This window comes from Apodemus sylvaticus, chromosome 1 (assembly GCF_947179515.1).
Source record: "Apodemus sylvaticus chromosome 1, mApoSyl1.1, whole genome shotgun sequence".
NCBI lineage: Eukaryota > Metazoa > Chordata > Mammalia > Rodentia > Muridae > Apodemus > Apodemus sylvaticus.
This window is the reverse complement of record NC_067472.1, coordinates 207998331-208060044: the sequence shown is the minus strand read 5'-3', so window position 1 is coordinate 208060044 and position 61714 is coordinate 207998331. Positions and strand designations below refer to the sequence as shown.

Sequence of the window (61714 nt, the reverse complement as noted above, 5' to 3'; positions counted from 1 at the left end):
CCTCGCCCCACCCACTCTGTCACTTATTCACACACTTACTATTCTCCCCTAAAAGTATAGCTGTACCCAGCTTCCACCACTACTCTGTTTATATATTCCAGGACGGTGTCATGTATGCATTAAGAACAACGACTGACCCGGTATGGTGGCCCACACCTTTAATCCCAGCACTCAGGAGGCAGAGGTAGGCAAGCAGATCTCTATGGGACTGGGGACAGCCTGATCTATATAGGACTACGTGACATCCCTGTCTCAAAAAACAAAACAAAACAAAACAAAACAAAAAAAACAAAAACAAAAACCCAAAGAAACAAAAACAAAACAACAACAACAACAACAACAAAAAAACCCCACAAAACCAGAAAACTTGGGCATGTTGACACATACCTTTTAAGATCCCAGGTGACATAGTGCACATGACCCTCACACTGGGAAGATGGAGACCGGAGAATCAGAAATCCGTGGTCGCCTTCAGTTACACAATGAGATCAAGGTCAGCTTAGACTGACTCAGCAAGTTCCCATCTTGAGACAAAAAACCGAGCGAGCACTGGCGCCCCCCCCCCCCCCCGTGACGCCATCACGCAGAGGTCCGGTAAGGAAGCCAAGCCGAGGGGCTCTATGCGGGTCCCCAGAGAACCCGGCAGGGCCAGGCCACGGGCGCTCCCGGCCACAGAGCCTGCTCCAGCAGACCGAGACACTATGCTTCCTGAAGAGAACTTTAGGTCTAGACTCCGAGACTGTCGCTGTGAAGAAGTGATGTCAAGGGGCAGCCCTTGCCCTCCCAAGTCCAGATCGGAGCCTTCTCAGCAAATGTGCTTCCCAGACCTGCTGGCTGGCACTTGATTATTTAGGAGTGGCCTGGAGTCACCTAACTTAATGACTCGGCAATGGCTGTGGGCACCATGACTTACGAAACTGGAACTATTTGCTAAGAAAAGGAGGGATGGGGTGGTCCCCCTTCCTGAAGCTATATACAGCTAGGACAACCAGGATGGGAGTGCATACCACGTGGTGCCGGTCTTTCTCCCTGCAGTGTGAGGTGGAGCCCAGCCCCCACCACAGCGGAGGGTCACGGACGGACTCCAGTACGCACTGAGTCAGTCACTTTATTACTCTCTCAGATGCTGGTGACCTGCCGTCTGGGACAAGCTCTCGGTACCTCTCCCCACCTCGTTCCTTTGGGCCATGGAGAGAACCAGATCCGGGTCTGGGCCTCCTCTCTCCGTTGGCCCCAACTCTCTTCTGGGGTTCGAAGTCAAGATCACCTTCCTTGGGAGGGGTGGGGGCTCTGCTCCTCCCCTGAGCCCCTTTTCCCATGTGAAGGATGTCCTGGGACAAGTCTCTTCTCCATGAAAAAGAGGACGGAATGAGGGAGGGAGAGAAGGGTATTTCACAGGGGCGGGTGCAAGCTGAGAATTCCAGAGGGGAGGAAGGAGCGGATACGGGGCTAGAAAGGGAAGAAGTTGGGAGGACTCTTAAGGGGATGACGCCCTGCAGCAGGTGATTAGAACCGCAGCTACCCCAGAGCCCAGGGCGGAAAGGCGCCGCCACCCTCTGGCCCCGGTGCAGAAGTCCCTTGCGCTACGGCAGCCGCCCGGCCATGGATGCGCTGGTGGCGGAGCACATGCTCACGCCTCCCAAAGCCCTTGCCACACTCCCAGCAGGCGAAAGGCCGCGCGCCAGAGTGCGTCTTGCGGTGGCGCACCAGGTGCTCGCGCCAGTAGAAGGTCTTGCCACACTCGCAGCACGCATGCGGCTTCTCGCGCGCAGGCAGGGGGCGCAGCGCGGGCCCCGGGCTGCCAGGGTGCGTGCCGCGGTGGCGCCGCAGGTGCTCCTTGCGCCGGAAAGCCTTGCCACACTCCGGGCATGCGTGCGGCTTCTCCGCTGAGTGGCTCTGCCGGTGGCGCAGCAGATGCGCTGGCTTCAGGGGAGACTTGCCGCATTCCGGGCACGACACGGTGCCTGGGGCCACCAGGAAGGCAGGGAGGACGGGTACCAGCGGAGCTGGCGGAGGGCTGCCCGGCTCCTGCTTGTACGGGCGCGTGGCCTCGCCGTTCCCTGTGGCAGGCACCTCTGTCCCGGAGGCGGCATCGGTTCCTGCGGGAGAAGGTACACTGTAGTCAGGGCCAGGCTGAGCTGACAGTAGTTTGGGGCAGGGAGCTGACCTGGAGGGCAGGTTTCCCACCTCTGCGCCTCTAAGCAAGGAGCTTCACAAAGCCTAACGCCAATGCGTAGCTAGCTGGACACGGGGCAGGGAATAATGAGACAAAAAAGTGGGAGTCCGTAGAGGGGCTGGGTACCGGGGATGGATAGACGGACACATGGGTGAGGGCGCATACTGACAGAGCAACAGTGACGGAGGGAGGAACCAGGTGGCGGGGACTGAGGGACATTACAGAGGGACACAATGGGTGGGCCAACTGCACTGTAAGGCTGAGGTGTCCGAGTAGAACGAACTAACGGACTGAGGCAGGGAAACGGGGACAGGCGAACCACAGGACCCCTGTCTAGGTTTCCCATCTGCTCTGTGGAGCCCTGGGAATGCCAACGGCCTTGGGTCAGGTAGTTCTTGCCTGAAATGCCCACTTGTCTCCTGTGGCTGCCCTATTCTTACCCTCAGCGGCTATGTGGTTTCTTTCTGGATGTCTGGCAACTGCCCCTCACCCTAAGGTGATGTAACAGACTCCATGCCCAGATGAGGGCTTGGTACAGACCACAGACCACCACCATAGCTCCTGGGGTAGGAAGAGCCAATTGGGGTGCAGAGGCCCCGAGGCAGACTGCCTGGGCCCAATCCTGATTTAGCAGCATGCACCCTTGGGTGAGTACCACTAGAACCCTGCACCCAAGTACACTACAGCCAGACGGGCACAGCTGTATGCCTCAAGCCTCAGCACTTGGCAGGCTGAGGCAGGAGACTGAATCAGCACGACCTTAGCTCCAAAGATCACATCGCTCTGGGTATGCGATGGAGTTTCCACGGGCTGGCACGGAAGCATCGGGCAGGCAGTAAGCACGTGAGCCCACCTCTCATGGGCTGGCTCCCCGAGGGCAGGGGCATGTGTGAGCCGTCCCTGTACAATTAATTCACTGGGTTAAGACTGCCAGGCCAGGCTGGGTGGTGGTGGCGCACGCCTGTGATCCCAGCACTTGGGAGGCAGAGGCAGGCAGATCTCTGAGTTCGAGGCCAGCCTGGTCTACAGAGTGAGTTCCTGGACAGCCAGGACTACACAGTGAAACCCTGTCTTGAAAAAGCCAAAAAAAAAAAAAAAAAAAAGAGACCGGGAGGCTGCTAGTCCCTGACAGCCTGGGAGACAAGGGCTTCTTTCTTCATCAAGATCGACGTGGAGAAAGGGCCGGCTGCTCACCTAAGGGAATTACCCCACTTTCTTCCTTTCCAACACTGAGCCCCGGGCCTTCTGTCAGATCCCGAGGTGCCCTCATTGCTGACGAGCGCTCTGGGGAGGCTGCCGGGCCCTGAAATGAGACAGCATATCCTGAGTGAGACACCATCATAGCCCGCATTGCCTTCCTCCCTCCACACACTTCCGACATCCTGTGGCCTGTTTTGTTGTTTTGTTTTTTTCACGCCATTGCAAGCATTTCTCTGCGTAGCCCTGGCTGTCCCGGAGCTCTGTAGTCCAGGCTGGCCTCGAACTCGGAGATCTGCCACCCTGTGCCTCCCGCGTGCTGGGAGAGGAGGTGATCGACACCCCGGCCTGTTGTGTTCATTTCTGTGGCTGGGGATTGGCATACATGTGAGGGGCATCGATCCTCTGGAGCTGAACAGGAAGCTGTGAGCTGCTAATGTGGGTGTTAGAGACCAAACTGCAGTCCTCTGCAGGGACAGCAAGAGCTGTTGCTTCTGTCTGTTTGTTTATTTTCTTCTATTTGTTTGCTTATTGTATGTGAGTACTCTGGCTTTCAGAGTTCGGATTTGCCTATTATTATTATTATTAATTATTATTTAATGTATGTAGCTGACTTCGGACACACCAGCAGAGGGCATCAAACCCCATCACAGATGGTTGTGAGTCACCATGTGGGGATTGAACTCAGGACCTCTGGAAGAGCAGGCAGCGCTCTTAACCACTGAGCCATCTCTCCAGCCCAGATGTGGTGCTTCTTTATGAGACTGCATTGCCATCTGGATTTCACTCTGCAAACGTCCTTTCCCTCGAGGTTTCAGACGTGCTTCCAGCTTCAGCAGCTATGGTCTGCTCACTCGCCACACTGCTGCCCTCCTTTGCCTCTGGTGCCTGTAGCTGCTGTTTCTCCTTTCGCTCCCGGGCCGCTCGCTACAGAGGTCTGTGGCGCCTCGGATGCTTTTCGCGGCTGAGAGCTCTCAGGACCAGCTGCCATGGGTTTTACTTCTTTCTTCTTCTTCTTCTTCTTCTTCTTCTTCTTCTTCTTCTTCTTCTTCTTCTTCTTCTTCTTCTTCTTCTTTTTCTTCTTTTTCTTCTTCTTCTTCTTCTTCTTCTTCTTCTTCTTCTTCTTCTTTTTTTTTAAACGAATTTTTCCTCTGCTCACACATCATACCCTCAGTATTTTGTGCTAAGTTTCCATGTTCCCAGCTGCCTCTGGGGCTCTAAGACTTCCCTCAATTCCGAGACAAACCGGTTTGGCATTTCCTGTGCTAACAACCACAAGCACAGGCCAGGGCTGACTCTTCACAGCTCCCCAGGCCGGCCACTGGCATGTCCTGAGGTTTCGTGGGCTGGCAGACATTCTGCTCCTGGGTCTCACACAGTCCCGCGGCTGCTGGTGTACGCGGACCAGAGGCTGGATGTCTATAGGCAGGTCGATCTCTCCTCAGTCGTTCTGTCTCAAGAGAAGTGAGCAAGCAAAATATGCCTTGGCCTTCTGGCGTGAAGCTTCAGGGCAGGTCAGTGCACCTCAGTACTGCCAAACCCACCATTTATGTAGGTAGCGCTCACGAACGCCAGGGACTGTTCCAACCAGGGATACATGAAACCAGGACGAGACTCCTAAGCAAGTGGGGCTGCATCTACAATGCAGCCCAGAGCACACATCACCAAAGAGAGACTGCACGCACTGTGATGGTTGACCCGGCACCTCGGCACGACAGCATCACCTAGGAAAGAGCCCCTGCGCTTCTGTGGGGGACTCACCCTAACTGTGGCCAGTCCACGGGCAGCTTCTCTGACTGATTCTAGCAACAAGCTTGCAACCAGGCAGGATGGTGTACGCCTTCAATCCCAGCACTAGGGAGGCAGAGGCAGGCGGATCTCTGAGTTCGAGGCCAGCTTGGTCTACAGAGTGAGTTCCAGGACAGCCAGGGCTACCCAGAGAAACCCTGTCTCCAAAAAAGAAAAAAAAAAAAAAAGAAAAGAAAAGAAAGAAAAGAAAGCTTCCTTTAGTTACTCTTGATAGGTTACTTTATCATAGCAATGTCAGGTAAGACAGACATCAAGACCATCTCCAGAAGGCGTTCCTGACACCCTCCAAACCCCAAAGACTTGTGGAAATGAGCAGTCATTAGAGCCACAGAGCCCAATGACTTTGCTTTGAGAATCTCTGACTCATGAGGACCCCATCCCCTAGCTGTTAAAATACATTTTTCTTATGGTTGGTATTTTCAGGCATGGTTACTCTGTAGACCAGGCTGGCTCAAATTCAAAGTCCTCCTAACTTAATTCCCAATAATGAGATTATAGGTGGATAATCACCACATACATCTTCAAAGGGACTTGTGGGCCGTGGAGATGGCCTACCAGGGAAAGGTGCTTGTTACCAAGCCTGAGATCCTGAGGGTCACACGGTGGAAGGAGAGCCGACCCCTGCAGTTACCTTCTGACTGCTGATTTCCACACGCGCGCGGTGGTGTATGTACGACCCTCACCACTAACTCCACACAACATCAAAGACAAGAACTTAACTGCCCAACAGAGAGCTGGCTGTCGTCCTGGCTTCTGGGAAGCCGTATCTAAGCCTTCAAATGCCATACTTGGGAAGAGGGGGGCCTCTGCTTAGACCCTGATCTAGACAGAAGCAGCTTGTAACTGGTCTGAGGTGGGAGTCCGAGCCACGCGAGATTACCAGCCTGCCAGGGTGGTCTGCCATGTTGCTGAGCTGCAGAACTAGTAAGAAGTCTGCACAGCAAGGCCTCGACGGTGGAGCCCCGCTTTTGTGTTCTGTTTTAGGGTTGGTTTCTCTATAAAGAAAAGGGTCTCATCTAGTTACAGGCTGCTCTTGCACTCTCCATAACCCTCAGTCTCTTACAGTCTGCACTGCCACACTGGACTAAGGGCTCCCTGCCCGCTGCTCCCCACTTTGTAGCTAAGACCAGTTGGCGCTGTGCTCATCAGCAGCAGAGGACAACCTGTGCTGTCTCCCAGACTTCTTTAGCCAGTGGCCGTTTCACCTAGATCTTCCAGCCAACTGTATATGACTTGAAGGAGGAACTGGGGCCTGCTGACACTGGAAAGGCACCTTTGCATCTTTGGAAGAGCAACTGTCACCCTGGCACCAGTTGTAGACTGCACCTTCATTTCTGGGTGCTTTTGGTTTCAAGTACCAGGGCAGCCAGACTGAGCAGCAGAGTCTAGCGAAGCCCCGCCCACACCACGGCCCAGGCCTCCTGCTCACCCAGAGCTCCTCCAGCGAAGCCCCGCCCACACCACACCCCAGGCCTCGGGCTCACCCAGAGCTCCTCCAGCAGCGCCACAGCCTCTTCTCCGCTCTGGGGCCGGCGGCTGCATACCCACGCCTGGGTGTCTGCAGGGAGGGCGCTCAGGAATTGCTCCAGCACCAGCAACTCCAGCATCTGCTCCTTCGTGTGCACTTCCGGCTGCAGCCAGTCCCGGCACAGGGCACGGAGCAGCCCCAGGGCCTCGCGTGGCCCCGCTGCATCGCCCAGGTGGAAGTGGCGGAAGCGGTGCCACGGGGAGTCAAGCGTCAGAGCCTCCACGGCCAGGTTCTCCTGCTTCACTGGCTGGGGCGCCGGGGCCTCCATGGCACCGCCCAGGTTTGAGTTACCAGCACCTGTGGAGAGGAAGAGTCAGCAACGGGAGAGCCCAACTCAGCGGGCCACAGCCTCCTATGTAGGCCAAGGAACGATCCAAAGCCAATGGCTAGTGACCATTCCTGGCTGGTCCACGTCTTAGCAGTCTTTTGGGCTTTGATTCACTATTCTGCCAAATGAAAGCATGCCCGCTTGCCTCTCTGACCAAAGAGAAGACAAGACAGGCCACTGGCAAGGTTCCTGTGATCAGTGCTTTAGAAAGGGTAATTAGAATTACCTCTTCTGGGGCTGGAGAGATGGCTCAGAAAATTCCAGCAACTACATGGTGGCTCACAACCATCTGTAATGAGATCTGACGCCCTCTTCTGGGGTGTGTGGAGGCCAACTACAGGGTACTTACATATAATAATAAATAAATCTTAAAAAACAAAAAGAGAATTTTGTCTTCTATGTGTCATATGGAAACCTATATAGCAGAAGGGTTTAAATACATGCATGCGCGCGTACGCACGTGTGTGTGTGTGTGTGTGTGTGAGAGAGAGAGAGAGAGAGAGAGATCTAAATTAAATCACCCGAGTAATGGGGGAGTAGAGCCTCAACTGCATCTCTCTCCTGACCAAATGAAGCGTCTAGTCCCAGGAATGGCTTACATCTAACCAAGCTGTGGTCCAGGGGGCCCCACGGGACCCCAGACGATCTAGGTTACTGCCAAGGTTATCTGCTGCTCTCCACAAGCTGCTAAGTCTTAAGCCCTACTGCTGAAGTCTAAGACCTCCACGAGTCACTCAACACCGACCAAGAGGCTGAGCGGTGCCCCACCTCGAGCCTTCACCCTGCCCAGTGCTCGCGCGCTGGGACACCCTGCCCAGTGCTCGCGCGCTGGGACACCCTGCCCAGTGCTCGCGCGCTGGGAGATGGGCCGCACAATGCAGGAGGAGGAAGGTGAACGGCGCAGCTACAAACCCGCCGCCTGCATCGCGTCTGCTTCGGTGACAAGCCAGAAGATGCATGCCTGCAATAGTGAGGCAAGCGTTGTGGGAGGAACCTACCACAATCTGACTGGATTTAAGGTCTACTCCATGAGATGAAATCTATTCCTGACACAGCTCAGGTGACCAAGAAGTTGAGATTAGACCCCAGGGACCTAGGGAAAACCAAATAAATACTACTGTTCTGCTAAAGACCCCAGCAATAAAACGCTCTGTTCCAAGCACACTTCAGTGCTAAGGGCGCTGTTCCAGCCATTCACCAGCGCTATGCTCAGCCACCAGAGAAGCTTCCCACAGTGAACAACAGCATGGTGAGAAGCCCTGCAGCTCCGTCCTGACGAGGGTCCCTATCAAATCCCTCCCCTCAGGGCTCTGGGAATTTCGTAGAAGAGTGGCAGAAAGCCTGTAGGAGGCAGAGAGGACCGAAGCCACCATAGGAGGAAACAGTGCCTCCCATACACAACAGGGCCGACAGACACACTCTGAGACTGGCGGTAAGTGAAAGGGGCATGGGTGTGTGCCAGATGAGGTCCCGGAACTAAGAGTGGTCACACCACGCCTCCATTCCTAGCCCGGACGCTATCTATCTCCAATCGATAACCACTTGGAAATTAAAAATTAGTTTTCTCCAACAGACTCTCTGGGTATACAAACCAATCTTAAAGGCAGGCCCCATGTCCAACAACGGAAAACAAACTCACTGGAACTTTGGAGGTCGTCTCATAATGTTTAATCAGGACATCTTTGGAATTCATTATTCTTTTTTTTTTTTTTTAACCTTTCAGGTCCTTTGCATATATTATGGCTTCCAATTCGGTGTTTCTGAGATTCTTGTGTATCTGTTTCCTGTGCTTTTTCTTTGGTTCTTTCTTTGTCTTGTGCTTGTTTTGTCCTGTTCTGATTTGTTTTGGTTTTATCTTGTTGCTGTTCTTCAGGTGCCTGCTTGTTTTCTGAGACAGAAAGAGCATGGACGGGTGGGAGGCAGTTGGGGAGGCCCCGGGGGTACGCTGGGGAGGTGTAGGGTAAAAAGTCCAAACTCACTTCAGGGTTCTGAAACTCCACCTAATCCCTGAGCCCACCCTAGAAAGCGCTACACACCCCAAAAACTGGATATAAAGTCTGCCTCCCACTGATTTCTTCGCTGTCTCTGGCCTGTCTGAGCAGAGGCAGTGGAAGCCAGCCTGTGTCTGCCCTGATAAATGTCTTGTGTGGGGACAGTTATGTGCTGTGACCCTGTGGTGTTCCCTGCCTGCTGACTTCAAGGCTACCTTTGGCTTGTACTTGGGAAAACCATTTCCCTCAGAGCTGTGACACTTCTGGAAGGGAAACCATAGTCAAAATACATTGCATAGAAAAAAATCTATTTTCAATAAAAGAAAAATAGAAAAAAAAGAAATTTTATTAAAATCCAAATTAAAAACAAAACAAAATTAAAAAAAAAACAAACAAACAAAACAAATTCTCTCTCTGTTCCAGCAGACCAGGCCTAAATTGTGGCTTTTCCCTCCCAGGTGCTAACGCGGTTGGGCGGAGTCGTCTTCTTCCTAGTTTCCTTGTGGCTATTAAAATAAGGAAACACAAAAAGGTGCCTCACTTACATCGAGCCATAAGATACCCCCAGTGGTGCAATAGTGGCCTGACAGTTTCAGGGGGGGACCCCTCAGCAGGGAATTCCCACCCTTTAGTAAAAACCTAATCGAAGCCCGTGGCTGGAAATGTCACAGGCCCTCAGGGGTAAGCCCCAGCTGCTGTGCCCAGGCATGCCGTGCCGTGCCTGTCACACAGCGTGCATAGGGCTCGGCACTGCTGTCAGCTTGGCTCAGAGAAGCTTCTTTTTTGCATGCAGTGAGCCATCACTACAGACACTCCCAGCCGGTTAACATGCTAAGGAAAGTGGTGTTTGAATGGTCAGCCCTAAATGGGACATCTCTATCATTCCCTCCAAACTCAGTGTAGAGGGAATTGGAGGGAAGATTGTGTGTGTGTGTGTGTGTGTGTGTGAGAGAGGGCGCACTGTGGAACACCTGCCAGTCGCACTCTTGACGTCTCAGCAGCTACGATTCCCCTCAAATCTGGGCTATCAACATTCTCTGGGAGGTCAGGTCAATAGACCCCAGCCACTAGGAGTGGCGGGTTAACAGTAGCTACAGGGGAGGGGCTTACAAGGTCCACCCCTCCCTGTGGATCCACAGGCAGCTAATATTTTTTTCAGTCTACACTCCTATAAATAACCCCTCACCCATGCTCAGGTAAAGAACCTCATTAAACTCATAGGGCTGTGGTGTATGTGTGTGTGGGGGAGCACAAGAGAGACAAATCGAGACAGAAAGAGGACCAGGGGAGTGACATGAGGCTGAGAGGGCTATGAAGGTCGCGTAAGTGTGATCGAGATGCGTGCATCCTGGGACCCATGATCAACATAGTTAATGTATGCTAATAAAAACATTTTTAACCGGGGGAGGGGGCTTTGAGAGATGCTTAGCTGTTACAAGCACTCAGTGCACTTCCACAGAAGGACTCTCAGTGGACCCTGGCCTGGAGTAAGGACTCGGATGTGGGGACTATCTGCTCTGCCTACTGATTACTAAGATGGAGGGAGACGGAGCAGGCCAGGCCCCTGAGCTCCTCGGCTCACGGGGGTGGGGGGGGGGTGGGGGGGGGAGAGGCCTCCTCTGGGAGCTGCAGTGCCTCCCTGGGTCTTCCAGCCCCAGGACGCCCTCCCACCCCAGCAGGAACACTTACAATGACTGCAGGATTCCACTCAGTATCTGACTCTTTTCTTGTCTCAAATGGCCCAGGCTGGCCTCTCACTCACCAAGCAGCCTGGGATAACCTTGAACTTCTGACCTTCCTGCTTCAGTCTCTCAAACGCTCACAGTACAGGTAAGCATCACCATGAGAGACCTCCATTTTTTTTTTAAGAGGGCACTAATCCTAAGAGAGAGGGCTGTGCTCCATGACGTCCTAACTTCCTCCTACAGACACTTTGGGGCTAGGGTTGCAGTCAGAGAATTTGGGAGTGGGGGTGGGGTGGGGGAGGGCACAAGCTCTGCAGGAGCAGCTACTGAATTGCTTGGAAGCTGGCAAATGCGGCCAGCCACCAAGGACTCCAGTAACTATCTGCGCGGGTTCTCTCATAAAACCGCCAAGTCGCAAGAAAGCCATGGGCCCTTCCTCTTCCCCAGCCCGAGGACAGATGATGGATGAGGAGAAGGCTCTGAATCTGGACGGTGGCTTGACTCCCAGGCAATGTCTGGGAAGTCCCGGAGACGTTATGATTGCCAGACAGGAGGTAAAATGAACAATGCTGCTTGTGGCTGAAGGGTACAGGCCAGAGACACACCCGAACACTCTGGGACATTCTCCACACAGTGACCAGGCATCACGTGTCAGCTGCACTAAGGATGAGAAATACTGGCCTGGACCCACAGTCCTCAGAGAGCCTGAAGACTGACTCAGGAGGTCCTGTCAAGAACACTAAGTCACAGCAAAGCACCTCCTACAGATGTGGCACTCTGAGCTTGCTAACTAACGCACAGGAAGGCACGCCACCCCACACGACTTCAGTCACCACACATACATAGGAAGGCATGCCACCACACATGACCTCGGTCACCTGTATCTTCACTGTAACTTGGGATCGGGAAACTAAAGTTAGTTTACCATTTCGTCCACTCCATCAACAAATGAGCTTGCTAGCCTGACATGGTCTTAGCTTCTAGCTCTTCCAATCTCGCCTGGGGTCTTTACATTGTAGCTACATTCTACCTCTGGTACTAGAGACCTAGAGGAACTCCCCGGGGCTACTGAGGTCATGGATCTTAGAGGGAAACTCACCACCTCCAGTCTGCCGGACCAGCAAAGCATAATTGGTGTAATAGAGAGATCAATGGACTGTGGGGAGTTCAACCCCCAAAGATACATTTACAACACAACACTTACACACAAGGCTCAGGGAACACTGCAGAAGCGGCACAAAGACTGCAAGATCCAGAGGTCCAGGAAGTGTGTGTAGGGTGAGGTTACATCTCCGAGAAATAACAGGGAACCTACAGCCCACGATACCGCAACCATACAGCTGCCTAAACAAGGCAGAACAGTGACAAAAATCAATAGACTAACCGAGAAGGAATCCCACCCCTCGACAAAACCACTACAGGCAAGTAATGACTGCAGAGGGGAGGGGGAGGAGAAAATATTAGCCTCTCTCAGTGACGAGCCCCTTAATTGGCTTTTCAATACCAAAGAGGCAGCCCTGAGTTCATATACATCCAAGGAACATTAAGTGGACCGAGCATGTTGTACTTATGCATTACGTGTGTATATTTTCTTTTTTCAAAGATAAAGAGCTCATCAAGCTGGGAGGTGGTTGTAATCCCAGCACTCGGGAGGCAGAGGCAGGCAGATTTCTGAGTTTGAGGCCAGCCTGGTCTACAGAGTGAATTCCAGGACAGCCAGGGCTACACAGAGAAACCCTGCTGGGGGGTGGGGGGCAAAAAATAAAAGAGCTCATCAAATTGGGAGGCATGATGGGGGAATGAATATACACGGGATTGGGATGGGGGAATGTTTGGATTAAAATTAAATTATACTTATATATAATTATACATTATATATAAATGTTTATGTTACAGTTACAATTACAGCTCAGTTTGGGGTTGTTTGGAGAGCAGGTTTCTCTGTGTAGCCCTGTCATACAGCTCCATCTGTAGACCAGCACGGCCTTGAACTTAAGACATCTGCCGGCCTCCACGTCCAGGGATTACAGGCATGCGCCACCATCACCTGGCTTTTAATTTTTAATAAAGTTGCTGGGAGCTAAATTAATTGAACACAGCCGAGAGGATCAGTTGACGACACAGTAAAGAAGGAATTAAAGGAAAAAGAAACACTACTCCACGCCCCTGTTGGTGATCTGGCTGCTGAAATCACTCCAGAAGGCAGAGCAGGGACCTGACATCGTAAAGAAGGGACTCCTAGAAAGAACAGAACCACGCCCGGAGGCAGAGGGGTGCTTCAGTGGGCAAAGGCTCTCACCTCCATGCCTGGGGGCCTGAGTCTGGGTTCCAGGACTCCCACTGTAACAGCAAAGAACTGCCTCCTTCAAGCTGTCCTTTCCCTATAAATATGTATATAATGTGTATGACGCACACGCACACGCCGCCATGTTCATGTCAGCTCCTCCTCACCCCACACACAAAATAAATGACAATTACAGAAAAGCAAGTCTTTCTCAACATGCTTATCTTGTTTTGTTTGTTTGTTTTTCCAAGACAGGATTTCTCTGTGTAGCCCTGGCAGTCCTGGAACTCACTCTGTAGACCCGACTAACCTTGAACTCAAAAATCCGCCTGCCTCTGCCTCCCAGTGCTGGGATCAAAGGCGTGCCCCGCCACCTCCCAGGCTTTTGATTTTTAAATTGGAGTTATAGACTGCTTTTTTGCCACTATATGGGTGATGGGATTAGAGCCGTAATCATCAGGGCTGGAGAGATGGGGAAGCCGTTCAGAGCACTGGCTGCTCTTCCACAGGACCTGGATCCAAGTCCCAGAACCCACATGGCGGCTCACACCTACCTGTAACTCCAGAGTTTCTGACACCTTAACAAAGACTGACATGCCAGGAAAACACCAATGCACTTATGATAAATGATATATTTTACATAAAAAAGGTCCCCTGGTCACCTAGAAGAGCAGCAGTGCTCTTCAGAGCTGTGTCATGTCATGTCCCCGGCCCCTCGGCACGCCTGTCTCTAAGGTGGAATTAGTTTTCAATCACAAATGGTCTGAGCAGTCAGTAACTCGCCTACCACCACACCTCAACCCTTGTCAAAGTCCACAGCAGAGGTCTTTCATGTCTGGATTAAGTGAAAGGGGGGTATTCCTTTGAAGCAAGACCAAACTCCTGCAATACAGAGAATTCAGTTTTATGACCTGAAGTGGTCAGCCTAGAGCCAGACAGAAAGAGAAGACACACCCGGAGATGAGGTCAGTGTGGAAGTACCTGCTGAAGCCTCACCCTACCTACAGCGGCCTGCAGACCTCGGCCCTGGGCCTAGCCTGTGAGTGAAGGGTGCAGAGAACTCAGAAGCACGCCTGTCAAAGGGGAAGACAGAAAGCCTCCAAAAAGTTTAGGCTTCGGGGCTAGGTCAAAAAGAACTCAGCGCTGGCCCAGAAACAGGCGACGAAGATCACAAGCTGCCTGGAACCTACAGGGAGGCTGAGGCTGAAGCGGTGGCAGGGGCTTCAAAGTGGCTGGGCAGAGAAGCAACTGTTGGTGAGATAAACAGCTATTTCTTCCCCACGCATTCACAACCTACAAAACTCAGTCAACTACAGCACTGGCTAAAAAGTTCCTAGTTACTTTAGTAACTAGTTACTGACAATAGTTACCAGTCTTTCTATGCTACATATCCCAAGTTCCAAGCCACAGAGAGTAAAGTAACTCTTAGCTGATAAACCAGATAAATTAAATGCTACAAAAGTTAAACCTGTTTCTTCCTTGCTTGGTCCCAAAGGACCGGCAGTTGATTTCTTGCCCAAGGTCCAAGCTACCATGGGAGGAGGAGAGTTCTGTCTGTCTGTCTTAGTCAGGGTTTCTGTTCCTGCACAACATCGTGACCAAGATGCAAGTTGAGGAGGAAAGGGTTTATTGTGCTTATACTTCCACATTGCAGTTCATCACTAAAGGAAGTCAGGACTGGAACTCAGGCAGGTCAGGAAGCAGGAGCTGATGCAGAGGCCATGGAGGGATGTTTCTTACTGGCTTGCTTCCCCTGGCTTGCTCAGCCTGCTCTCTTATAGAACCCAAGACCACCACCCCAGGGATGGTACCACCCACAAGGGGGCCTCCCCCCTTGATCACTAATTGAGAAAAATGCCCCACAGTTCGATCTCATGGAGGCACTTCCCCAACTGAAGCTCCTTTCTCTGTGATAACTCCAGCCTGTGTCAAGTTGACACACGAAACCAGCCAGTACAGTGTCCCACTTCAAAAATCTCTGATCATTTTTTCTGCTTTTCTACTTCTCCCAGCTGTGGATTGTTGGAGAGGATGGGTGGGTACCCCGGCTTGTGGAGGCCTGAGGTTAAGGTTAGGGTGCCTTTACCTCCCCCCACCCTTTTTTTTTTAAAGATTTATTTATTTAAGTATCTAAGTACACTGTAGCTGTTTTCAGAGACACCAGGAGAGGGCATCAGATCCCATCACAGATGGTTGTGAGCCACCGTGTGGTTCCTGGGAACTTCGGAAGAGCAGTCAGTGCTCTTAACCACTGAGCCATCTCTCCAGCCCCTTACCTTCTTTTCTTAAGTCTCTTACTGAGCCAGGCAGTGGTGGCGCACACCTTTAATCCCAGCACTTGGGAGGCAGAGGCAGGTGGATTTCTGAGTTCGAGGCCAGCCTGGTCTACAGAGTGAGTTCCAGGCTGTCCTGGAAAAGGTCTCTTCCGGAACCTGAAGGCTGCCGGTCCAGCTGGGACTGGAAGTCAGAGAACACGCACTGAGGTGCCCTGGCACTCAGCCGTTACCAACGGATGGACAGGTCACCCTCAGCTTGCACGTTACCCCCAGAGCCACCTCCCCAAGCATCTGTTTTTGGTTTGTTTCCTTTTAACTTTTATTCTATTAAATGCGTACTTTTCAGTATCTCCTTCTCCTACCCCTCTCCCCTACCTGATGTTCATTCTAACTCCATGAATGGTCCCTCAAAGGGCCAGGAGTCTGCACTGGGCGCTCTGCGCACTCAGCTCAACAGCTCACCAAACACTGACTCAGAGCACAAGGGCCTCGGAACTGGAGCGTCCCCGCTGCCTACCAGTAATGTGTCCTTGGTCAAAGAACAACTGCTCCTCTCAAACACTGATCTCTGTTTCCTTGGCTGTAAAACGGGAGCAACCATCAAGGCTGGAAAGTTAAGTAAAATTAAAGAGAAAAAAAAATACCCCAGAGAGGACGGGCGGTGGTGGCGCACGCCTGTAATCCCAGCACTCTGGGAGGCAAAGGCAGGCGGATTTCTGAGTTCGAGGCCAGCTTGGGCTACAGAGTGAGTTCCAGGACAGCCAGGGCTACACAGAGAAACCCTGTCTGGGGGGGAGGGGAGACTCAGCAGTTAAGGTTTGCTGCTTTTCCAGAAGCCCTGGGTTCAATTCCTAGCACCCACACGGCAGCTCAAGACCGAAACTCCATAACCAAAGGATTCAACCAACACACATGCAGGCAAAATACGCATACACATTAAAATAAAACTAAATCGTCAAAAGAAAAAAAAGTACCCAGAACAGCACCTGACAATAAACGAACCCCACCTATTGCATTTATTGTCAACACAGGTTTATTCTCAAACTCCTTGTGAGTCGTTTAAAGCCACTGCGAAACAAGCGCCCGAGACTAAGTTATAAATCGGAACAGGTGTCAGAATAGCATATAAAGAGGGGTGAAGACGGGTACCGTGAAAAATTTTTTTAATTCAATTCCTTTCTCGGGTTTAAGGCTTAGCATGGCTCGAGAGTGTGGTGAAGGCCAGCCTGAGCTACAGGAGACCCTATCTAAAACATCATCAACAACAACAAAAACCTGAACAAAAAAAAAAAAAAAAAAACTAGGCCAACGCTTGGAATCTGGGCACGTGAGCGGCTGAGCAGGGAGGATCAGAACCGAGAGATTAAGTCCCTCTTATCCTAAAATCTGTCTCCAAGCCCCTCTGCACAGCAACGAATTTCGCCTCTCGCGACAAGCTAATGAGGCGGATACGCTTTTAATAAAGAAATACTTGTCCTCCAGAATCTCAGCTCCACAGAAGTGCATGTGAACTTGTAACAGCACACAGGGCTAGCCACCTGCCCCCGTCTACGCTGCTATGGCACGGCACGGTGCCACTGAATAGCCCCCTTCCCGCAATCCTCTTCGAAGAGGTTAGAGGTCGCGGCCACCCAGGCATTCTCAACTTCCACTCCACGCTCCGTCTCCAATCGCCCCTGGGCTCCACCTCGAGCATCCCAGTCCCCTCCCGCTGCCCAGCCTGCCCAGGCCTCCGGCTCTCCCGCGTCTGCATCTCGCGTCCCTCCCGCTCCCCGGCTCGCCCCTAGAACCCCGATCCAGCCTCCTCCTCACCCCCCGCCCCCAAGCCGCCCATCCCTCCCTTCCTCTCCCTCCTCCAGACCTGGGTACCCGTCCCCGTGGCCCGCCCGTTCCCCGTACACCGGACTTTCCAGTCCTTCCTTTTCCCTCTAGCTCACCTCACTCTCCTGGGCGAGGCCCCCCAAACACCCTCACCTTCCCGCACATGCGCACAAAGCTCATCAGGACTCCATGCCCCAGCAGGCTTTGCGCCAAATTCACCCGCACCTCCCCGCCCCCACGTCCCCTCACTCGCTACGCTCGGAATCCTTAATGCTGCCCAACACTTTCCGCCTCTCCCAGCTGGAAACTACATCTCCCAAGAAGCATGGCGACAGAGCAGCTTTGCATTAGCCCTACCCCGATGAAACTTGTACTCTCCTGCGTCCCGAGCTTGTCATCTCGTCCAGTCCTAAAACTACGTTTCTTAAAGTGTAAAGCGGAAAAACCCGCTTCCTATTGGTTCACACTGGCGCAAACGGAGCGCTTCTGATTTTGGACTACATTTCCCAGATTGCACGTGGTCTTTCCTCCCCCTTCTGTCCCTCACCAGGTGCCCAGCCGGCGGACCTCTGGCGCGCGCAGACGTGTCGGGGAGGGACAGCAGGAACCTGTGGAAACCGGTGGAGGCAGCACGCTTGGGAGATCGGCCTCCGGGTCGTGGAGGCTATGCCGGAGTCCTCCTCAAATCAGCATTGGGAGATCCGCCTCCCTGACGACAGTTGCAGTGTCGCACTCCCTCGCCAGGACTAGGTCAAAGGAAGGTTGAGGCTGGTCAGCGAGAACCGACCTCTGAGTATTAGTTCTCTCGTCCCGTACCGTCCACTCTCTAGCCTCAGTTTCCCCTCTTGTGAATAGGGAGGGAAATGTTACCTGTCCAACGGCGCTTGAGTAGCCCCTTCGGACACTAGAGCCTCAGTTTCCCTGCCTCAGAAAAGGCATGAAGGTTTTGGGTCTGCGCTTTGTGATGTGCATGGGTGTTTTGTGGATTCGGTGCTCGCAGTACGCACGGAGACCGGGATTCCCTTAGAGCCGTGTTACAGGCGGTGGCGAGCCACATGCAGGTGCTAGAAGTCGAGCCCAGGCCGTCTAGAATAGCTTGCGCTTCGTCTTTAACCTCTTCGCCGCCTCTCCAGCCCCACCCCCACCTCCCACCCCAACGCACCGCACACCCCAAAAAGGTTACGAGGCGTAGCTTCTGTTCACGTGACCGATGGCTCCAACAAGCTAGTGGGCCAGACAGACTCTCCCCTCCTCGCTGGACTTCAAAAAGGTACCATCGCAGACAAAGGGAGCATGGGAGCAGAAGCTGCAGATGTCCCTAAACCAATCCGTGGACGGACAGCGCCGTCGGTAGCCCTAGTTTCTATTCACTAGCTAGTTTACAACTTAGGGACTGAGCGTCTATCCCCACAGCACTTAAACGTAACCCTGTGCCACCTCTCTGCCCGCTTTGTCCCTCATCTTGGAAAGTGTGCTTAACCACACAAGCTGCTTTTATATTTCTAGAGCCGGCAACACCACATTCCTTTCCTAGTGGTGCTTTTCACATTCTGCTTGGGTTCGTTTCATATACTTTGTAAACATTTTTGACTCGTAGTCTCTTGTAGCCCAGGTTAGTCTCAAACTCACTGTGTAACTAAGGATGACCCTCTGCCTCCGCTTCCAGAATGCCAGAATATGAAGTGTGAACTACCATGCCCAGTTTTATTTTCACATTTATATAGTTGTTGTTGTTGCTACATGTATTTACTGTGGTTTCGTGTGTGGGGTGGTGTTTGAGTATCAATCACAGTTTGTTATGTGGAGGACAGAGGACTGCTTTTAGCACTTGGTTCTCTTTCCCCAAGCAGAGACCGGGGATTGAAAACAGGACACCAGGCTTGACCGCAGGTGCCTTTACGCACTGAGCTATCTCAATGACCCAATTTCCTTCCTTTGTAAAACTGAAAATTGTGATCTCAGCGCGTGGGAGGTGGACACAGGAAGATCAGGAGGTTGCGATCTTGCCCTTGACTATACAGGGAGTTTAAAGCCAGCTTGGGCTACATAAGACTCTTTCTCAAAAACCAGAGAAGGCTCAGCTAGTAAAAGTGCTTGCTGCCAAGCCAGACGAGCTTTGATTCTGGCACCCACGTGGTAGAGGGAAGGAACTGACGTACATGCATGTGCGTCATATATATATATATATATATATATATATATATATATATATATATATGTTCAACCGTATCTCCAGCTACCAAACTTAAAACAAAAACCAAAACCAGCAACAAAGTCTGGGACATGGCTCAGTATAAAAGTTTGCCTAACATGTTTAAGGCCCTGAATTCATTCCCAGCACTGCAAAGAACAGAACTAAATAAGATTGTATGAATATGGGCCAGTTTGCTCCTCCATGCATGAGACGGTTCCTTTAGACACAGGAAGGATTTTGTCTCTTGTTTAAAACCTTCCAGTATACACTTTGAGTTTCTCCTGTACAGCCACCCGCATGTCTGACTCTCTCAGATCCAAGTTCCTGTTCCAAATACAGTGTCTTTGTTCACATCAGCAGAAACGAGCAATCCTCAGAAGCCGCAGGCCTGGGCCAGGCATGGGGACAGAGCACACAGATTGGGCAGGGGGCTGGCGAGATGGCTCAGCGGTTAAGAGCACTGACTGCTCTTCCAAGAGGTCCTGAATTCAGTTCCCAGCACACACATGGTGGCTCACAACTGTCTGTAACTCCAGTTCCAGGGGATCTGACACCCCCCCACTAGTGCGCAAATAAAATAAAATTTAAACTTTTAAAAATATATATAGGCTTAAGCATATCAGTTAAGAGAAAAACAAATTCTCAGAAGATGCAAAAACATGAGTACAGGCTTCTCTGAGCGCCACCCGTGTGTTCAAGAGGACAGCAGAGCATCATCTGGAAGTTTATCAGACATGTAAAACTTGGCCCGTTCTCAAACCCACAGACTCACAAACCACTGGTTCATGCAGCAATTTGATTTGAAGGGATTGTTTTTTAAAACAGGCTCACGTGTAGCCCAGGTTGGCCTGACACTCATCAGGTAGCCCAGGTTGACCTGATACTCATCGGGTAGCCCAGGCTGACCTGGCACTCATCGGGTAGCCGAGGTTGGCCTGACACTCATCGGGTAGCCCTGGTTGATCACGAACATTCTTTCCTTCTGCCATGTGAGTCGTGGGGCTGGACCCTAGATAGTCACACCTAGCAGAAAGCACCTAGCTTAGTGAGGGTTCCCACTGCTGTGAAGAGACACCTGACCAAGGCAACCCTAATAAAGGACATTTATGTGTACTTTGGGCTGGCTTACAGGTTCGGAGGTTGAGTTCATTATCCTCAAGGCAGAAGCACGGCAGCATCTAGGCAGGCATAGCACAGGAGGACCCTACGTCTTCCTTGAAAGAAAGCCAGGAGCAGGGCTGGAGAGATGGTTTAGCACTTAAAAGCACTGACTGTTCTTCTAGAGGTCCTGAGTTCAATTCCCAGCAACTACATGGTGGCTCACAACCATCTGTAATGGGATCTGCTGCCCTCTTCTGGAATGCAAGTGTACATGCAGCGTGATGGTTTGGATATGATTGGCCCAGGGAGTGACCCTATTAATAGGTGTGGCCTTGGTGGAGTAGGTGTGTCACTGTGGGAGTGGGCTTAAGGCCCTCACCCTAGTTGCCTGGAAGTCAGTCTTCCGCTAGCAACCTTCAGATGAAGATGTAGGACTCTCAGCTCCTCCTGCATCAGGCCTGCCTGGATGCTGCCATGCTTCTGCCTTGATGACAATGGACTGAACCTCTGAGCCTGTAAGCCAGCACCAATTAAATGTTGTCAAAATAAAACTTGCATTGGTCATGGTGTCTGGTCACAGCAGTGAAACCTTAACTAACTGCAGATAGAGCACTCATACACATAAAATAAATTTTAAAAAGAAAAAAGAAAAGAAAATCATGAGGGTGTTTAAAAAGAAATTTGCCTGAAGTGGTACTGTGAATGAACACCCAGGGATGAGAAAGGTACTCAGCTACAGGTGACCAGCACAAGAATATACACCATGTCTGGCTCCTGACAGAGCCTGCACAGGCCAAGAACCACCACTGAGCTGATGGTTCTTGGCTTCTGAAGCTTAAATAAGGCTTTCCTTGCAGTGGGTAAAACTTCCCTTCAGTCTCCCGGCCGCGTAAGGGACAGGATGGCATGGTTCCTACCCCTGGAACAGAGCCAGGGGGTATGAGCCTCCACCAGTGTTTATGGCTGCTGTGGGCATAAGGCTTGTTTATATAATAGTTCTCACATTCCTCCTTCAAGGAAAGACCCTCTGCTAAGGTTACTAACTAACTCCCTGATAATCAGAGACGCACGAGTCTGGGAGGTCAGGGTGTGTCTGTGTCTCTGCAAAGTCAGAACCTTCAGGACATCCCTTAAGGATGTGGGACCGAATGCCCACGTTCATAAATTATAACTTCTCAACTATGCAAAATAAGAGGATGTCTTAAGAACCACCATATAAGGAGCTTCACCGATCTAAAAGGAGCAAAGGTGGCTGCACCCAATCAACTTGTCACCCGGAGACTAGGGAAGGAGATAAAGAGAGTTGGGACGAGCTGATAGAAAGATCCCACCCAGCCAAGTTTTTTTTTTTTTTTTTTTTGGTATTGTTTTGTTTGTTTGTTTTTTGTTTATGCTTACAAAGGCTGGTAGAGTTCAAGGTCAGCCTGGGAGAGAGGGAGTTTAGGTCCTAACCCAGACATGTAGATATGGTAGGAATGGTAATACTATCTTACTGTTTGTGCTATTGCTTGCTGTCTCTAAGAATCAAGAGGCTGGAGTCCTGATTCTTGGGATAATCAAAGGAAGCCTGGGGTAATGACTGAATTGATATGTAAAATAAAAGCCTGGAGTGGGGGGTGGCAGCATTGGGCAGGGCGGGCGGCAGTGCTCGCCTGTAATCCCAGCTCTCTGGGAGGCAGAGGCAGGGTAAATTCTTGCTTTGAAATCTAGTTTGTCCTTGATGCTGCTGTGTAGCCCAGGTTAGCCTTGAGCTCAGTTCTCTTGCTTTTTCCTCCAGAGCGTTACAGATGTGTGCGCATTACAGATGTGTGCGCGTTACAGATGTGTGAGCGTTACAGATGTGTGCCACCAGCCTGTCTACCTCAGCCACTTTAGCCAAATTATTCTGTTTTGTTTTGTTTTTAAAGATTTATTTATTTATTATATGTAAGTACACTATAGCTGTCTTCAGACACACCAGAAGAGGGCATCGGATCCCATTACAAATGGTTGTGAGCCACCATGTGGTTGCTGGGATTTGAACTCAGGACCTCTGGAAGAGCAGTCAGTGCTCTTAACCACTGAGCCATCTCACCGTCCCTCCCCACCCACCCACCCACACTTTAAGTTACATTTCTTTAACCCCTGAGCCCATCTCTTTAGCACATGAAGGAGAGTTTTCTCCTGTACATGGCTTACTTCCCACAGTGAAACCTCCCTGTGAAGGCTATCCCACTGCAACAGACAGGTTTACACTGTGAGATAAACAATAGCACTGTCTTCAGTACTGTTACCTCAGACTTTGGAGCCCACTTGGAGACAAGCATACGTGGGTCTGAAATGGGGGGGGGGGGCAGCGCCATTTTCCTGGGACAGCCTCTCAGTGAACTCAAACAGCACACAACCATTTACCAATGTAAAGTACGCGCGTCGCTGCCCTGCACAGTCCCGGGCAAGCCGTTCCATCAGGGACACCACTGCTGATGACTTCGGGTCTCCTGATCCTAGCTTTGGGGGTGGGGCTGGCCTTCGAAGGAGTAAAGACTCCTTTCTGACTTCTCTGGGCCCCAGGGTGAGAATTCCTTTGGCAGAAAGTGCGGGGTCATCCCTTCTTAAAACTCCCCAGCTTCTTCATAGCACCACTATAATTACTCCTCAAAATAATAATTACCGTTTTCTCTTTGCATGGTGCTTTGAAGCGGTGAGATCCTTCAGGGCTGGGATGTGGTTTGGTTCATCTCTGGGTCTCTGGCCCCTGGCACCGGGAGGCTCAGATTATGTTTATTGGACAGATGATGATGGATGAACTGAGCAGGTGAGCTTGGGAGGAAAAGGCGTAGGGAGTGTGTGCTATCTTTTGATCTGCATACATTTGAGAAAAGCCAGTTAAATGAGGGGTTGGGTGTAGCTCCGGTGGGCTTGCATAGAATGCTTGCCTAGCATGGGTTCAGTCTGCAGCACCATATGAACTGGGTGTGGTGGTGAAAGCCTGTAACCCCGTGTGTCTGAGCCAGTGGCGGGGGATCTCTGTGAGATCAAGGGCAGCGTGGCTTACATGGTGAGTTCCAGGCCTGCAGGGGCTACTGTAAAAGACAGACAGACAGACAAACTAACAAGCGAGATAGTGGTGGTGGAGGAGGCTCAGTGGTTAAGAGCACTTTCCAGCTTTGCCAGGGACCAGAGTGTGGATCTGAGAATACACATTGGACAGCTCACAAATGCTGTGACTTCAGCCCCAAGAGATCTGACACAACCTCCTGGCCTCTGTGGGCACCTGCACAAAAACAGACTCGTAGACACAAGCAGACATATGCACACACAAATACAATACAATACAAAATAGCTTTAAAAGCCGGGGCAGGGTGCAGCTCAGGGGTTGAAAGTGCCTGTCGATCTTGCAGAGCCCGGACTCCAGTTCCCAGCACCCACATCAGAGGACTCACAACTGCCTGTGACTCCAGATCCGGGGACTCTGACACCTCTTCTGTCTCCTTGGACAACTCTCTTTATGTGCACCCACATGAACACGGATACCTGAGGAACAACAATTGAAATGGACCCCTGGCCTCCATAGATGTGTCCCTATACATGCACACACTCTGTCTCTCTCTGTCTCTCTGTCTCTCTGTCTCTCTCTCTCTCTCTGTCTCTCTCTCTCTGTCTCTCTCTCTCTGTCTCTCTCTCTCTCTCTCACACACACACACACACACACACACACACACACACGAAGATGGTGCTCATGTGTAGGATAGAAGAGGTGTTTTGATCACTCTCACCCATGCATTGCTTCAGGATGCTGTGACCAAAATATCTGATGTGAAGCATGAAAGGGAGGAAAGGTATGTTTTGGGCCATGGTTTCAGTCCCTCATGGCAGAGTGTGTAGTGGAGGATGTTCATATCATGGTAGACCAGAAGCAGAGAGAGACAGAGATGGAGGCAGACAGACAGAGGATGAGAAAGAGTAAAAGAGAGAAACACGCAGAGAGACAGACAGAGAGAGATACCCAGAGAGAAACCAGAGGTGGATTTAATTCTTTTTTTTTCTTAAAGATTTATTTATTTAATTTATATGTATATACTGTAGCTGTCTTCAGACACCCCAGAAGAGGGCATTAGATTCCATTATGGATGCTTGTGAGCCACCATGTGGTTGCTGGGATTTGAACTCAGGACCTCTGGAAGAGCAGTCAGTGAGCCATCTCTCCAGCCCCTGGTGGATGTAATTCTTGAAGGTCCCCACTCTAATTGGCCTATTTCTATAAGATTTAACATGAACTCATGCTTCTGTAGCATGAGCAGTTGGGGAAGAGACATGCAAGACATGAGCTTGTGGGGAACATTTCAAATTACTGGAGCTGGACTTAAAGGCTCCTAGGACTTGCCCAGTGTGCCTGCTTGGGACCTCAAGTCCTCTGGAAGGGCAGTTTACACTCTTGACTGCTCTGCCAGAATCTTTCCAGCCTTAACCTTGACCTTCTAGTCTCTCTCTCTCTCTCTCTCTCTCTCTCTCTCTCTCTCTCTCTCTCTCTCTCTCTCTCTCTCTCTTCCGAATGTAGCACTGTGACTATAGCAGGAGGCATGCAATACCCTGAACCTCCATTATAACATAAACTGGATGTGTAATCCTAGCAGCGAGGAGGCAGAGACAGGAGGATTAACAGCTTAAGGTCATCTTCAACCTGGTCTCCTAAAACCCTCTTTCAAAATACAAAACAAAAACAAAAAAACTGAGGCTGGAGATATGGCTCAGCAGTTGAGAGTCCTGGCTGCTCTTGCAGAGGACCCAGGTTCAGTTCGCAGCAACCACGTGGTTGCTCACAGTCACCTGTCACTCCAGTTCCAAGGGCTCTGACAGCCTCTTCTGGCCTCTCCAGTCAGGCGGTCCTGGAACTCACTCTGTAGACCAGGCTGGCCTTGAACTCAGAAATCTGCCTGCCTCTGCCTCCCAGAATGCTGGGCTTACAGGCGTGTGCCACCACCACCTGGCGCAATTTTAAAAGAATTCTAACCAAACATTAAAGTAATATCTCATGGGCTTATGAAACATGTGTCCTTGGACTCAATACGTAGCCAAGGATGTCCTTGAATTTTTAGTCCTCTCCCTCTACCTGCAGAGCTCTGGGATCACCTGCACACGTGCACTACACCTGGTGCATGAGTGCTGGGTGTCTGACCTCTGTGCACTGTGTGACTCTGTACACACCAGGCCCCTGTGTTCTTTCACCTGAGCAACATGACATTCCTGAGCTCTTCAAGTGGCTTTTCTCTGTGTCAGAGACAGTGCAGTGGCAAGGGCCCCCGGTCTTCCATCCCCCTGAGGAACTCCAAGTGTATATTCCTTGTCTCTGCCCCTCCTCTCCCACCCACCTTCACATCTAGAAGGATCTGAGAGTAAGGACTGGACCGCCTGCCTCACTTTTATAAAGACCTGCACCACCTCACCAGACACAGACAAGCAGGTACCAGGTCAGATTGAAGCCACAACAGGGACAGTTTATGTTGCACGACAAGAATTGTCCAGAACACACACCTTTGAAAAATAACACCTGCCACCACAAGAGCAGAAAGGGATGGATGTATTTTCCAGAACCATTTAGGATCTACTGACGAATTCTTCCTACATTCCGAGAATAGTCTGTTCCCAAAGTGGGAACGTTTACCAACTTCTCCAGTTTGTTTCTTTATATCGCTTTGTCTTTGTCTGGACATTTTATCGTTGCTGAAGCATGTTCTCCTCAGTGGAAATCTAAGGGTTTGCCATTTCCTTACCGAGGGAAAATGAGCTCTCTGGTTAACAAGGCTTGGTCTGAGAAGTGCAAATGAGTCCTCAGGGTTTTGGGGTTCTATATTTGGGCAGCCTGAGGGTGATACTCAGGTTGTCAAGATTGGTAGCAAATGCCTGTATCCACTCAGCGATCTTGCCATTCCCTGGTACGATCTTTTATCTATTTATTTACATTTAAATGTCTACTTTTTAGGCGAAGGTCATGCATGCCACTGGTGTGTATGTCGGAGGACACTGTGGGAGTCAGCTCTCTCCTTTTATCGTGTCGGTCCTGGAGACTGAAAACGGGTCATCCGGCATGATGGTGGGCACCTCTACTCGGTGAGCTATCTTCTGAGTCACCAATGCGAGATTCAGAGACGAGAAAGCCAAGGCTACAGACGATGTAATCTTACCCAGGCTTTCTTGTTATCCATGTTGAGCCTGAATGGGATCTCATACTGTGTTTCAGTATTTGGGGTGGGAGGATCCCTCAGGGTCAGTGTTAAAGTGCGGATTCTGGGGGCTGAAGAGAAGGCTCAGAGGCGTTTGCTGCTTTCCCAGAGGACCCACATTCAGTTTCCAGCACCCGTGTTAGGAGGCTCACAACCACCTGACAGCTCTAGCTAAAGGATCTAATGTCCTTCATGAATCTGTGGGCATGCACACGGTATTCAATCAAAATGCCAGTGGACACTCACACGGACACATAAATAAAAAACAGTGGAATAAATCTTTAAAAAAAGAAATCTGGGATTCCACATTTCTTGTGAATGATGTCAATACTGCATGCCTGAGACACCCCCCACCCCACCCCCGCCTTGAGATAAGGACCCACACTTCCTCATAGGAAGAGAAGGAAAGTTAAAAAAAAAACCCAAAATATCTGCATCTCCTGATGAAAACTCAAAAAAAAAATGTTTGCTAATTTAGTAATGATAGTTTGCAAAGGATAAATGCATGTGTGTGCATGTGTGTGTTTGTGTAACCAGGAGACCCTTTAAGGCAATTCTACTTCAGCAGCTGCAGCCCCACTGCTACTGGAGGCTGCTCCCACCACTCTATGGGAGAGGGCATCCCTGGAGGATGAAGGTTTGTGAAGGGCTCTGTGGTGTGGGCTGCCCCTCAGAAATCTGTACCTGGGAATTCCTGTGAGCATAGTGACTCTAGGGGCTGAGCTAAACTGTCACTTAACACTGAACCAGGTTTGAGATGTTTGCTGATAGAAACTCAGGCAGGCGAAAGTAGCTAAAGGCCAGGATGAAGTTTCATGGGAGTTTGGAGACAAGGCTCTTGGAAGAAGAGTCAAAACAAGTCAACTGGAACACCACAGAGCCTTAGGGGCACCTGAGGCTTTCGTTCCCGGAAGGACAGGGAAGAAACATCTGTTTCTTCTCTGCACAATCTCACGTGTTTCTTCTACAGACAGGCGCATCCCACATGCTGAAAGACAAGGTTATTTCCAGCTACAGAGCTTACCAGCCTCCGCCGCCTCAGGACTCAGACTCTTAGCACAGTTCCAGAGCATGGCAGGGAAGGGCACGATTGGCCAGTCTGGGTCAGATACAGTTTCATGCCCTCCAGTCTGCCATGTTCTGATATAGTCCCATGTCCGCCAGTCTGCCGTTCTGTTTCTACGGAAACTCTTTCCCCTCACCTGCGATCTTACTCACATCTGTCTCATGGCTTTACATTATTTGAAAGATTTGATTTTTAATTATGTGTCTGTGTGTTTGTATGTGTGGGTTCGTGCATGTGAGTGCAGCGGCCTGCAGAGATGAGAGGGGGCAGTTTCATCTCCTGGAGCAGGAGTTATAGGTGGTTGAGAGCTTCACTGTGTGGGTGCTAAGGAACCAAATTTGGGAACTCCGGAAGAGCAGCACGTACTCTTAACCTCTGAGTCATCTCTCCAACACCAAGATGTTTATTTCTTGATCATGTAACAATCTCAGGTTGGGGCTGGAGGCGTGTCTCTACAAACACCGCTTCACAAACCCAGGTTTTCTCTGGCTTTATCTGTTTTCTCTGTCCCATGTTATATCCAGCAAAGGCAAAAGAAGGCCAGGAAGGCATGTTTGTTTCCTAGCTCATTGGCTTGGAAGTAGCCTATGACATTTCTGCTCTATCTTATTGGTCAGAACCAAACACAAGGCCACACTTAGATGCCTAGAGAAAAAATGCAATCCTTGGGTGTGAAGAGACACCAAGGAATAATGTGACATAGCTGCATAGGAGAGCCGGTCTTGGCAGTCCTTGACTGAGCTGTGTGTGGAAAACTGTTATGGCTGAGATCGCTTACCAACCTGGAGCGCTGGCTCAGCAGTTAAGAGTGCTTGGTCCTCTTGCAGGGCCTGAGTTTGGATCCTGACAGCTACGCTGAGCACCTTAAAAGCACCTGTAACTCTAGCTCCAAGGGAATCTAACGTCTCTGGCCTTTTCGGGTAACTGTGTTCATGTGCATATATTGGCATACATGCATACCAGTAAAATAAATTTATTTATTTATTTATTTATTTATTTATTTATTAGTTTTTCAAGACAGGGTTTCTCTGTGTAGCCCTGGCTGTCCTGGAACTCACTCTGTAGACCAGGCTGGCCTCGAACTCAGAAATCTGCCTGCCTCTGCCTCCCAAGTGCTGGGATTACAGGAGTGCGTCACCATGCCCAGCTTTTAAAATAAAATTTTAAAAATGTAAAAAAAAAAAAAAAAAAAAGATCGATGGCCAATCTGAGAAGCTCTAGATGGATGTGGGCGAGCCTCCAAGTGTCCTGTGGGAAGTTATCTAGATTAGGTTAACTGAGATGGAAAGACCCGCATTACCGATGGCTGGCACTGTCCCCTGCGCTGGGGTCTCTGGGGAGCTGAGCACTAGCTTTCACTCCTGTCTGCTTCCTGACTGTGGGTGCAATGCCACGGCGGACAGGGTCTTCAAACTGTGAGGTAAAGCAAACCCTTTCTCCCTTAAGTGGCTCTGGTCAGGTATTCTGCTGCAGCAAAGAGGGAAGTAACTTATTACACAAACAGCCTAGAATTGGCTGGCTGGGTAATGCTGTTTAACCTTGCTTTAAATTGAAATCGGGAATTGTCAGCAAGCTCATAAAAACCCATATGGACCATAGAACTCAGAGAGTTAAAAGATTCAATAGCTATGGCCAGGAAAATAGGGTAGTGGAGTGCCCTAGCTGCCAAGCTTCACAACTGAGGCTAGACTCCCAGGACCCGCAGGATAGCCGAGAACCAACCAACTCCTGACCGCTGTTCTCTGACCTTATATGCATGCGTGCGCGCGCGCGCGCGCACACACACACACACACGCGCGCGCGCGCGCGCACACACACACACACAGACACACACACAGACACAGACACGCATACACACACACACACACACACACACACACAGACACACGCACAGTGCGTGCACACCCCAGAAATGGAAAAAATAATCCCACACAAATCAGATACAAAAAGTGACTTGAGAATAGCTGGCTGGAGTCAGGGGAGGAGCCAGGGGACGGACAAGGACACCTGAGCACCAGGGTGGAGTCATAGCGGAGATGAGGAGATAAGGAGACTGGAGGGCAAAACATAATTGCACATTTACTAGAGTGTTGTTTTGTTTTGTATTTTCTTTTGTTTTTTTGTTTTTTGTTTTTGTTTTTGTTTTTTTTGAGACAGGGTTTCTCTGTGTAGCCCTGGCTGTCCTGGAGCTCACTCTGTAGACCAGGCTGGCCTCGAACTCAGAAATCCACCTGCCTCGGCCTCCCAGAGTGCTGGGATTACTGGCGCGCACCACCACCGCCCAGCTTTGTTTTGGTTTTTTAAAGATAAAGGTTGGAGAGACAAGAGAAAGTGTAGGAGTCCCAGCGCCTTTGTTCCTTGTAGTTGTTACTGAAAGTGGCACAAAGCTGTTCCACTCAGGGTTTCATGGGTGAGTGTGCATCCCCTGACCCTTTGAGGCTCACCATGGAGGAAATATTTAATCTTCAGATTACTCGGTTTAATAGTCTAAGAATTCTGTGTGGCCCAGGACTCGGGATGGGACAGTAACTAACTTAACCGTGTTTACTGCTGCCAGTTTGCGTTTCAGTTTTGTTAGCTTTAAGCCAGGAAGGAATAGTTAATTATTTTTTACTGTCCTCCGTTTACTCTTTAGCTTTGGGGCCATTTTAATGCCCATGCAGTGGGTTCGCCTTTAGCCTTTTGATCAGTTACAAGCAGCCCGTGATCTTTATCACCCGTGGAAAGGTCCTGGCTGGTTTATCTTTAATCTAACCATGAAAGTCCAGCCCTTGAACATGAATTACAGGCAGTTTGGACGTTTTCCATTACAGGGCTTAGCATGGGCCTCTTCTTGAGTTTTCTGCCTGTCTACACATCCTGACAGACCGGCAACCAAGCCTGGGTGGTGTTTCTTGCTATGGACTGGGTTCTGCTTTCCAGTTTCTGACTTTGTCCTCAGGTGTCACCTATCTTTTTGCTTCTGTGCTTGGCTTCTTTAGGCTGCACAGGATTTTCTCTGGTGCAGGAGGTGTTTCTTTAAAAAGTCTATCCCTTACTTAGTCCAAATAATCGCAGCACCTGACGTCTGCTTGCTTGTGTAAAGGTAGTTACATGTGATGCACATTTGTCTCAGAAGCTGACACTGATTTTCAAGTTTCAAATTGGAAGCAGAGAGCTGTAGAGGGTCCTCTCACTCCGTTTCTCCATCAGCACCCTCCGAACTGTGATGGACCTTTCTTCTGGGAGTCAATAATAAGTCTTAGAGACACACTCAATTAGGAGGCCGACTCTGAAAGTTCGAGGTCATTCTTGCTATGTCACTTAATAAGGTAATGTGACCTCTGGTTCTCTGCAAAACTGAGGCTGATCTCAAGATGAGGTCGTCCCAAAATGCAACCCGCACCGGAGGCGCGAACGGAAGCGGCGCAAGGTTGCATTTTGGGGAAAAACCACAGATCTCGGGAACCAAATTCTTGCTGGAGACCGGCGTTGGCCTAGAAGCGCCCCGGGGCGGAAGGGGTTACGATGATAGAGACGACCGGAGGACTGGAGTAGTGGGAGCCTCGCCGCGGGCAGATCGCCGCGCAGGCGCGAGGGGCGAGTCTGGGTTGGGGGCCGCCCCGACACCCGGAAGTGTGCGCCTAACGGGTCGAGCCCAGCCTTCTGTCCTGGGAGGGGGCGGGGCCCGAGCCCCTCGTAGCGAGGCGCCATAGAGCAGAACGGAGGACCTGGGTCCTAGATAATTCCGGAAGTGGCGTCCCGAGGCGCCTCTCCGTACCATAGAGCCGGAGAGGGTGGCGGTCAGGGGGTCCCGGAGCTCCTCTGCCTAGAGCGGCGAGGTAGCGGTGGCGGCCTGGGAGGGGGAGGAGAGGGAGAGGCGCGAGCGGAAGCGGCCGGGAAGGTCACTTCCGGCCTGGGCGCCCGTCCCCCTGACCCCAGGGTCTGAGTCGCCGCTGCTGCCGCTGCCACCATCCGCGAGGCAGGCGAGAGGAAGAGTGCGGTGTGACGGCCCCGGGGCCGAGGAGGTGAGGAAGGCCGCGGGCTCAGGGGAGCGTGCGCCGAGTGGCTGGCATGAGAGCGCGTCGGGAAGCCGCGCTTCGGACGGGGGTGGGTGGGGAGGCGGGAGGGCGAGCGCGGCAGAGCGGACGAGTGCGCGTGCGTGTCGTGTTAGGGGTGGGGGGTGGGTGGGCGTGAGCGGGCGCGCGGCCCGGGAGTTCGCGCACGCGCCGGAGATGTCGGCGCCGCGGCCTGGGGCAATGCGCGTGCGCTCCTCGGGCGCTTGTGCGGGGCCGGCAGGCACCTGAGTTATCCGGCCGGTGGAGCCCTGGCCTTCCGGACTGTACTTGCAGCGGGTCATGGCCGGAAGTGCCGGGGACTTGTTACGGGGGCGAGGCTTGATGGGGGAGGGACCCCGCCGCCTGGATGGGTCTGACCGGAAACGGCGGCCCTTGGTCAGTCTAGGCTCTAGTTCTCCCTTGTCCTCTTCTGCCTCACATCGAGTCGCCTGGCCCGTTGCTGCCTCGAGCGCCATGCGCTGGCCTTTGATCCAGCGGGTAATTACGGGATGCAGGTGGCGGGAGGCCCATTCGCGTGCTGACCGGCGGCAGGAAGCACGTCCTGCGAGGGGAAGCGCCGGGCCAAGGTCAGCACCGACTGGATCGTGATGGGCCGCCTGGACTGTTGCCTTCTCCCCCAGGGCGGACTCAGGACTGGGCCCAGCGCGGAGCCCCGCCCCTCAGCAGCCCTCCCGCCTCCACCCCCTCCCACCCCCCCAGTCTGTACAAGAGTAGGTCATAGGCTGACCCCCAAATCCCGGGCATGGGTGCTCCGGCACTTGCAAAAGGTCAGTCGGAAAGTGAATGGCGAGGGAACCGACGCCTGTGTTAACAGCAGGCTAGGAAAGTGAACAAGTAGGGGTGGATAGCAGACCCTGACCCAGTACAGCCTTGGAGAATCGCTCAGGGCGTTATTAAGAGGGCAGCGACTTGATGGCTTCCCGCAACCCTCCATGTTGGGCATTGTTGAGGATCGAGCTAAGGTCTGGCCTCTGCTCTGGGGGAAGCACAAATGGGCTTTAAGCCTCTTGGGTCAAGCACAGCTAACCTTCTCTTCTGCTTCTCCGGAGTCACTGAGTGCTGTGCTGCCATGGCCCAGCACATATGTTCTCATACATTTCTTCTCTCCTACATTCTCCATCTGACCGGGATGGGATGGGAATGCTGGGCTCGGGGTGAAATTCAAGAATGACTTGCAGCCACTGGGATTATTCCCCACGAGCTCTGAAAGCCCAATTCCTTGCTTCTGCTTCCTAAGTTCTTCAGCCATAGATAAAGAAATTTCATGCCGTTCCCCATGAGGACACAACAAGTGTTAACAGTGATAACCCAGGGCAAGGGTTTTCATACTTTGTGTTCAGGCAAAAGTTCAAAAAGTTTCAGGAGCCAGCGATTCCCAGTCTTGGCTCCTTTACAGTTCTATGACCTTGGATGTGTCACTTCCCCTTTCCCAGGCTGTTTCCATCTGCAGTCTACTTAATTGTCACATTGTCACAGTTCCCCGAATATGCCCAGTCCATCAAGACTACAAACTCAGCTAACCCCAGGACATTGAATTGCACTGGTGGGGATGTGGGTTGGAGGGCTGCTCTCAGGGCCAGCCCTGCACACAGGGTGGGTGACACTGGCCAGCTTGACAGGGATCTTGTAGTTCTTCTTTTTGCAGTAGCTCAGGACAGTAGGGCGATATGCCAGTGTCCATGAGAGTTCTAGGCCCAACAGGGCATGGGTGCTGAGTCTTGGACAGGGGGACCCTGGACTTAGGGGAGATGGCAGGATGCATAGCTCAAGGCTATCAGTGACCATGTAGTCACTGGTGGGCACCCATAGCTCCTGTGCGTGCCCAGACACACTTCACAGGCTTTCCAAAACCATATCGTCATTCTCTGTCTGACTAACCAGGGATGTGCCAGGTGTTGGGCCTCCATATGTAGGAGAGACTGAACATTTGATGCCTTATTTTGAGAGGATGGCAGGCACCTGATGCTGAGTTCTCTTGAGGCCCTGGGACAGAAGTGGCCACCTTAGTTTTGGCAAGATAGGACAGATGCTTACTGGTGCCTCTGTGCCCTAGGCCCTAAAGTAGCTTCAGGATACAGTACATGTTTGTGATTGTAGTGCCACTGTTGGAACGGTTCTTTTTGGGCTTGGCTGGATCTGGGGTTACAGCCCTGTTCTTAAGTGCTGGCCCCTGGGTTGGGTTCCTGGTTCCTTATTGTATGGGTAAGCTGTTAGGAGACTGCATACGGGGCTGCTGGCTGGAAGGCTCTTGAGACTTGGCTGCATTCTAGACCTATGGTAGGATGATTGCAGTAGCATAAGCAGACAGGATAGGTGGACGGGACTAATGCTGGTGGCTGCAGTGGGTAGTGAGAATTGAGATCTGTGCCAGCTGTAGTGGAGGCCTCACTGGCCTGCAGGGCGAGTGGAAGCGGAGCTGTCGTGACCTTGAGGCCTCCGGAGTGCACAGAGCTGTGGAGAGACCTCCGAGCCTTGTCCAGGTGGGCTGGGGGACCTGCCGCCACTGTGCGTCTCCTGTTCTGTCTCTGCCTTGGCCTCTCCCTTTGGGCTCCCAGGACAGTGCCTTCTCTCCTGTGCCTGGTGGAGGGTGCCTGGCTTACGGATAGATAATGCTGCCTCAGAGCTAAGGGCAGGGCTGCTCAGAGCATAGTTTTGGGTTTGTGTGCAGATCAGTTGGTCAGGGCGGAGTATAGTTCCTGCCCACCTTCGAGGACTCCTTGTGAGGTTTGGGGGAGGGAAGCCTACAGGAGCTTAGACCCAGCCAACGGGAGCAGATGTTAATCAGGAGCCATGCTGCTGTCCCAAGCGGGAGTCTGGCCTACACAGGTGTGACTGGGCGTGTGCTCGGTAGCTGTGTGAAGTGTTGGCCACTCAGCTGTCTAGCCCTTGAAACAGGTACAGCAGTGACAGTGTGTAAGAAGTGTTTCCTCCAATGGTGGTTGGTAGAGGTGCCTGCCGGCAGGCTTCTTATTCACTCCTGGGCAGGTGTCACGATGTTCTCCCTGGCACTTGAGGGGCTCAGAATCCAAGCTTATGCACTTATAGCACCCTGTACCCCACAGCTTGGTGTCTAATCTGTGCTTGGTGAATGTGATCTGTTCTGTTGGCTAAGGAAGACAGCTGCAGCCGTGGGAAGGGAGGAGTTGGGAAGGCTTCCCAAGGGAGGAACTTTAGATACTGGGCCCTGGCACATGTGCATGTCACCTCAGCAGATCTAGAGAGGTGTAAGGCCAGGTGATATCTACACACCCAGAAAACAGCCCAGCCCAGAGGGTGGGTCTGAGGTGGCCCTGTACTGCAAATGTAATGTAGTGTTTTTAGAGGGTTTTAGGTTTACAGAAAGTTGAGCAGGAGCACTGTTCCCTTATGCCCGTCCACTAACCCCAGGCTCCGGGCTGGATGTTGTTGGTGTCCATTCCACCTCATCCTGAGGTGGCTTGCTGTTCTCAGTAAATCCTGACGGGCACTGTAGTCATCCAGCAAGCACAGTGGACTCTGGAACAGGGTTTGGCTTGTGGCAGTTTTCAGTTACTTTCCATTGGTTAAGAATTCAGGTGCTCAGGAGTGAGTCTGAAGATCTGCAGACACATTTGAGGCTCAGAGCTAGTGCTCAAATCCAGGTTTGGCTTGGCTTCTGCTTCCTGGCTGTGATTGGCCAGGAAGTGCTCCTCAGGAACTGCTCTAGCTGAGGGCCACGTTTACCACAGCTTTACAGTGGAGTAAGAGTCTAGAAGGCTCTCCTGGGGTGGGCGGGGCCAAGGCTTTTCTCTATCCTGACTATGTTTACTTCATTTCCTTGCCAAACAGGCCTTGCTAGCCTTGGTTGGCAGTGACCATACTTTCCTGAAGGGACTAGAGTCCACAGGAAGTGGGTGTGCTAGATCAGTTAGGAGCCAGAGGATCTCATCCACTGAAACACTGGAGGGGGGACCAGGAGGACCAGGAAGTGACTCCGTGCCATGTCTAAATACAGCCTCAGATATGGATAAGTGACGATGTTCTCAGAGTGTGACTACCAAAGCTGGATGAGATGGAGCAGTCCCTACAAGCTCACCTTGTGGGACAAGTCTGAGCCCAGCGATGGCGGACACTGGGATGCATCTGCTGCATGGTGAGGACTGCCTGAGGACTGAGGAGATGGAGGCTCCGCTTTGGTCTGGTGCTGGATGTAGGCCTTGGTTAAAGAGGGAGCTGAGGGCTGGAGAGATGGCTCAGTGGGTAAGAGCACTGACTGCTCTTCCAAAGGTCCTGAGTTCACATCCCGGCAAACACATGGTGGTTCACAACCATCCATAAGAGATCTGACATCCTCTGCTGGGATGTCTGAAGACAGCAACAGTGTACTTGCATATGATAATAAATCAATCTTAAAAAAAAAGAAAAGAACAATTATTTAAAAAAAAAAAAAGAGGGAGCCTAAGAGCCTGGTGTGAGGGGAAAGGCCTCACACAGACAAGGGAAGGCAGAAGGGATCTGCTGGGAAAGCAGAGTGGTTGCTCTGTGGAGCACCCTAGTGGAGCACGGCAGGACAGTGGGAGGGTGAGGCCAGCCAATGCCATCAATGTTCTGCGTTCTCAAGTGATAAGTACCTTAGTACTCGCCCTCAGATCCCAGAAGGAAACAGAAATGATGCCAGAGAGTGAGTACAAAGCTGCCGTGGGTTGGGAGTGGGTCCTGGACAGGAAGAGGAAGTCAGCCCTTGAGGAGAGGAGGAGCCGGAGTCTCCAGAGGGAGTCGGGGTAGGCAGTGAGATTGGGGGTCTGGAAGGCGGGAGGATGGCAAGCTGAGGCCACACGGGGTCCTTTGAGATCTGGGGGTGAATGTGGCTTTTGTGGCTAGTGGGGTGGGTATGTGATGGGGTTGGTTTAGGCGGGATAGTGTTTCCTGCTCATGGCAGTTTTACTAAATTAGGGAGATCCCTTCCATAATATAAATTCACCCACTAAAAGCACAATCTGATGGCTTTTGCCATGGTCACTGCATTTTGGATTTGACACAAGAGATTTTAGAAAATGTCTACTCGCCTCAGCCCTAGGAGCCATTGTATCTCCTCTATGGCAGTGCTTCCCAGCCTTCTAATGCTGGGACCCTTTAGTGCAGTTCCTCATGTAGTGCTGACCCCCAACCATAACATTAACTGATTTTGCTGCTAATTGTTTAGGTAAATATCTGCTATGCAGGACATCTGATGTGTGACCCCAGCTGGGGTCTCAGTGGACAGGTTGCTCCGTGGGTTTGCGTATTTTAGGTGTCTTACATAGAGTTGAGCAGTCTATGTTGTCCTGAATTTGGCTTGCTTTACAAGCAGAAAGCCTTGGAGGGTCACCTTTGCTCTCTGTGTCTTTGTGGCCATGTGTGTGTGGTGTGTCATGTTGGCTGTTTGTGTGCATGGGCTCGTTTGGGCTTCTGGGTTTACGGCTTCCCTGACCGTTTACATCTAGAGTTCCATGTGACAGGATTTTACTCTAGAGTGTAGACTAGTAAATGGCTGCATTGATGGTGACTGCTTGTGTAACCTGGAAGGCTGGCCTGGTGCTTTCCGAAGCAGGTCAGCACTTTGCCCTCTCCGCACTCAGGCCACAGGCTCTCCAGCCCCTTTACCCTGTTTGTGGGGTCGGGGTCTCAGCTCTCCTCCCCCAGGCCTGGCTGCCCCTCCTGGCCCTGCGGTTGCAGCTCTGCACTGGTCCTCAAGCTCTGCAGCCACTGAGCCGTCTGCCTCAGCTCGTCTGCCCAGGGTTTTATTTCACGCTATTTGAACTGAGTGAAAGATTAAGGTCATGGAGTGGAGAGAGGTCTTGAGAGGTTTAGTCTAGATCCAGAACTCGGGTGCCAGTGAGGGAGGAGAGAGAACAGAGGAGACACTGGCTTGGTTGGGGCCTTTGAGAAAGGGGGAGATGAAGTCCTTGCTGGTGAACCAGGGGGGTGGGTGTGGGTATAGAGAGGGTGCTTGAGACGCAGAAGTGGATGGGGGCACTTGGTGACAGTGAAGTCCGAGAGGGTGTTTGTGAATGAGAACTGGTAGAGAGCAGGCCGCCTGGAGGTGGTAAGGAAGGAGAGGCCCTGGCAGGCAGAGCAGCACTCCTGCCTGCTGGGAGGAGGAGGGGAGGGAGGCATTCCTGCCTGGAAGCCAGTGAGGGAGCTGAGGGCCAGGAGGGGCTTTGCAACCGGGCCCAGCCGATGGGGGCAGGGGGGGGGGCGCGGAAGTAGGATTGGCAGCAGAAGAAAGCAAGGGGATAATTGGTGGGCAGGCATCCAGAGGGGGGGTGGGTGGGACCTAATAACAACAATAATAACAATAATTTGTCTGGGTTAATAGCTCTGTCAGATCCATGTGCTAATTGGATTGCTTAAGGGCCCTGCTGGGAGGGGTGGGGCTGAGGGAGGGTGCCCTTTCTTTTACCTCTGCAAGGTGGAGGTCAGAGCAGGCTGAGCTCTGTAGAGGCTGGAGGTGCTGGCTGAGCTGGGAGAGGAGGAGGACGACGAGGGGGGGATGGACCTCCAGGGTCCTGTTTGTTCGGAAGGTGCCTAGCAGCTTGCTGCCTGGGCTGTTGGATGTCTGCAGAGATTCTAGAGACTGAAGCTAGAGGACAAAGCCTGTCACAGGCAGGCACGAGCTCTGCACCGGGCATCCATGCACATTGTGGAGTTTTCTTGTGCTCAGGGTGGGGCCTTCTCTGTGGGAACTCTTAGAGACTAGGGAGTTGGGTTGTGGCTCCTAAGAGTCCCCTGGTTCCTCTATGCCTCCCTGCAGATATGGCATCCCCACGCTGTGAGATATTGGGTGGGTCCCACACTTCAAGAACTTTGAACAAGAGGGCCAGTAGTTGAAGAATGGGTGGGATTGGAGAGATGGCTCAGCGGTTAAAAGCACTGACTGCTCTTCTGGAGGTCCTGAGTTCAAATCCTAGGAACCACATGGTGGCTCACAACCATCTGTAATGAGATTGAATTCCCTCTTCTGGAGTATCTGAAGACAGTTACAGTGTATTCACATATAATAAATAAATAATCTTAAAAAACACATAAGAATGGGTGGATGAACACATGGGAGGACTGGGTTTTCTTTTTGAACCCTTTTCAAGAATATGAATCCCGATTCATCTCCATAAGCTTGCTTCCACTGGCGGCTTCACACAGCCCTGTGAAACATCTGTCGTGTTCGGATACAGCGGAGGCCTTAAGAGCTTTGCCTTGCTCAGGGTCACGGTGTGCAGCTGTGGTAACACGGCTGAGCTTCCCGGTTGGGGTTGTCCAGGTGAAGAGAGGCGGTGCCTCTGTCTGGTATCTGGCCTGCTCTCCGCTTGTTTGCTCAAGTCAGTCAGGTGTTGTGAGCTCCTGCAGAACACTCTGTCCTGCTCTAGGCAGCCACCTAGATGGCCTTACAGCCCTGCTACCTAGAGGACACACACAAGAGGGCACCTCTGAGGCTTGGTAGAGATCTGCCTCTACCTCACAGGTAAACCCAGGTTCCTGTGTTGTGTGGCCTGCTGCTCCTCTTTGCCAGTTTGCCGGCAGGGGCCTGGAGCAAAGCAAAAGATTATGCAACAAGGCAGGAGGAACAAAGTGCCTGCCCTTTCTGAGGTTAGAATCTGCAGGGCACTTGGCGTGTGTTGTGGAGAACATACATGGATGGCAAGTCTTTCCCAGTTATTCATTTCTAAAACCGTCATTGACTGTGCCTGAGGCTCACCATTTTGCCCCACTGCCTGGTCAGCAGGCCCCAGGGAACCCTGTGTCCCCACTCCCCAGCAGTGGGTGTGGGTATGCTGCCCTAGCCAGCCTTTACAAGGGTGTTGGGGACTGACGTCAGTCTGTCTGCTGCGTCACAGGCCTTTTCAGGCTTGAGTTGTTCATCTCCCCAGCCCCTTCCAGGAAATTTTATATGGTGTACAAGCCATGGGATAGGAATCCACGCTCCTATATCCTGGGCCCAGCAGTGCCTTGGAATTGTGTGCTGCCTTGGTTGAGAGGGACTCACACAGTAGTCAGCAGCAGCAGCAGCAGCAGCAGCATATGGCCTGTAGAGATACACGCTAGGCTGCCCTGTTAACAGGCTGTGCTTCCTACCAGGGCTTTTCCTCATGACTCCCAGGCCTCAGCTTTGAAAGCTGCCCTTAGTTTTGCATTCCATGCTCCTTGACATTAGAAGTCAACTAAACTTTTCTTATAATTGGCCAGATAGTGCAAACCTAAATTGTCATTCATATAGGTGACTTGGAACTTTTGAAATCTGACTATTTGAAGGGAGACATCATGTGTTAGGAAGGGTTTGGCCAGGCTGGCAGACCTTTTCCAGCCAGCACAGGTTAGGCTCCGCATCTGTGCCTGTGACGCCGCCAGTTCTCTGTGGCCAGCGTTGCCTGGGGGTTGCTTCACTGCCTGGTCAGTATAGTGTGGCGTTCTGGTTTTTGGGAAAGAGGCTGTTCTCCTCTGACCACTGAAGACATTCTGCGGGGCTGAGGTGAAGAATTGCAGGCTCCCCCACCCCCACCCTCCTTCCTGCAGGAAGTTGGATGGAGCTGGGAATTCCCAGCAGCTCGAGCTGTTTAAAGTGAGAGCACAGCATCACACTTGGCAACCGCCTTCACAGGCCAGGTCTCTCCAGCTCCGGGAGCTCCTGGCAGTACCTGCCGCTCAAGTCCCGTTCTTCCTTCCCCCTTAGGTACTTGTATACTTTTAAAAAAGGTTACTTTCCATTAAAGGTATTTGTGTGCTGAAAATGTGCTGCTGTTTTATTATTTTTTCTCCTGAGACAGAGTTCTCTGAGTCAATAGCCCGGGCTGTCCTGGAACCCACTCCATAGACTGGCCTCAAACTCAGATTTGCCTGCCTCTGCCTCTCTAATTAAAGGCATGTGCCACTACTGCAACACCTGAACATATGTTGCTTTAAAGCAAGTCCATAGTTGGGTGGTATATTAATATATTCAGAGATTGCATAGCAATCTCTGCTGTCTAGTCCTGAATGTTTCCATTACCTGTCAGGAAGCCCATACCTCTTCATGGTCACTGCCACTTCTGTCCTCGCACGGCAGCCACTCACTAGTCTGCTTCCTGTCTGTGGACTTGTCCGGAGCATCCACACCCATGGACTCCTGCACCCTGTGACCCTGGGCTTAGGGACCTTAAGTAGTTCACTCACCCGATCCTGAGCTTAGGGGTCTTGGGCAGTTCATACCAGAAACCTAGTCCTGGTGACCTCGGGCTCCGTGTTAGGCAGTTTATGCACCTGGAGCCTTATACCACGTGACTTCTGCCTTAGTGACCTTTGTCATTTCATGCAACCATATTGCCCTGGACTTAGTGAGCTTGGGAAGTCCACGCATATGGATTAACGGGCTTAGTTCTCGTTCCTTCTCTAGCATTTGCTGTCTGTTTTTAGCTGCCACACAGCGCTGCATGCCTACCCACTCATGATGTTGCACAGATGGGTGTTTTCTCTGGCGTATGCCAAGAATGGAACTGTAAGGTTTCTCGGTAACTGCTTACCGCTTGAGAAATGTACTGTTTTTCCGAGCGACAGTGCCATCTGACATTTTCCCAGTGTACTTCAAGTTCTCTTTGTGGAGTTCTCTTGTTTGTTTCACTTTTAAGACAAGAGCTCATGTAACCCAGTGCTTTTTCATGCATCATGTAGCAGAGGTGTGCCTCCTGCCTCTGCGTCTCAGGCGCTGGTATTAACAGGTGTGCACCACGACATCGAGCTTCCTTTGGAGTTTGGTGTTCATGGTGTGCCACCTGGGGCCTGGAAGGGTTGGGTCTTGTGTAGGGGAGGCAGACCTTTCTCTTTCCTAGAGTTGAGGGCTGTGTCTGAGAAATGAGCTGACATAAAGCAGATTGACTAGAAGGAAGCTTGGCTACCTCCTTACATGTGAAAGCCAGGCCCTGTGGGTGACTGGGCTGCGGCTGGCGTGGATGGAGGACTGTCCGTGCAGATGTCCCTTCCTTGCCCTTGGCTCTTGTCTCTGACAAGATAGTTTATTCCCCTGGAACAGCGGGGCTGTGTCTCAAGAGGAAGCTGTGCTTTGGCTTTCAGGAATAAAGGGAGTCATTCCTGTCTCCACAGACGTTGAGCTGAAATCATTCCTTGCCTGGTGGTATGTTCTGGTGAGGTTCTGCTGTTTTGTCAGCTTTTGCCCACACAACTGCCCGTTCTGTTTTATAGTCTTTAAGGTTGTCAGATGAGGAAAATGGATAGAATGGAAGAGACTTAGACTCGATGACACCTATTGGTGTCATACCCTGATGGCCCGTGACTGCCTTTTCTGCTGCCCCACTACCACCACCCCCCTACCCCCCTGTCCCCTGTCCCCCCACCCATCCCCGTCCCTGTCCCAACTCCTACACATTCACATGGTGGTTGTGGCATAGGCTCCTGAGGCTTGCTGACATTTGTCACGCCTCCTAGTTTCCCCTTTAACCCTTGCCGGTTTCTCCCCCAGGAGCTTCTGGAGAGGTAATCATGCGGTAGTGCCCGCGCAACACCTGTGCACATTCCCAGAGCTGTTGAGACCTGGCTGCAGCGCCTGGCGACCACTGGGTCTGTCTGATCTTTTTTTGTGGTCCTGCCTTCTGGGGCAGGACCACGTACTGGGATTCATCGAGTTTTGTCTTTTAAGCTTCTGCTTTGCCCAGTACCATTTGCCTGTGTTTTCATTCACACCACTGCTGTCTGGTACGGGCACTTGGGCTGCCTGGCGCTGCTGTGGGTGCTGAAGGTCCCATGGGTAGTGCTGGCCTAGGAAGAGATGTCCGAGGACTGACTAACTTGGTACAACGTGAAGTGGCACTGGAATTGAGGCGCGTAAAGGGTGGGTAGACAGGCCTTTTGAGGAGGTGACTCTCATCTCAAACATAGTCTGGCAGAGACGGTTGTCATCACATGCTTAAAGGCTCTCAGGGGCCGGGAGGAACACAGCTGAGGGGGCCCAGGTGGGCGGGCTGGTGGGGAACCTGTGGTTCAGGGACTTCCCGAGGGCTGGCCTAGAAGACCTGTATGTTAGTTACCGTTGCCTTGTGGCTCAGGCTTGCCCAGCCCTGCTGCCTGCGGTTGGCTTGGGGTATAAATTTAGGAAGCAAGTCAGTCCACATGTCTGCTGCAGGAGGTATAGACTTTCTGTGTCTGAAATTCTTTTTCTGGGGTATAGGGGTAGCAGGTTCGAGACAGGGATTCTCTGTAACAGAGCCCTTGGCTGTCCTGGACTCATTTTGTAAAGCAGGCTGGCCTTGAACTCAGAGATCACCCTGCCTCTGCTTCCCAAGTGCTGGGATTTAAAGGCCACCATGTCTGGCCCTTGAAATTTCCTTGTGTTGCTCATATTTATGTAGAAATGGACAGCCTTCTGACACTGCTGTCCCAGTTGTCCTTGAGCATCCTCGGTTTAAGGAGTCCTTTAGTTGGGTGCTGTATGGCATGCGGGCCTCTGCCAGTATGGATCAGATCTGCATGGTCGGGTCGGAACCCATGCACCTCTGTCCTCCACATCGTCCATGAGGAAACTGAGTCATGGCACTGTCCTGCCTGTTTCCAGCTTTGGGGAGCTGAGCAGGGGTCTGGGAGGGTGACTGTGGCCTGTTTAGCAAATGGGGGCTGAACAGTGTCTGGAGTCAGGGTGCCGTGGCTTGAGCCACCACCGTCTGGTGCAGGCTCCTGCCTGCTGTGCAGTCTTTGTTCCCTTGCGCTGTAACCCCTGTCCCCTGTCTTTTACCTTTTCCACAGGGAGCCAGGCATGGAGCTTCGGGAAGAAGCGTGGTCTCCGGGGCCACTGGACTCCGAGGACCAGCAGATGGCCAGTCACGAGAACCCAGGTGAGGTGGCCTCGGTGGTCCCTCAGCCAACCCCACTACTCTCCCGCCAGGCCAGGGAACCATCCTTGTAACTCTGGTTGCCTGGACTCCTGCCCCTTGCCCTCCACGAGCCCCACACTCCCAGCTTAGAAGGAGAGGCTGTGATCAGGTCCCCAAGGGTCCTCTCAGCAGGACCACCCAGGGCCGTGGAGCCGCCTTTTGTCTCATGTCTGCAGCTAGCTGCTGTTGGGTGCCCCTTTGTGCCCCATATCCTGTTCTGGCTCCAAGAGTACCCTGTCTGCTTTGCGGTTGCCCTCACATGGGTGGGCCCCCAAACCCAGGGTCTGGAAGGCGGAATGAATGCGGGAAGGACCAGGAAGGGGACTCTGAGGTCACATGGGAAGATTTGGGAAGGGTGGGCTGGCCTAAATATGAAATGATTCCCTTTTAAGTGTTGGCAACATGTGTTCTGTTTGTTTAATAAAGCATTATTGGGTTGAGAAACTCTCCTGTGGGTTATGTGGAGCTAGGTTGTCGGGTAAGACCCGTCCTGGCCCACCGCCACGCTCCTCCCTCCCCTGCTGATTCCAGCCTGAGGACAAGAAAGCTCCTGAGAAGGCACTGTGAGTGGGCCCGGGTGTGTCTGACACCTGGAGCACACGGCATTGGTTTCCTCCACGTTAATAAATTGGTGCTTACAACACATTGCTTCAGTGTTCCTTAGACTTTACTGTCATGGCCCAAGGCTGTTGTCACCTCCACCTGTACACTGCCACGCACCCACCTGTGTGGGATTGCAATAAAAGTTTGGCACAATCCTGACAACTCCGTTCACGCCCGCCGACCTGAGGTGCCACTGCTCTGCTTGGGCAGACGGACCCCAGCACCTTCAAGTGCTGGGCTTCACACTCGGGCTGAGAGAGTGCAGCCTAAGGTGGGGCCAGCCCGGATAAGAAACAAAACAGGCGAGACGGGCACCTGGTGGAATCAGAACAAAGTGCTCCCCCTGCCCCAGGCCTGCAAGGACAGCAGGGACTAGGGTGTGGGGGATGGTAACTCTGGCTTAGCCGAGTGTCCAGGAGCCCTGAGGGGCCTTCTGCCAGAGACTGGGACGAAGGTCTCCCCACAGCCCCACCACAGTTCTTGCTGAGAGAGAGAGAGAGAGAGAGAGAGAGAGGGGGGGGGGCAGGCAGACAGACAGACAGACAGACCGACCTTGATTCTAAACTGTTTATTGGTTGTTCATCCTGGAGAACAGGTGCGTACACATTCCCCAGGGTGGGTCAGGAAGGAATGTCCCAGAAGGGAAGCTTATTGGCTAAACCTTGGAGCCCCCCCCCCCAGCTCCCGCATTAGCATGGAGACCTCTGTGTCCTCTGTGTCTGTGTCACCAGAGCCGCGGTCATGTTCTTTATGTGGGGAGTTGTGGTCTCCTGTTCCGGGCCAGGGATGTGGGTGGATCTGGTCGGGAGTAGGTGAGATACCCACTGTCGTCAGGTGGGTGCGGGGTTTCTGACCCCACTCCACCTTGCTCGGTTCCCTGGTGTGGCCCGCTGCCCCGTACTGACTGGCCTAGTTTCCTGTCTGTTGCTATGCTAAAATAACAACAGAACATTACTTAGGGGAGAAGGGCTTTTAATTCCAGGTTCCTCATGTCATGAAGTCACAGTGGCAGGGACTTGAAACAGTGCATCACAGCCGAGAGCACAGGGGATGAATGCGTGTCTGCTAGCTTGGGCCCAGTTGGATTTCTTTCCATTACCTTTATTTTTTTTTTAAATACCTTTCCTTCTCTTATTTATTTATTTATTTATTTATTTATTTATTTATTTATTTATTTATTTATTTATTTATTGTGAGTACACTGTAGCTGTCTTCAGACACACCAGGAAGAGAGCATCAGGTCTCATTGCAGACCGTTGTGAGCCACCACATGGTTGCTGGAATTTGAACTCAGGACATCCGGAAGAGCAGTCAGTGCTCTTAATCGCTGAGCCATCTCTCCAGCACGATTTCTTTCCATTTTTAATAGTTTAATTTTCCCTGATTAGGGGAATGATACCCTCACAATGGGCTGGCTCTTTCCACATCAGTTAACTGATGACAGTTCCCATAGACATACCCACAGGACATCTCGGTGTAGACAGCCAGGTTAATGTAGGTTGTGTGAGGTTGACAGAGCTGTCTAGCACACTGATGTTGCTTTCCCTAGGCTCTGCCTCACTCACGTGCTGGTCTGGTCATCGCATCTGACTGGGCACCAATGATGGCTCTCAGCACGCACTGGCTCTGCACAGTGGGTGCCATGTTGTCAGATTGGCAGAGGGCTGGATTGTGGGGTTCTAGGATTCCGGGGTTCTAGGATTCCTTTCTTCTTTCTCTCCTTCCTTCCTTCCTTCCTTCCTTCCTTCCTTCCTTCCTTCCTTCCTTCCTTCCTTCCTTCCTCTCTCTCTCTCTCTCTCCCTCCCTCCCTCCCTCCTTTCTTTTCTTTTCTTTTCTTTCTTTCTTCCTTCCTTTCTTTCTTTCTTTCTTTCTTTCTTTCTTTCTTTCTTTCTTTCTTTCTTTCTTTCTTTCTTTCTTTCTTTCTTTCTTTCTTTCTTTCTTTCTTTCTCTTTCTCTCTCTCTCTCCCTCCCTCCCTCCCTCCCTCCCTCCCTCCCTCCCTCCCTCCCTCCCTCCCGTCCGTCCGTCTTGAACTTACACATTTCTGGGAAGCCTGTTCAACCAGAGGGGCTGCTGCCGCAGGCGCTGCCCGAACGGCACTTCAGTGTGTCCTCTCAGTGCGCAGACCCTTGGAGGTCAGGCTGCCTGCTGCCCGGCCTTACTGTTGAATGTGGATTTGGGGCCGAGGCTGAGCAGCTGTCGTCGGGATGGGGTGAAAGAAGATCTGGGTCTCCCTAGGCAGCCGTAGTTTCGTAGTTGATCTCTTAGGCTGCTTTTCTCCTGGCTGCTCCAGCTGCCATGTGAAATGGGCAGTGGCCGTGGCCAGGGAGACCCCTCCACACTGGCTTGGTCCTTAGCTCAGGGACAGGATGCTTGGAAAGAAAAACAGAAAAGGGCTTTCAGCTGCTGTTTGGTAGTGTCCTCCTGGGTGATGAGGAGGCTCTGTCCTCCGGGTACAACATTGCACCCACCCTGCTATGCACCTTGGTCACCAGGGAGAGCTTACTTCAAAACTGTAGAACAGGCCTTGAATCTTCCCAGGTCTCTCTGTAGGAATACAGCAGCACATAGCCAAACCCCAAATCCAGAGTCCTTAGAGCACACTGACAGTTGTCAGGCCTTGAGCATCCTTGCTAGCTCTAGCAGACAGCAGATGGGATAATCACCTCAGCCTGGGTATGTTGGGGTGGCTAAGAGGAAGGTGGCAGAAGAGATGACCCTCAGGTATTCATCTGGGAATCTTGGGGACAGGGGTAGGGACACGCTCAGAAAAAGTAGGTGTTTTGTGCAGAACCTTGTGGGACATGAGAGGACAGGGAGGCCAGTGCCTGGAGCAGCCTGGGTTCTTCAGCCAGCTAGGTCCAGCCCTGCAGGACACAGCCCAGCTGGTCCCTGTCGTGAGTGGGGAGGGGGAGGGGGAGAGTGTCTGATAGTAGTAGGGTGGCAGAAGGCCATTGGTGTGACCACAGTAGAAACGACCAAGCCCATCCTATCGCTTTATAGACAGGTAACCAGGGTACGTTCCTCCAGAGCTCTGGATTGCTTAGATGTGCTGAAAGAGACCATGGCATGCAGGAGAACCACGATCAGAGAACTTTTCAATGGAGCAAACTTAGGAAAGATTCAGAGTCAAAACCCAAATCATCTCAGAGTAAAAAGACTAACAGCAAGTCAAGGGAATAGGCACATTGTTCCTCAAATACTAAAGGTGAGCGAGCGTCCAAGAGCACGGACATTGACCTTCCAGAAGAGCCGACTGTGACTGCAGCTCCACAGTCCGACAGCTCTGGGCATCTGTACCCACACCCACAACGCCCTGCACCCCACCCCATAATACATATAAGTCAAATTTATTTTTAAAATGTGAAAGTGGGATAATTGTAAGATGAAAATGATTTTTTGCCTATTTTTGTTAAGTTTTTGCTTTTTGAGACAGGGTTTCTCTGTGTAGCCCTGGCTGTCCTGGAACTCACTCTGTAGACCAGGAGAACAGCACTGCCCAGGAAACATGAAAAATTTAAGAGATGCAAATGGAGTAAAGAGTGGGGTTTAGGCAGAGAAAGTGTGACGTAGGTTAGACTGAGGCCCTGACACATTGGAAGCAAGGAACAGAGTGCTGCTCCTACCCAGGACCCAGGCTCCATTATCAGCACCCGTGTCTCACGGCTGTGTGGAACTCCGGCTCCTGCTCCAGGAATCTAGCGCCTCTCTGGCCTCCAGGTGATCTATACACTTGTGGCATTCATATGCACAGACACGTGCACATGCAAATATAGATACATCCTAAAACCTAATTCATGTGAGGAGCCCTGCCCTGCACTGGGGCTGTTGCGAGAACCAGGCAGCAACAGTGAGAGGGACTGTGAAGAGCAGGGCGCTGGTAGGGCTCAGTCGCAGCACTCTACTGTAAAGAGCAGGGCGCTGGGTAGGGCTCAGTCGCAGCACTCTACTGTAAAGAGCAGGTGCCGGTAGGGCTCAGTCGCAGCACTCTACTATAAAGAGCAGGGTGCCGGTAGGTAGGGCTCAGTCGCAGCACTCTACTGTAAAGAGCAGGGCGCTGGGTAGGGCTCAGTCGCAGCACTCTACTGTAAAGAGCAGGGTGCCGGTAGGTAGGGCTCAGTCGCAGCACTCTACTGTAAAGAGCAGGGCGCCGGTAGGGCTCAGTCGCAGCACTCTACTGTAAAGAGCAGGGCGCTGGGTAGGGCTCAGTCGCAGCACTCTACTGTAAAGAGCAGGGCGCCGGTAGGGCTCAGTCGCAGCACTCTACTGTAAAGAGCAGGGCGCCGGTAGGGCTCAGTCGCAGCACTCTACTGTAAAGAGCAGGGCGCTGGTAGGGCTCAGTCGCAGCACTCTACTGTAAAGAGCAGGGTGCTGGGTAGGGCTCAGTCGCAGCACTCTACTGTAAAGAGCAGGGTGCTGGTAGGGCTCAGTCGCAGCACTCTACTGTAAAGAGCAGGGCGTCGGTAGGTAGGGCTCAGTCGCAGCACACCGTAGCATGTGCCCAGGGCCCTGCGTGTAATCCTGCCTGCTGTAAAACCAAACTCCAGCTTCCCGGCAGAATGACTTAGAAGGAGAGGAAAGGCCGCTGCTACACTTCCTGACAAAAGTCTAAATCTGTGACAGTATGCGGGTGAGAGGTCAGCCAAGAGTTCAAAGGGCGTTGACAAAGAGCAAGAGCCAGTTAAGTCCTCACCTGGGTGCCTTTCCCGGAAAAGCTATGCTGACTGAGCTTTGTACAACCCCAGTGACCAGGAAGAGACAAAATGTGGGCCGCGGGCGTGGGCTTCATTGGGACAAAGAACTAGAGGCCACCCAGATGCCTGCCCACGAAGACGACTGAGGGAAGGACAGAGCCTCCATAGGACAAGGAAGGCAGCAGGGGTCAGTCCTGTAAGCGGCCGCAGTGTTCTGATTCTGTCGTCACCCACAGAGCCGTGGCGAGGTGAGGATAGGCAGTGTCTCTGTGGAGAAAAGGAGGACTGCATAGCTTAAATAAAAACCTTTGCTTTCTGAGGATTCATATGGCAAGCACCAGTGTGGAGTTTTATTTGAAAACAAGACACAAAACAGGCACCTCCTGATTCTGCTCCCTGAAGACTGCGTTGGCAGGCTGACCTGGAGGCTCTAGGGCAAGAAGCAGATAAGCTAAACGGACTTGTTGAGGGCACCAGAGCCCAGGGTAGACCACGGGCCTTGCAGAGGTCCCCACTCAGAGTTGGCAGTTTAGCCAAAGTGAATTTAACATAACATTCGTTTTTGCTGTGGTACTGAGGATCCAACCTGGAGTCTTGGCTAGACGTTCTAGACAAGGGTGCTACGCTACCACAGAGCTACATCCCCAGTCCTGTTTCTATTTTTATTTTGAGACAGAGGCTTGCGAAGTTGGCTTTGAGCTCCTAGCCCAAGCAGGCCTTGAACTTTCAAACCTGCCTCAGCCTCCCGCGTAGCTGGGATTGCAGGTCTGTGTCACCAGAACCAGCCTGTAGCGTGAGTTTCATATGATGCCAGGAAGGGGGGAGATTGATTTGCTGAAGAATAGAGAACCTTGAATACTGGGCACAGATGGTCCGCCTACAGCCTCCTGAAGTGACCAAGTACCAAGACCCTGATGGGGTGTCGTGAAATCAGTATAACTGCTATCTCACAAAACAAAATAGCTGCCCCTTCTGTGTCCAGTTAGTCTGTGATCTGAGCATGGTCCCAAGCGGTACCAGAAACTTGAGAAAGAACCAGGCAGCATCTCAAGGCTGCCTTTGGCAAGGGTGAGCTGCCAGTCTAATGGTCCAGAGGTGAGGTTGCAAGTTCCATCTCGCTGCTGGGGTATGTGAACTCGGCTCAGGCAGACAAAACACAGAATGCTAGGCTGCATTTTACCCTGTGCCAACATCAAGGTGCTGGGTATGCCGGGGTGGGGGGTGGGGCGAAGGGGTGGGGGGGCAGGCACCGCTCTGGTGGGAAAATGCAGCCGAAGATGGGCATCTCAGCCTGCGTGAGAAACGGTGCGGGCTGAGGCCAGAGCTGGGGCTCCTAACTCCTTGGTGTCCTGCTGCCACTGGAGGCTAGGTGGAGTGTGGGATGGAGGGGTCCTGGGGGGCCAGGGCTGCTAAGGAGCGAATGTCCGGGAGCCTAGAGGGGCCTTCTGCAGGAGACTCGGGCGGTGCAGGCTCTGCAGGACGAACCCACAACGCCCCCATGACGGTTCTTGCTGAGACAGAGAGAGAGAGAGAGAGAGAGAGAGAGAGAGAGAGAGAGAGAGAGAGAGAGAGAGAGAGAGGCAGGCAGGCAGACAGACAGACAGACAGACCTTGATTCTAAACTGTTTATTGGTTGTTCATCCTGAGAACAGGTGCGTACACATTCCCCAGGGTGGGTCAGGAAGGAATGTCCCAGAAGGGAAGCTTATTGGCTAAACCTTGGAGCCCCGCCAGCTCCCACATTAGCTTGGAGACCTCTGTGTCCTCTGTGTCTGTGTCACCAGAGCCGCGGTCATGTTCTTTATGTGGGGAGTTGTGGTCTCCTGTTCCGGGCCAGGGATGTGGGTGGATCTGGTCGGGAGTAGGTGAGATACCCACTGTCGTCAGGTGGGTGCGGGGTTTCTGACCCCACTCGACCTTGCTCGGTTCCCTGGTGTAGCCCGCTGCCCCGCAGATGTACTGTGTGGCTGGCAGAGACATAGATGCCTGGTTCTAACGTTTTGAAATTTTATTTTATGTATAAATGTTTTGCCAGTGTGTGTGTGTGTGTGTGTGTGTGTGTATGTAGACCACATATTTCCCTGGTGCCTGGGGAGGTCAGAGAGGGTGTCGGAGCTACATAGGGTTGTGAGTCGCCATATGGGTGCTGGGAATCAAACCTGAGTCCTCTGCAAGGGCAGCAAGGGCCCTTGATCACTGAGCCGTCTCTGAAGACCGCACTGAGGGGAAAAAAAGACGTTGCCAGCCCTGTCTTCCCTGAGACAGTGCGGTCGAGAGCAGCCGCCCTCCTGAGCTGGCCGTCTGTCCCTCGCTACGTGCCCACAGCACCTCTTTCCGACTCCATTGCTCTTTAGAACCTGCTGTTCTGTGGAGCACACGTTCTGGCCCACTTGAATTCCAGGCATCAGCTAAACAGGAACTCCACCTTTTATGTGATTAGCTCCCGGGGACTTAATATCTGCTTATCTACAAAGCAGGCGCACTAAGCAGACCAACCAGACAGTGGAGGAAGGTCAGAGCCTGGGGGAGGAGCCTGCCTGCTCCATCACTGAGCTCCTTACCAGCCTTCCCGGTTCTCGGACGGCCCCTCCCTCCCTAGGTTGTCACCTGAGCCTGTATTCAGCATTCAGAGTCCATGTCTGACTGCAAATGCTGTGTGGAGATGCACACAGCACACTGGCACTCTGAATTTCTGAGCTTTACAATGTTTTCAGTTCTACTCTGTGTGCATGGGAGGTTGTGCGGCAAGCATGTCACCGAGCACGTGGAGGCCAGGGCACAGCCTGAGGTGTGTGTGGCCTTCTGCCATGTGCGTACTGTGACTGCGTTGAGACTGTGGGGCTCAGCACACCCTGACCTGCTCGCTCGCTCAGCTGACTTCCAGGCCCCGCCATGACACTGAACACACGCATCACTGTATTTGTTTTACCCTCATCTCCACCACCCTCCCCATGCACGCACTGGTCCCTTCCCCCCATAGTCCTCCTGCTCTCTCCTCGCCCTGCCGTCAGGCCTGGCCCAGCTCAGCCCCCTTCTACTGTCTACTTCATTCTCCCATATGTGCATTTAAGTGTGTGTGTGTGTCACTGTCACTGAGGCTGCCTTGCCAGGGGGATCCCGGAATCCATTTGTCTCTACCCACCAGGCAGCACTGGAGGTTCAGGTCTGCACGGCCATACACGGGTGTTGGGGATTTGAACTTGGAACCTTTTGCTTTCACAGCAAGTGAACTCCATCTCCCCCCGCCCCCAACCATATACATTATAGTTTCAGCTATTTTTCTTAAGATTTCATTCTTTCATTATTTCTCTGAATAAAATGGTGTTGTATGTAACTATTGTTTTGGGGAAGGGCTTCTAAGCTCGCCTCATTTCTGGGCACTTGTGATTAACAGCAGCAGTGAGCACAGTTGGGCAGGTATCTCTGCTCTGCCCACCTTGGGCCTACATTGTTTCCCACGTGAACCATGCTCATCCGTTTTGCCTTAGACTAGTTAGTAAATCTCAGCCTTGAGTATGTGGAGCCACCCAGGTTGGCTTGTGACAGTCCATCTGACGTTGGGGGTTAAAGCAGGGGGGGGGGGCTGAAGGTCCTAGGGCTTCACGGGGAGCCCCCTCCCCCGACTTTGAGGTTGGAACTGCTGCAGATGTGTGAAGCCAGTGACCTGGTGTGGCTGCTCAGTAGGTCCGGTTGAGCACTGCACATCTTGGCTTCCTGGTTCCATCACCACGCACCGAGCCCTGGAACCTGGATATTTCTTCCGAGGAAAGAAGGGCAACCAGGGCACAGCCCCCCACAAGGACCTTGGTTTTGATCCAGGAATTTACAGATACCAAAGAGGATTTGAAGACAGTTGATCGGACTTAGAGGGAGAGAGAGATTCATAAGGCTCAGGGTATTCAGGAGAAGGGAGACAGAAAGTCACAGTTTTAATAGTTTCTTTTTTTAAAAAAAATTATTTATTATTATAAATAAGTACACTGTAGGCATCTTCAGACACACCAGAAGAGGGCATCAGGTCTCATCACAGATGGTTGTGAGCCACCATGTGGTTGCTGGGATTTGAACTCAGGACCTTCATAAGAACAGCCAGTGCTCTTAACCGCTGAGCCATCTCTCCAGCCATAATAGTTTCTTTTCAATAGAGCTTGACAGAGTAGAGACTGGGCCCCAGGGCCCCAGGCCCAGCAGGGTCTTGTTCACACAGGTTCTGATGGTATGGGAATTAAGTGGGAGCAGCTCTTCACAGTAGGACCAAACAAAGAGGGAATGTTTAATCTTTGCAGTTCTGACCTGCAGTCAGCTAAGAGTTGCTGTGTGGCCCAGAACTCAGGACGTCTAGGATGGGTATAGCAACAGTGGACGCTTGCCTGTCTTCTCCTTGCTTGTGGGGCTGGTCAAGCCCTGTCACTTCAGCCTTAGCCGTCCAGTCAGTTGTCACGGTCTGTATACCCTCTGCTGAACTGATTTTGAAGTAGCCCCTGAAGGCTCCGAGAGTTCCCATCTTAACCTTTGAAGGCAGCCTCCTGTTGAGTTTTCTACAGCTCCTCCACCTCCCAATGAGGCCCAGCTGTGGTGGTCTGCAGGCAGCCTTTCCCAGTGGAGCTGCGGGGCATTGGACCCTGCCTCCTTCCCTCGTCTCCATGCCTGTTGTTATCTGTCTGGCTTCAGGCAGGCCTCCTCAGACTATAAACCTGGACTTCTCCTTCTCAGTGTAGGAGGGACCTTGCCTCGAGCTCACTGTCACCCAGCCCTGACAGGGAGGGAGAAAGATGGCCTTCCAGACCTCTGTGGGCTTGGAGGAGAGCTATGGGCCGTTCACATCCTTTGTCTCAGAAAGCTGACTCTGATGGTCGTGTCTCCATTGCAGAGTTCCCCCTCCCTAGGATCCCATTCTAAGGAAGCAGATGCGGGCTTGGCACAGCCTCGGAGTGAGCTATAGTCACTCATTTGCAAGATTAGCTCTGGGGTAGCACTTGAGCTGTGGAGCTGGTGAGAGAGAGCACCCCAGGGGCCGTGAGAGCCTGACAGAGACGCTGTCTGGGTGGGTTGGCAGGGAACACCTGGTGAGGCCCCGGCCTATGACTGCGGGCCTTGGTTCTGCTGGGAAATGGGGAGGCAGAGGAAGTTTGAGGGGTGGGCAGGCCCCTGGGGAGATAGCAGGCAGGGTGCTCCAGGCCTGGGCAGGACCGGTCAGCCTGGGACGGGAGACGCGTGTAGAAAGGCTGGGCTGCCTTGGGAGGTGGGTGTTGTTTCCAGTTGTCCAGACCAAGGCTCCTCTTCTGTAGTTGTCCATGGTGTGTGTGTGGGGGGGGTGAGGGGTGGGGACAGTCCAACTTAGTTTGTAATAGAGGCTAACTATGTGGTTGGGCCTCGCATGCCCAGGCAGAGGGGTGAGCATACCTCCCAAGCTCAGGTCCCACCTTCTTTGTCTAACTTGTTTCTCCTTTTCTGTTGCCTACCCAGCAGTCGCAAATGTCCAGATGTGACACCATTACTTCCTAGCCTGCAGGCCTGGCCCTCCCATCCTGACTGGGGTTCAGAGGCGACTTGTCTTGTGCTTCCCCTTGCACCCTTCCCTTTGCCCACTGCAGCTTTGGTCAGTAGACCTTTGTGGGGGCCTGGTCGCCTTAGGTCTGCAGGTCCAGAGAAAGACTAGCAGAGAGGCCATGCTTGCAGAAGAAAAACAAGTATTAGGGAGATGGGTTACGAACACAAAAATACTTGAAGTGCCTCAAGTGGTTGGTGTCCTATGGGATAAGGTGTGCTGGATACGCATGGGTACAACACAGCAGTCCTCACGTTGGAGGAACCCGGAAAGCACGAGCTGCCCTGGGCCACTCAGTCAGCTGGAATCCATTGGTAGCCCGCCCATGGGCGTTCCCTGTGGGTCCACCACCTCTGACTTGCCTCCTCCTCCCTCTTGCTTTGCAGTGGGCATCCTCATCATGGATGACGATGACGTCCCCAGCTGGCCCCCGACCAAGCTGTCCCCACCCCAGTCTGCACCTCCTCCTGGGCCCCCGCCCCGGCCCCGGCCGCCAGCACCCTACATCTGCACTGAGTGTGGCAAAAGCTTCAGCCATTGGTCGAAGCTGACGCGGCACCAACGCACGCACACAGGCGAGCGGCCCAACGCCTGTACCGACTGCGGCAAGACCTTCTCACAGAGCTCGCACCTGGTGCAGCACCGGCGCATCCACACGGGCGAGAAGCCCTACGCCTGCTCAGAGTGCGGCAAGCGCTTCAGCTGGAGCTCCAACCTCATGCAGCACCAGCGCATCCACACGGGCGAGAAGCCCTACACTTGCCCCGACTGCGGCCGCAGCTTCACCCAGAGCAAGAGCCTGGCCAAGCACCGGCGCTCCCACAGCGGTCTAAAGCCCTTCGTGTGCCCGCGCTGCGGCCGTGGCTTCAGCCAGCCCAAGAGCCTGGCACGCCACCTGCGGTTGCACCCAGAGTTGTCAGGGCCAGGTGTGGCGGCCAAGGTGCTAGCAGCCAGCGTGCGGCGTGCCAAGGCGCCCGAGGAGGCCACAGCAGCGGACGGCGAACTCGCCATCCCAGTGGGCGACGGCGAGGGCATCATCGTGGTGGGCCCGCCAGGGGATGGCGCTGCTGCAGCCGCGGCTCTGGCCGGGGTGGGGACGCGGGCTACGGGGACACGGTCACGCAGGGCGCCGGCGCCCAAGCCATACGTGTGCATGGAGTGTGGGAAGGGCTTTGGGCACGGGGCTGGGCTGCTGGCCCACCAGCGTGCTCAACACGGGGACGGGCTGGGGGTGGCGGGTGGGGAGGAGCCTGCACACATCTGCGTGGAGTGTGGCGAGGGCTTCGTGCAGGGTGCCGCCCTGCGGAGACACAAGAAGATCCATGCAGTTGGGGCGCCTTCGGTCTGCAGCAGCTGCGGACAGAGTTTCTATCGGGCGGGTGGAGAGGACGATGGCGAGGACCAGTCGGCTGTGGCGCGGTGTGCGGAGTGTCGGGGTGGGGAAGCCCGGTAGGGACGGGACGCCCGGGGGGTGGACAGGGCCCCTCGGGCTCGGTGGGGACGATCAGTGAGCAAGACCACGAAGGAGGCCCAGAGAGAACCAGACCGAAAGGAGCAGCGGCCTTGTCTCTCTTCCCTACTCCGTGCTGTTCTGGGAGTGAGGGGACCCGCAGCTATCCGTTCTCAGGACTGCCCGCAGCCTCTCTGCTGACCCGCCCTGCCTCCTGGCGGACCTGACCTTTGTAGGTTCCCAGTCTGGGAGCCAGTCTTAGAGAACTGCAAGGATCAGTTGGCACTAGACCCCCAAGGGAAAGACCATCCCCTCCACTGCAGGTGAATGGAGGGAATCCTGGTGTATGCATCGAGAGGGTCTTCCTTCTAGAATTTTCTTTTAATCATACCGTTTGACCCCCCCCCCAATCCATTATGTTTTCTGCCCCATGGGTTCTCATCGATTTTCTGCCCCAAGTCGTTCCTCTTTCTCCTGGATTTGCAGGAGCAGAGGTGTGAAGTGGCCTCCTGTTCGTAGCACGGTCTTATTGAGAGAATGGGGTCCTGTGTGTTTCCCGTCCTGGCGGTGGAAGAAGGGATATGGGGGCAATAAATGGCATTATTCAATTGTCCCAGCACTGCCTGTTTCTTGAGTTTGGGATGGAGAAGGGAGAGAGATTAAATGGAGCTGTCCTCACTTTGGTGTGCACAAGTGACAAGCAGATGGAGGGTGACCATGTTGGACCCAGAGTGTCCCAAACCTGTTCTGGAAAAGACACGTGCTTGCCGAGGAGCCCCTTGCTGACCTGGTACAAGGTCACTGTTGAGATGGTGGCCTGTTCCTGTTGGGTAAGGGATGGCTTATGGAGGACATAGAAATAGCACACCCCTCCCTGGTCCAAGTTTTAGTCACTGGTCAGCCATATCTGCATTCTCTACAGAGCGGGTCTGCGTTGTCTGCAGAGCGGGTCTGCGTTGTCTGCAGAGCGGGTCTGCGTTGTCTGCAGAGCGGGTCTGCGTTCTCTACAGAGCGGGTCTGCGTTCTCTACAGAGCGGGTCTGCGTTCTCTGCAGCGCGGGTCTGCGTTCTCTGCAGAGCGGGTCTGCGTTCTCTACAGAGCGGGTCTGCGTTCTCTACAGAGCGGGTCTGCGTTCTCTACAGAGCGGGTCTGCGTTCTCTGCAGAGCGGGTCTGCGTTCTCTGCAGAGCGGGTCTGCGTTCTTTACAGAGCGGGTCTGCATTCTCTACAGAGCGGGTCTGCGTTCTCTGCAGAGCGGGTCTGCGTTCTCTGCAGAGCGGGTCTGCGTTCTCTGCAGAGCAGGCTGTATCTTGATGGCTGCTGCTGTTCAGTGAAGGGGATTAGAGGAGGAGGAGGAACTTGGGGCAGGTTGTTTCTGGACCCAATACCCAAGTGAGGACAGGATGTTGGCAGTTACCCTGGCATGCTTTGCTCCAGATCCTGCTCAGTGCCAGTCCAGTGCATTCCCAGACCTCCTGCAGCTGCAGGATCAGACGGGACCTCATTGTTAGGTGCAGTTTCTTGGGCGCAGTTCCCAGCTCAAGTAATTTGGGAACATGCCAGATGCACGGATCTTTTTTAATATATAGAACAGTGTCTGACATGTTTAATGATGCCAGCTCTCCCCTCCTCCTCCTCGTCCATCTTGGTAGACTTGAAAATGGCACACAGCTTCCCTGCCAAAACCAGTTCCCAGCTAGTCATGCAGCCATATTCTCCATAGAGCAGGCTGAACAGGGTGGGGTGCTGCTGTCCAGCGATGAAGTGGACGATGGGAGGAGGAGACGAGCAGGAGCAGGAACAGCTGACATACACTGAACTTGTTCGGTCATAAAACCTTCCAATCATTCATAAAGCATCTTGGTGCTGGCATGCTAATTTCTGCCACCATATGGTGCCTGTCAGCACCATGGACAGAGAGTGCAGCCGAGGTCTCTTCCAATGGAGCCCCTCTCCCACTCAGTCCACGGGCATCCTAGTTTCTGACCCAAGTATGCCCTACTAGGAGGAACTGTCCCATTTTCCAGCTAAGGAACCAGGTCAACAGAGGTCAAGTGTTGTGCCCAGGTTCTCTCAGTTGAGAAATAGCAGATATTAACCACTAGACTATAAGTCTATAGACTGTGCTTCATTGAAAACAGCCCACATAGTTGACTTTTTTTTTTAAACATCGATTCATTGATTATGTGTGTGAATTTGCATGTGGTAGTCAGAGGACAACCTGTAGGAATTACTTCTCTACTTCCACTCTGTGGATTCTGGGATCAACCTCTGGCCATGAGTCTTGAAGGCAGGCGCCTGTCCCTGCTACGCCACCTCATCAACTCATATAGAATGTATTCTTTGATACGGTGATTTGGGCTGATGGGAGCTGTGCTGGGGGAATTTGGTCAAAGAATTGGTATTTGATCACAGTAGGGGTTTTTTTGTTTTGTTTTGTTTTTCAGGTATGGGGGAAAGCCTACCAACTCTCTCATAGTAGCTTCTACAGTCCTTAAGTCATCATCCTTTGACATACTTAGTACAAAAACAAGGCTTAGTTTTTGTAAAGTTAGCACACAGAATTAAAATATGTATTTTTTTGAGACATGGTATCACATAGTCCTGTGTGGATGAAGATGTCCTTCGTCTGACCCTCCTGCCTCCCTTCTCAGTGCTGTGACTGAATATGTGAACTGCCTCACTCAGAGGAGAACTGTGCTCCTGGGGCCAGAGGGTTCTGTGGTTAAAATCACATCCTACTCTTGCAAAGAACCTGGATTCAGTTCCCAGCACCCACATGAATTGCTTGTAACTCCAACTCCAGTGTGTCCCCTATACGGTCTCTGCAGGAACACACACACACACACACACACACACGCACACGCACACGCACACACACACACACACACGCGTGCGCACACACATGCACACACTCATACACACACATGCACATGCACATACACATGCACGCATGCACACACGCACACACACAGACACATACACGCACGCGCGTGCACACACGCACACACACACGCATACGCATGCATGCATACACACATGCACACACACATGCACGCACACATACACGCACGCACACACCCACACGCACGCACAGACATGCACACGCATGCACGCATACACACACACGCATGCACACACACACACACACACACCCTTTAGAATGTTTCACTATGACAAATACATTTGCTCTTCCGTTCATACTGTCCTTCCCCTTTCCGCTCCACCTCTCCTTAGTCCCTCTGCGTCTACAAATAGTTCCCCCTTCTGCTTTCACACCATACACTCAGAAACAGATCTGCTTTCTGCACAGGGGAAAATGGCACACTAGAGGGTTTAAAGAACTGCCTTCTGGGGCTGGAGAGACGGCTCAGCAGGTAAAGACTGTTCTTCCAAAGGTCATAAGTTCAAATCCCAGCAACCACATGGTGGCTCACAACCATCTGTAAAGAGATCTGACGCCCTCTTCTGGTGTCTGGAAACAGCTACAGTGTACTTACATATAACACATAAATCTTTAAAAAAACTGCCTTCTCTACGCCAGCAAGATGATCCAGTGGGTGAAGGTCCTTGCTAGGAAGCCTGGAAACTCGAGTTTACTCCCTGGGATTCACCTGGTGGACGGAGACAGCTGCCTCCTAATAGGTGTCCTGGGACCTGCACGTGTGTGCACCCCGTGACTGTGCTCACGCCTACACTCTCCTACAGTAGTGATGTTACTCTCTGGATGTGAGCATGCTCTGCAGACCATCCTTTCCATACCTGTCCTTTGCTAGCACCCGCCATCTGTTACCTGCCTACCGCCGGTTTACCCCGCTTTTGCAGGCGCCCGGCCGCTGAGCCGCACCCCGCCTCAGTTTACCTTCTCTTTACCATCACCTGGGTTTCCGTCAAGTGCACTTACCTGTGGTGGACTAGAGGGTACATGTCTTAATTTCTCTCCCACTCTCTCTCCCTCCCCCATCTCTTCCTCTCTCTCCCTTCTCCCCCTCCTTTCCTCTTTCCCGTTCCAGCCTGATCTCAAACTTGCTTCCTTCTGATTTTGGTAATCTTGACCTTCTGATTTTCCCGCCTCACCCTCCTGAGTGCTGGCATCACAGAGTTTTCGACTATGCTGGGTTTTAAGTGATGTTGGGGACACAATCCAGATCTTTACACATTCCGGGCATGTTCTCTACAAACTAAGCCACTATCAGGTTATATAACCTCCCATCAGGTTAGTAGCGCCCAAACATCGGTGCGGATTTAAGGGGTTTAGTTATTGTTTGCTTTGTTTCTGACTCCCTGCTTCTTACCAATGCCACTGCAGGAACCCATGCCCACGAAAGGAACATATGCAAGCACGCGCATGTGTGTGCGTGTGTGTGTGTGCATACATGTGCGTGTGTGTGTGTGTGTGTGTGCGCGCGCGTGTGCGTGTGCATTTGCTTCTGGCAGGTAAAGCTGTCTCACTCGTGAGAGATGGGACTAATTTACCACGCCCGTTGGCAGTGCACAGGGTGGCTCCTCACTCCACCTTCTCCAGTGAGGGCGTCGTTATGGTGGATTTTAGGTGGACTGATTCTAGGCGGGGAAAATTTAATGGACACTAGCTATGTGCTTGAAACACTGAAGGTGTCAGATGTAGAAACTGACCCCAGAGACTTGAGGGACTTAAGTCTCCAAACCTGACAGTCCGAGTTCTTTTCTTTTCTTTTTTCTTTTCTCTTTTCATTTCTTCTTCTTATTAGATATTGCTTTGTTTACATTTCAAATGTAACCCTTTCTGAGCTACCCCTCTAAAAACCCCCTATCCCATCTCCCCCCCCCATTTACTCCACCCACCCCCCAATTTCCTGACTTGCATTCCCTTATACTGAGGCATCGAGCCTTCTCAGGACCAATAACCTTTCCTCTCATTAACGTCTGAAATGGTCATCTGCTGCTACATATGTAGCCATGGGTCCCTCCATGTTTACTCTTTGGTTGGTGGTTTAGTCCCAGGGAGTTCTGGGGGTACTGGTTGGTAGGTTTCACCTATAGAGCTACAAACCCCTTGTGTTTTCCTGTATTTCTTTAAGAGAGTTATTTATGTCCTTCTTGAAGCCCTCTATCAGCATCATGACCTGTGATTTTAAATACAAATCTTGCTTTTCCAAGTGTGTTGGGGTATCCAGGACTTGCTGTTGTGGCAGAATTGGGTTCGGATGGTGTCATGCTGCCTTGATTTCTGTTGGTTATCTCTGTTGTTAGCTGGTCCTGCTGTCTCTGGCTGGAGCTTGTGCCTCCTGTGTGCCTGCAAGCCTTTCTCAACACCCCTGGGTGACTGGCTCTCCCCTGGCACAGAGTGCTGTGGTTCTGCTCAGTTCCTGGGTGCAGATGGAGCCAGGACTGACCCTGTCTCAGCTGCTCTGCCACTCCTGTGTTCCTGCCCTCCTGGCTGCACCTGCCTGCTCAGTCGCCAGAGAGATGGCCACAGTCCAAGTTCTATCTCTAGGACCTGCATGGTGGGAGGAGAGACACTTGCACATTATTAGTCTCCCCCAACCCTTGATATTTCGAGGCAGGGTTTCTCTGTGTAGCCCTGGCTGTCCTGGCACTGACTAGGTAGACCAGGCTGGCCTGGAACTCAGAGATCCACCTGCCTCTGCCTCCTGAGTGCTGGAATTAAAGGCATGCACCACTACTATTACCTGGCCAGTCCTGGCACATTTTTCACACGTGCACCCCACCCAAGCAATCGAAAACCAAACCAAACAAAAATAGTTGAAAAAAGTCCTGGCTGCCTCTGTTTTTCACTGGAGACATCGCACAGCATGGACCAGACTTGCAGAAGAGACAATCCCAAAGGCCTGTTACCTCCCATGACAGAATCAGAAATTA

General features: G+C 52.3%; 2 protein-coding genes across 11 annotated transcripts; one reads left to right on the top strand and one right to left on the bottom strand.

Moving 5' to 3' along the window:
* Window positions 1–1092: 1092 nt before the first annotated feature.
* Window positions 1093–18058, bottom strand: Znf444 (zinc finger protein 444). 7 transcript variants are annotated; one of them, XM_052172254.1, is made up of 4 exons: window positions 17966–18058; window positions 6667–7007; window positions 3371–3479; window positions 1093–2099 (listed from the first exon to the last, which is right to left on the bottom strand). In XM_052172254.1, the coding sequence occupies exons 2-4, from the start codon at window positions 6976–6978 to the stop codon at window positions 1519–1521; spliced, it is 1002 nt and encodes a 333-aa protein (XP_052028214.1). In that variant the 5' UTR covers window positions 6979–7007; window positions 17966–18058; the 3' UTR covers window positions 1093–1518. The 7 variants fall into 7 exon arrangements, with proteins under 7 accessions (XP_052028214.1, XP_052028213.1, XP_052028212.1 ...); XM_052172253.1 differs by lacking the exon at window positions 17966–18058 and adding an exon at window positions 17643–17779; XM_052172252.1 differs by lacking the exon at window positions 17966–18058 and adding an exon at window positions 17453–17549.
* A 265-nt stretch (window positions 18059–18323) lies between these two features.
* On the top strand, window positions 18324–56469 carry LOC127676329 (zinc finger protein 787). 4 transcript variants are annotated; one of them, XM_052172246.1, is made up of 4 exons: window positions 18324–18365; window positions 26350–26477; window positions 43433–43521; window positions 54790–56469. In XM_052172246.1, the coding sequence occupies exons 2-4, from the start codon at window positions 26359–26361 to the stop codon at window positions 55854–55856; spliced, it is 1275 nt and encodes a 424-aa protein (XP_052028206.1). In that variant the 5' UTR covers window positions 18324–18365; window positions 26350–26358; the 3' UTR covers window positions 55857–56469. The 4 variants fall into 4 exon arrangements, with proteins under 4 accessions (XP_052028206.1, XP_052028207.1, XP_052028208.1 ...); XM_052172247.1 differs by lacking the exons at window positions 18324–18365; window positions 26350–26477 and adding an exon at window positions 31340–31663; XM_052172248.1 differs by lacking the exons at window positions 18324–18365; window positions 26350–26477 and adding an exon at window positions 32022–32191.
* The last annotated feature ends 5245 nt before the right edge of the window (window positions 56470–61714 follow it).

Bases quoted from the DNA above. Each gene is read 5' to 3' on its own strand.
- Znf444 (XM_052172254.1), bottom strand. From the start codon at position 6,978: ATGGAGGCCCCGGCGCCCCAGCCAGTGAAGCAGGAGAACCTGGCCGTG. The intron at 3,480-6,666 runs GTGAGCCCGAGG...GTCTCATTTCAG, and splicing joins CGCTGCTGGAGGAGCTCTGG to GGCCCGGCAGCCTCCCCAGA. The intron at 2,100-3,370 runs GTGAGCAGCCGG...CTTCTCCCGCAG, and splicing joins AAGTGGGGTAATTCCCTTAG to GAACCGATGCCGCCTCCGGG.
- LOC127676329 (XM_052172246.1), top strand. From the start codon at position 26,359: ATGCATGCCACTGGTGTGTATGTCGGAGGACACTGTGGGAGTCAGCTC. The intron at 26,478-43,432 runs GTGAGCTATCTT...CCTTTTCCACAG, and splicing joins ATGGTGGGCACCTCTACTCG to GGAGCCAGGCATGGAGCTTC. The intron at 43,522-54,789 runs GTGAGGTGGCCT...CTTGCTTTGCAG, and splicing joins GGCCAGTCACGAGAACCCAG to TGGGCATCCTCATCATGGAT.